Source organism: Lepus europaeus, chromosome 2 (genome assembly GCF_033115175.1).
Source record: "Lepus europaeus isolate LE1 chromosome 2, mLepTim1.pri, whole genome shotgun sequence".
Lineage (NCBI taxonomy): Eukaryota > Metazoa > Chordata > Mammalia > Lagomorpha > Leporidae > Lepus > Lepus europaeus.
This window is the reverse complement of record NC_084828.1, coordinates 130,387,885-130,455,942: the sequence shown is the minus strand read 5'-3', so window position 1 is coordinate 130,455,942 and position 68,058 is coordinate 130,387,885. Positions and strand designations below refer to the sequence as shown.

The window sequence follows — 68,058 nt, the reverse complement described above, 5'->3', positions numbered from 1 at the left end:
GAGCTATCACGCTGGTGGAAGGTGATAGTGCCTTGTGCCATGATGCTTCCTTGGAAGTGTTTGCGGAACAGAATTCATAGCGAAGCGGGTAAAAGCCATCCTGTGACTTGAAAAACTCTCTCAACTGCTGTTGGATGGGTAATAAACAAGGAGGAAGACACTAGCCAACAGGTGTTTGATGTCGAATTTAGTATATCAAAATCTTGCACAGTTGGGGGACTGGTCCGATTTATTGCAGGGAGAAACCTCAACATCCTCTCTCTCCCTGTTGGTTGAATGAATTGTAGCTGTGATGAATGGCATATTAAAGATGAGTGGTGGTGGAGAAGGTTAATTTTACACGTGAATTTAGCCAGGCCATGGCATCTACATGGTACCAACCAGACGCCAACCTCTTTTTTCAGATGGGATTCTGACTTAAATCAGTAGACTGAGTAAAGTAGATCATCCTCCACAATGTAGGTGGCTGCATCCAATCAGCTGAAGGCTTTAAAAGAAAAGCCATGGCCGGCACTGCGGCTCACTAGGCTAATTCTCCACCTGTGGCTCTGGCACACCGGGTTCTAGTCCTGGTCGGGGCGCCAGATTCTGTCCCGGTTGCTCCTCTTCCAGTCCAGCTCTCTGCTGTGGCCCGGGAAGGCAGTGGAGGATGGCCCAAGTCCTTGGGCCCTGCACCCACATGGGAGACCAGGAGAAGCACCTGGCTCCTGGCTTCAGATCAGCGCGGTGCGCCGGCCGCAGCGGCCATTGGAGGGTGAACCAACGGTAAAGGAAGACCTTTCTCTCTCTGTCTCTCTCTCACTGTCCACTCTGCCTGCTTTTGGCTCTGTTTCTCTGGAGAACCAGTACTAGTTGCCAGTTATAGTTTCCTTGCCTTTTCTAATTTGCATGCACGTCAAATTTGAACCTCTTCAGCGAGAGGTCATTTTTCTTGATAAACATTTCTGATCACGAGTTACATAAGTCCTAAGACTGTTAAGAGGTTACGGCAAAGGGGCCGTTTGGATTTGTTTTGATTTGAATGGTCAGGACCGAGGAAACTGGTTATTTGCAATAATGCAAAGACCTTGAAACATAGTAAGACACTAAGTAAATCCAAGGCAGATTTAGGTAGCCACAGTCTTGCCTGGAACTGCTCTCCTAATAGTTTCTTAAACTAATTTTTAGTGGTTGTTTGTTTCATATTCATAGGTCTCACAAATATTGATCAGATATACTATTTTTGTTGTAAACATAAGAATAAATGAATCCTTATTTACATTCTCTAGCCATAAATCATCCTTTTTTCATTTTTTAAAAAGGCATTACTTTTTTTTTTTTTTTAAGATACAGAGAGAGGAGGAAAGAGAGAGAGAGAGAGAATCTTCCATCCATTTATTCACTCCCTAAATGGCTGCAGTGACCAGGGCTGGGTCAGGCTGAAGCAGGGAGCCAGGAGCTTCCTCTGGGTCTCCCAGGTGGATGTAGGGGTCTGAGTGCTTAGGCTGTCTTCCGCTACTTTCCCAGGTGGATTAACAGGGAGCTGGATGGAAAGTGACATAGTGTGGACTTGAACTGGCGCCCATATGGGATGCCGACACCAGAGGCAGAATCTTGACTTTCTATGCCACAGCACTGGCCCTTTATATTTTTCATCAGTATTTAAAATTTATTGGGCATGCCTAGTGTAAAAAAAAGTAAGCAATTACACGATACTTGCTCTCAAATAACATAATGATGAGAAGTGTTCTGGAACTTCCTATTTAGAAAGTCATATTAAAAATAATTTCTGTATCTGCCATTTAAATTATTTAACATCCTCAAAACAGCTAAGAAAATTATGTTTTTCAAAGAATCATTCAAAAATCTGTGTATTTTTTGGCTATGTCCGTGTCCTAATTTACAGAGAACACTGTAAATGTAGAAGCACAAACCCATTGAGTAGACAACTGACCAGGGAACTATTCTCTTGGGTTGGTAAACAGGTTTACTGAGTATTTTGAGCATTCTCTACAATGCCAGGCACTTGCAGACACCCGCGTGGGTAAGATGCCACTCCTACTCTTAACATTTGACACATACTATATGGACGTGTTTATGGGGGTGTGGTGTGGTAATTTGATCTCTGTATGCAATATGTAATGATAAAATCCAGGTAACTGGCATTTCCATGTATTTACCTGAAAGTTGCAAACTTTTGGACGCTTGGCGGTGTTTTGAGGTACATCACAGTTGCCTACGACATAGCAGTTACCTGACTGTGCTGTAGAACACTGTAGAACACTGCTCTTCCTACTCTTGCTAGCAGAAGCAAGAGACACACAGAGAGGGGAGAGTGCTGTGAGAACCGCGCCTCAGGGACTGTGGTGCAAATGGGAATTGTTGATAGGAACAGGGACTGTGCAGGGGATGGGCAGGAAAGAGAAGTGGCTACAAGCATCGCCTCTGGGCTCATCGTGCTGGTTTTCGGTCAAAGCTGCACCCCTGACGAGCTGTATGTCTGTGAACATGTGCCTCAGTTGCCTCCTCTATTAAGTGGGGACAACTTCCTCTCTTGGTCGCTTTGACACTTCCATTTGTTTAGATCTTCTTAATCATTTCATTGTTTATTTAGATTTAATCTGCAGAAGTAGAATGTATGATTCAGATGATAAAATCATTCTAAAGCCTTTTGATACACATTGACGAGTTTCATCATTGTTCAAGGTCATCCCTCGCCAAGCTGCTCTGGTTACTTTTATCCCCAGGTTGGAATTCATGGTCCACTCTTTTCAGGAAGGAAAGTGCTGTTTTCAGTTCCCACATTTCTCTCCCCTTCCCAGGACTCTACAAATGGAAAAGACTGGTCTCCAGGGTATGCGGAGACTTGGGATGTGACTCAGCCGTGGTCTCTTGGACCTGGATACAAACGCTGGGGTGGAAAGGGCAGGTGAGATTGTGGGGTCCTGGGCCAGGTCTGGAGAGCGGGCGTAGCAGAAGGCAGGCAAATGTGAAGTCTGGAATTGTCCTCGTGTGCACTGTTACACGCCTTTGTGCCAACCCCACAGGACATACAGTCACCTGCGGGTCCTTTCCAGAGACTGCCCTTGATGAAGCAAAGAGTTGGGGCTGCATACAGGGTCCCAGGCAGCAATAGAAGGGAAGAGCAAGGACAGAGGGGAAGGCTTGGGGCGTAGGTGGGGCCAGGGTTATTCACCTGACAGGCATTGCACTACGCAAGTGCAGAAAACTGTGCCTGAGTCTGACTGCTTGCTTTATTTGCTGAGTATTCCCAAAAAGGTCGCACCAATGGTCTCACGAGGAAAGCACGTCTTTGTTCCAAAGCTGGGAATTGGTACGTAGAGATTTGCTGGTGTCGACGCTGGCTCTAGTCTCCCCGGAAGCTGTGGCTGATCTTTGTAATCTTTTACTGCATTCTGCCATGGAGTCCCAGTTGCAAACCCTGGGCTCACAAACATTTTGACTCGCTTGCCAGAGTACCCACAGCCTTTCTTCTCGCTGTTTTCTTGTGATGCTTCCTAAACAGAAATCCGGAAGCAGAGTTTTAGAGGCTTTTGGTTTTTTTTTTTTTTTTTTTTCCCTTTTTAATGAAATCTCGTTAGTGTTTAATTAACCTTACCCCTGGAATGTTTTTCCTCGGGATTAAGTTAAATCCTTTATGACTTAATTATCATTCATTTTCTTTAGTTCTGCTGTCTGTGGAGATGGAAATTTCCTGATTACATTCCTTCCTGGAAGAATCCTGCCAGTCCACTGGAAACCAGACGAGGGCCCACGTGTTCTCCTCGACCCCTTGGCGGGTGAGAGGACGAGACGGGGGTCAGGTCCATGGTCACCTCCCAGTCTGGAACCTTGCAGCCATGGTTGGGTCTTTGGAGCTTTGCTGCCCACACCACCTTGCACTTCCCTGCTACAATCATCGCAATTTATATAAACACCCTCATCCTTTAATCAATGTTTTCTCCCCTCTCATATGTGGAGATTCTTCCTGAAATGTTTTAAAAACTGTCTATGAGTGAGGCCTGGGTCCTCACTCAGTCTCTCCATCACTGGCCTGTGCCTGGTCACTTAGTCTCTGCAGTGGGTCACAGTCGTCATCTGAAGGGCCTTGAAGACTGGCATGCTGTAGTGATCAATACATAACTGACCTTTGCTCCTGCGGCCTTTGGAAGTGCCCGAGAGAGAAGGGTTATAGGAACATCTGAAATTCTACTGGGTTGACTCTCGGTGGCATTGACATTAGGCAACTTCAGTATAGGGGCTGGTCATCAGAATGGCCAAGTTTGATCAGAGGTTTGGCACTTTCAGCCTCACTCCCTGACCCTGTGGAAGGGGGATTGGAGATTAAGTTAACTATCAATGGCCAATGACTTAACCAATAATACCTGTATAATAAGACCTCCATGGAAACCCCTTAACAACCTGATTGAGGGAGCACCTAACTTGGCTTCCATGTGCCAGGAGAATGGCATACCCCATACCCCGTCCCCATGGGTAACAGAGACACCTACCCTTGGGACCCTGCCAGACCTTGCTCTGTCTTCCTATCTGGCTGTTTATTTGCATCCTTTAAACTAAACTGGTGAAAATAAGCCAAGTATGTTCCCGAGTTCCGTGAGCCATTCTGACAAATGATCAGGCTATTCTGACAACCCCTGATGAAGAGCCAGTGGGTCAGAAGTGTGGGTGGTGTGATACTTGTGACTGGTGTCTGGAATGAATGTTAGAATGTCTCGTTACACTGAGCCCTTGAACCTGTGGAGTCCAACACTCTCTCTGGGTGCTTAGTGCCCGAAGCTAACTGAACAGTAGGACACCTGCTTGGTGCTAAGGAATTAGAGAACTGTTCGGTGTGGTGGGAAAACTGCCTTGGTATCAGGGAGAACCCAACAACCAGCATTTAAAGCCCATGTCCTGGAGACAGACTGGTGGGAATCTTTGCTCCTCTTTTGTGTTTGTTTTCAGGTGAAACGTCACTCATTTGTTGCCTCCCTGTTTCAGCGGGTGTGACGAGTCAGGGCACAGCTTGGCTGGGTCCTCTGTTTGGGAGCCACGAGACTCTAATCAAGGTGTTGGCCAGTCTGCAGCTCTCATCTAGACATCGGATCCTCTTCTAAGCTCACATGGTTGCTGCTGAAACTCATTCTCTTGTGATGATAGATTTTGATTCTTCGTGACCAGCAGGAAAGAGGGTGCCTGCTGTTTGATGCCTGGGATCCTGGGGAAAGCTTATGTGTTCATAAAGGGCAAGCTTTTGTCTGTTAAAGACTTACTCATGTTGAAAGGCAGAGAGACTGCTATGGCCTGGGAAAGCAGTAGAAGATGGCACAAGTCCTTGGGCCCCTGCACCCACACGGGAGACCTGGAAGAAGCTCCTGGCTCCTGGCTTCAGATCAGCTCAGCACTGGCCATTGTGGCCATTTGGGGAGTGAACCATCGGATGGAAGACCAATCTCTCTCTCTCTCTCTCTCTCTCTCTCTACCTCTCCTCTCTCTGTGTAACTCTAAATTTCAAATGAATAAATAAATCTTAAAAAAAAAAAAGGCAGAGAGAGAGAGAGAATCAGTCTTCCAATCCACTAATTCACTTCCTGAATGTACGCAACAGCTGGACCAGGCTGAAGCCAGGGACCAGGAACCCCATCTGGACCTGGACCTGGCAGAACTCAGCACTTGGGCTGGCACCTTCTGCTTCCTAGGTGTGTTAGCAAGAATCCGGATCAGAAGCAGAGTAGGCAGGACTTGAACTGGTGGCACCTATGACATGTGGTTGTCCCAAGCAGCGGCTCAACCCCCAGTGCCTACCCCTCACAAAGGACAAACTCGGTTGGGGAAGGCCCACTCAGGGTAATCTTCCTCTTGATGAACTCGAAGACAATCTGAAGTGGGGCCTTTTACATCTGCAGACCCCTTAACTTTGGCTGTGTAAGGTATTGTGGCAGTGACATCACTTCACCTTTGCCGTATTCTGGCATTACAAGAAAGTCATAGGCCCTGTCCGAGAAAAGGGATGGCACAGAAGCATGACCTTGTTCGTAGGGGTCACCCTAGGGTGCGTCCACTCCGTCTACCTCCTGGAGATGACCTGGGGCCCATCATTTCACCTCTGTGTGCCTGTGTTTCTACTCTTATAACATAGTTATGACAATATTAGCTACCTAATTGGGTCACTATCAAGATTCCTTTTTTTAAAAAAAATATTTATTTATTTGAAAGACAGAGAGAGAGGTCTTCTATCCATTGGTTCACACTCCAAATGGCCACAATGGCCGGGTTGGATCAGCTAGGAGCCAGGAGCTTCTTCCAGGTTTCCCACCTAGGTTCAGGGGCTCAAGGACTTTGGTAATCTTCTGCTGCTTTCCCAGGCACATTAGCAGGGAGCTGGATAGGAAGTGGTACAGCCAGGGCTTGAACCGGTGCCCATATGGGATGCCAGCACTGCAGGAGGCAGTTTACCTGCTATGCCACAGCACCGGCCCCTATGAAGATTCTTAAATGCACACCAAACAAGCATTTAGAACAGTGGCAGATAGTGAGGGTTCAACGATTTTTCTCTGTTTTCTTTGAAGTGGGGACATTTCCTGCCAGGTAACTTCTTAGAGCGGTCACAAAACTCTGGGGACGAGAAAGTCTCTACCAGCTGAAAAGGCCACATGCAGGGTGGATGCTATCTGAGGACTTAGCCTCCATTTCATTTGTCTTTCGGGCTTAACCAGGACTCTTGACTGCAAGCAGCAGAAACTAAGTTCAGTCTGCTTAAGTGGAAAGAGAATTAGTGACCCATTTATTGTCAAGGGCGAAATGCAGTGTGCATATGAGTGAACGCCATGTGCTCCATCACCTTGTTAGGATCTGGCCTGTCTCCACCGCTGGGCTTGCTTTTGTCCGTGTAGGGTTGGCTTTCAGGAAGGTTCTCCTGTGAGTACGATGACAGCTCCAGGCTGACTTGTAGCAGCTAAGCCACTCCAGCAAGAATACCCCTATTTCCTGTAGCTGCAGCAAAATTCCAGGGCTGATTCTCATGGTATCGTTTGCCCAGTCTCTGTGGCCAGGGCAACGGGAAGTACCGATTGACCAGGCTGGAGGATTACGGGAGACCCCTGCACGACGAGCACTGAGGGTGTGGGAGGAGGCACGGGTCTCTGGCATTAGAATGGGGAACAGGTGTTTGCTTGTGCAGAAGGCTCACTGTCCTCTTAGGACACACGGCAGACTAGACCAGGCCTGCCCTCGCAGTGTGGGAGCTGCTTCTGAAGATACACGTGATTCGGAGACTGCCGCTGCTGCAGGGACCCTGGAGCTGTGGAGCCACCCTCTGGGCCCCACGTCTCTGGCAGGTGGTCAGCTTTGGACCACTGGGAGACCGTCAGCGGCTTTGTCTCCCCCGCTCTTTCTTCTCTGAGTTCCCCCTGCATTTGCACATCTGTGCCTGTGATTCTGCAGGATCTTTTGGCGCTGGTTACCTATCTTGCCTGCCATGGGTTTGGTGGGGAACTGAAAGAGTAGCATGCTATTGATCCTAACATAATAACTTGTCGCATTATCATCAATAGGTGGCTGCTCACTTGCAAAACAAAAATACAGCCCCACCGCATTGTTTCCTGAATGAATGACAAGGGATAAAGGCAGCCATGACTTACAGAAGAAACACACACACACACACAAAAAAAAACTATACAAGGTTTCTGGGGGACTGCTTGTTTCTTTTGTCCAGAGGGCAGATAACAAGTGCCTTCCTGGAACCCCAGCTGAGCGGCTAAACGTCAGAACTGCATTCTACAAGCGATGGGTTTGAGATGCATCCACGAGAGCCCCTCTGGTCTCTTTGTTTCTTACCCTTTGAGTAAGTGCCGCCGCTTCTCCTTTTTATTTATTTATTTGAAAGAGTTACAGAGAGAGGTCATTCACCCGCTCGTTCACTCCCCAGATGGCTGCAATGGCCAGAGCTGTGCCGATCCAAAGCTAAGATCCAAGAGCTTCCTCTGGGTCTCCCATGTGGGTGCAGGGGCCCAAGGACTTGGGCCACCTTCTTCTGCTTTCCCAGGCCATAGCAGAGAGCTGGCTCGGATGAGGAGCAGCCGGGACTCGAACCAGTGCCCATATGGGATGCTGGCGCTTCAGGCCAGGGCTTCAACCCGCTGTGCCACAGTGCTGGCCCCTCTTCTCCTACTTTCTCATCATTCTGCAATGATACATAACTGTCAATAATAATTGTAAATAGCATGTGTGGACAGAAGGGAGTGAGGACTTGGCATTGACTCACGGTGTTGGGTGTCACGTCTGTCCACCTGCTGGCTCCGAGATATTTTCTGTCTTGTTTTTGAGACTGCTCAGGCGGCAGGAAGGTTACGAGGCAGCAAGTGGAAGGCCCTGGGTTTGCCGGAGGTGCGGTGTGGTCTTCTGAAAGTGGCCTGCCCTCTCGGGGCCGGAGGAAGCACAGCGTGGGGCTGGGTAACAGCAGGTAACCTTCACGCTTACCACGTCTAGTTTTGGCCCATGTTCCCAAGGCCTCCTAGCTCCACGTGCAGTCTCCCGACTCAGACCCACAAGGCCTCTCCTCCTTACAGGCAGTTTGTACTTTTGCTTTGCAAGCAGTCCCTGGATGTCAAGTCATTTAATTTTTCCAGGGAACTGAGAAAACCCCTTCAGAGGCATCAGAACTCATTCCAGGAACGTAACTCCAGGAGCCAGAAGTGAAGGAATGCTGACAAAATCGAGAAAGGAGGCAGCATTAGCAGATGCTGCGACTAATGAACAAGGTGCGGACAGGTTTGTCATCATGACTGGCTCCGCAGGGTACAGCAGGCATCCAGCCCTCTGCTCCCCAGCTCCCCTCGCGCCATCTGCTACCGGTGCCGGGCACGCGGTGATTGCTCGCTATGACCCTTGTTGCCGGTCACAGGGACAGCCCTGCCGGATGCAGCTCGCTCTGTTTTCCCCCAGCTCCTGCCACGGTGGCTGTCGGGTTTGTGTCTGTCCTGAGACGGTAGATCAGGATTTCCCTGGCTCTTGTAACTAAATATAATCAAATCACTCACTCTCCCTGTTGGGACATAAGTTATAAATAACAAGTCAGAGCGAGCTTCCATCAGAGACGCTGTGGTTACTAGGAAACGGGCCTTGCAGGGAGGTGCCCGGCTGTCATTCTGCATCCAGATGGCGGGAGAGCTCTGCTGCTCTGCCTTTGGCCTTCCCAGGGGTTCACGCGTATGCTCTGCTTGCACGGTGTAGTAGTGTTTTTTCTGTATTCTTGGGCGTGGAGACTTGGGTTCTAAATTGGCCTGTCATTCACTTGCTGTGTGACTTCGGGGAAATCAGTTCACCTCTCTGGTACACACAGTTCAGTCGTCAATCAGAGAGATAAGAAGGTGGGATTTTATCAAGGATTGGCAAACGAGGGCTCACTGGCCAGGTTTGTTCTGCCCTCTGGTTAGGAGTGGCCTGCAAGTTAAGAATGGTTTTTATACTTTTGAGTAGTTGAAAACAGATCAGAATAAGAATAATCGTTAATCATTATTATACTATTTCATAGGGTAACGTAACACTATATAATTTTGTGCTATGTCCCAATATATTCTGCTATTTCATGAAAACTATGTGAAATTTAAATTTATGTCCAGAAATGACATCTTACGGGAAGACAATCAAACTTATTTGCTTACACGTTGTGTCTGACTGCTTTTGCGCTCAACAGTGCAGTAGAATCATTGTGACGGTCAGTAGGCCCCCATGCTTAAGATATTTACTCTCTGGCCCTTTACAAAGAACGCTTGCTGATCCCTAAGCTAGATCATCCCACAGGTCCCTGTAACTCTGTTTTACAAAGTTTGATTCTCAGCTCCTTCTCAAGCTGGTGCAGGAATTCCAGATGAAGCAGTCCCGGCCTCTTCCTAGACAGAATCGGGTGTGACTGCTGAGTCCTGGAGAGGGTTGGGAGGTGTCTGGCCCAGAGAAGGGACTGGATGCTGATTTCTGGCCCTGTTCTTGCTCTGGGTCAGCCCAGGCCTGGGAGCCAGGTTGAGGAGCCATGAGCTTGCCCTGAAAACCAAGGCTACCATGAATCCGGTCTGAGAATGTCACTACTGGGACAGGTCCCAGCTAATGGTGACCAAAACAAGCCAGAAGCTTATCCCTTCTTCCGGATCTCCCACATGGCTGCAGGGGCCCAACCACTCAGGCCAACTTATACTGCTTTCCCAGGCCATAGCAGAGAGCTGGATCAGAAGAGGAGCAGCTGGGACTCGAACCGGCGCCTATATGGGATGCTGGTGCCACTGTGCTACAGCACCAGCCTCCACATTTGGCCTTTGTAGGGTGCTTGCTCTGATACTGTTTATGAAGCATGGTGTTTCATTGTTTGATCACTATGACTGTTATAAAATTACTTCTTGGGCTTGGAAATGAGTCTGGGCTGGCAGTAGTCGGTATGATGGCTTCTCTCATCATCAGCATCCAGGCTCCTTCCAGTTTGTGGCTCTGCCATCCTCACGCCTAGTTTGCATTTCTTGGTCAGATACGACTCTCGCCTCCTGCCGGGAACCCTGCATTCCTACGGATTGGAAGGGGAAAGGCAGAGCATGACGCAGATTGACACGTGTCACTTCTTACTTCCTGTAGGCCAGAACAATGAGAGAGGTTGGAAATGTCACCTTAGCTGGACAGTCACCCATTCCTCTAAGCTTGTTATTATGACATGGGCAGGGGAGAGTCCAGACGAGCGGTCAAGCAGTAGCCTCTCTGCAGGTGCCTTGTAGCTACGCTAATGCATGGACTCCAGGATCTTCTCCCTTTACCTGAGCCTATTTCTTGCCTTTCCCTCTCCTTCTCCCTGCCTTCTCATCCGAAGCTTGGTTTGGGGTCCAGGTGACCATATTTGCTCAGTCCTAGGACACCCACTCATCTATTGCTCATGCGTTCCTGCCCATTCAGGGGGTGTGAGTGTAAGTCCTACCTCCCTCGCTTAGGCTCTCTGGGACCTTAGGATGGGGACTAACTCACCGTGCTCCTCTGGAAGAAGGCATCATTGCATCATAGGAAAAGTCCCCGCAGAGCACCACCATTGTGAGGATCCAGAGAGAGTGGTGCACAGGTGCTTGGGCTGTATGAGGGGTGAAGTGCTCATGGTGGGCCCTGGACGTGCCCTAATCTGAGCAAGCTGCCATTCTCTCCCACGGACTCCCTGAGAACCCAGTTTCTGCACAGGACCCCGCCCCAGCCACAGCCAATTGGTTCATGCATGGACTCTGGCCCCAAACAGGCTTGATTGTTTATTTTGGGAATATGGCCTTTTGACCCAAGGATCATATGATAGTGACAGATTCTTCCTTTTAAAAAAAGATTGATTTTATTTGAGAGGCAGATCTTCCATCTGCCAGTTCAGTCCCTAGGACACAATGGCCAGGGCCGGGCCAGGACGAATGGAATAGCTCAGGGCTCCATTCAGGTCTCCCATATGGTTGGCAGGGGCCCAAATTCTTGGACCATCTTCTGCCTTTCCAGGAATAATAGCAGGAAGCCGAATCAGAATTGGAGCAGCCAGGACTCAAACCGGTACTCCAATGTGGGATAGTGATGTGGCAAGTAGCACCGTAACCCTGTGTCCATCAGGAACCAGCCCTGACAGAGTCTTTTAGTGGCTGAGTTCTACAGGGACAATCCACAAACCAACATGGCCTTTTGGGAGTGAACCAGGAGATGGAAGATTTGTCTGTCTTGCCCTCTCTGTAACTCTGACTTTCAAATAAATAAACAAATCTTAAAAGAGGATGCAGGCAGACATGGGCCATCCTACACACAAACAAGGCTGGTTAGGGCTCTGGGGAGGAGCAAGAAAGTGCTACAGATTTGGGGAGGAGCTCTTCTTCACCCCACCCCCTCTGTCATAGGCCTCAGTGCATTCGAGAGCCTCCAGGTTGTGGCACATCCCTTGGGAACATTTCCTGTGCTTGGGCCAGGCAAGAGGAGTGTGAGGAAGCTGGGGTGACAAATTTGTTCCTGGTGACCCAGGAGGATCTAGAACCTCCCAGAAAGAAATGCAGGGGACTTGTGGGAGGGGACGGGAATGGAGAGCAAAGCCCTGGTTCTGTTTGGAGGGGCTATTAATAGTCGTTGAGATTTGGAAGTTAAGGCCAGTATAGTATGATTGTTATTTATGTTCACATTTGGGGGAAGCCTGGAGACATTTACATTAGTTTCAGATAAGTAAATGCAGCTCAGGGAAAGCTGGAGGATACCCCCAATATCATAGAAAAGGTGAGAGGAGGGGCTAGCATCGTGGCACTGTTAGTTAAGTAGCTGCCTGGGATGCTGGCATCCCATATAAGCCCTGGTTCGAGGACCAGGTGCTTCTCTTCCAACTCAGTTCGCTGCTAATGTGCCTGGGAAAGCAGCAGAACATGGCCCAAGTGCTTGGGGCCATCGCACCCACATAGGAAGCCCGGATGAAGCTCCTGGTTTCTGCCTGGCCCAGCTCCAGCTGTTGTGGCCATTTGGAGGAGTGAACCAGAAGATGGAAGATCTTTCTCTCTGTGTCTCTCCTTTTCTCTCTGTAACTCTGCCTTTCAAATAAGTTAGGAAATCTTTTATTAAAAAAAAAAAATACAAACTGGCCGGCGCCGTGGCTCAACAGGCTAATCCTCCACCTTGCGGTGCCGGCACACCGGGTTCTAGTCCCGGTTGGGGCTCCGGATTCTATCCCGGTTGCCCCTCTTCCAGGCCAGCTCTCTTCTGTGGCCTGGGAGTGCAGTGGAGGATGGCCCAAGTCCTTGGGCCCTGCACCCGCATGGGAGACCAGGAGAAGCACCTGGCTCCTGGCTTCAGATCAGCGTGATGCGCTGGCCGCAGCGGCCATTGGAGGGTGAACCAACGGCAAAAAGGAAGACCTTTCTCTCTGTCTCTCTCTCTCTCACTATCCACTCTGCCTGTCAAAAAAAAAAAAAAAAGAAAAAAAAAAAACCCTGATGACAGGAAGAGTGGCCACAAACAGCCCCTTTCCCATTGCATGAGGCTGGTTTGACCTGAATTCATCACTAGCAAAGTGATCTTGGTGGCAGCATGGTCTCTGTCCCTTTTGGAAACTGATTTAAGTTCTAAGAGCAGGGGCCATGCCCTATACGTCTCTTTCCTGCAGGGCACGTGGTTGAAGCATAAGCAATACCTTATGAGTCGTTGGGTTCATTCATTAGAACCAGCACCGGCGTCTTCTCTCCAGCTTTAGGGGAAATTGCTGACACGGGACTGGGAGGCTATGGCTGTGTGCTGGGTCTGATTCCCAAAATAGTCACCTCCTGCACAGTGAAGGAGGGGAGACCTTGTCACATTCGGAGCTGGATGGGGATGGAGGAACATGGCCCCTGAGAGATGGAAGGACGGTGACAGAGGCTGGGGACTTCAGCCGGGTTGGAAACAGGCAGGTCCCTGGGGCAGAATAGGAGAGCTGAAACTGGCCCATGGTCATTTAAGAAGTAGTTGCCAAATGCTCACCACGTGCCAGGCGCTGTTCCCGAATCCAGCTGTGGTCAGAGCAGGACGGACGTGAAGGGCTGAGGATAGCCCTGGTAGGTTTCCCCTTATTCCTGGATAGGACTCAAGGCTTGGATTTGTAACATGTATTTCCCATCTTGTTCTAAAACATTTAAAGCAACTTACGATGTGTGATTTGTGATGTGTGAGATTTGTGAAAAGATTATAAATCAGAAATAAGATAGACAACTATGTTATTAAAAACTGAAAATAATCAGAAACCCAAGCCAAGCCAAGCATCCCAGTAAACTGGTAGACACTATAGAAAGTGAGCTACAGGCGTAGCTCCAGGCTTCCTGGTAACTAAACTTTACTGCAGTAAAGCAGTAAGGGACCAACACAACCAGAAACATGTCTTTAGAGGTCTTTAGAAGAAAACAAATTCGGACACGAAGACCAAAGGAGATGTCTCTTGATGTGCTCCAGGGGTCTGGCTGACACCTTGAACCTCAGACTCTGTGAGCTGACGCAGGGTCCCGGGGCACATGTGCCCATGGTAAGTGAGTCCCTGTAGCTTCACGTGCAAACGCATTAAACACAGGGAAAGGTGGGACCATTGAGATAAAGAACTTTAATATGATTCACAGCACAGCTGGATGCAAGGCAGGAGGGAGATAAGAAGCTTTGATGTAGTGTCTGGCAGGGAAATGTGTTTGTAAACTTGATTGGAACAGTCTCAGCTCAGGCCCATTGGTTCACACCACATTCTTTTATATATGTGGGGATTTAGCCATAGGTGTGCTGGGGTGAGGGTGAGGGAAAACCAGGAGAGGATGGCCACTTTCTGCAATGTTGGAATCGAATGAATACAACTGGAAATAAAACTGCTTTGCCTACTGTGTAGAAATCACCTGGAGTGTTTTGTTTTGTTTTTTAATATAGGCAACTTGGATATTTGTGAATGAGATACACAGAGAAAAGTTAAGCTTTTCAATGCCTTTCTCTGATTTTAGAGAACAATAAAATAGTTTAGAAGTGAAGACAATTTGGTTGGCCATTATAAGGTGAGAAATTGGACCAAAAGACCCCTAAAATTGGATTATTTAAATAAATGGGTTTTTATATATAGGGTGCAGAATCACATTTTTAACCAACCATGATGGGCAGTTTTGAGGTCTCTGCCCAACGTGCATTCTTTTGTCTGAGAATTTCTTCCTACACACACACACACACACACATACACACACACATACACACACACGTGCACGTACTCTCATGAACCTGGCTATGTCAAGTCCCTCACTTTGGCTGTGTGGGGCAAGGATGGACATCTGACCAAGGGAAACAGATCCAGAAGCTGAACTGCACCATCCTGATGCTCCCTCTGTCTCCCTCTGGAATTCGAAAATAGCCAGCAGGGAAAGGATTGAGGCATTCATAGCTGGTGGCGAGCTAGGGGATAATGTAGATCGCACGCTGGAGAGGCTTTTTCCCTAATGCTTTGGAAAAACAAAGAAGGCTGGTATGCAAAGAGAGAGATGGGAATTCTTCAGAGGTATTAGGAAGAGCAGAGACCAGGGGTGTGTGGCCTTAGACAGACACACACACACACACACACATTCACACACTGTACTGTGGCATTATGGTCAGCGGAGAAGCCGAAGGGAAGGGAACCTTTGTTCCTACTGGCTTTGCAGGTCGAGGGGCCATGCCTTCACGGAGTCTGAATGCACTTACTGGCTGCGCTAGCCCCCTGTGCCACGGAGAGGCCACCGTGTCCGACCACTGGGTCTGTGACTCTCAGTGTCCCTTCACTTAGGGCAGTTGAAGTGGGCTTTTGTTTCTCCCAGGAGGGCTCCCTGTGCTGGAAGGTGTTCTTTCCTTTGAGGCACAGGAGAGTGAGGTAACTGATAAGGCCAGCATATTCATTATCTATATCTATATCTGTATCTATATCTATATTTATATCTATATCTGTATCTATATCTATATCTATACATCTCTCTATATAGATGTATACACACACATATATCCTTCATATTTACAGCTTACAGAAAGGAAATGGCCGTCATTATTTCTTGGAGGGCACAGATGAAGTTTGTTAAATGGTAAAAGGGAAGGAAGGTTTACAGGCAGAGCTGTCAGGGTGGTGCTGCTGTGCGGAAGGTGCAGCTCCGCTGGCTCCGTTGCCCCTCCCCACCCCCATGCTCTTTTCACTTCACCTGTGTCCCAGGAGCGTCTGCCCAGTCTGGAGTAACTGCAGGGCCAGACAATCAATGTGGTTTTCCAGATTCAGTAGTCGCTGGCTTAGGTGGAAAACAAAATCACTGATGTTCTTGGAGAATGAGTTCATTTTCACCTCCAAACTAGAAAATCCCAAGGCCTGGGCGTGAGCAGGAGGGAACAGGAAGCCCTCCTAGAACAAACCTGGAATCTGCTGGGCCGAGAGCTGTCTAGAGAGCGCTGGAGGAGCCCAGTGAGTGCCCAGTTCGTTTTCACTGCAGTCCAGGAAAAGAGGAAGTGGCCACAGCGGGCAGCTCCCTCAGGCACCAGCCTGTAGAGGGCGCTTCTCTGTGTGCCAGGACATGGTCTGACCCAGAACAATCTCCTGTCCCAGTGCCCTCCATCCTAGCAGGGACCAGGCAAAACCCCGGTTCTGGATAGAGGGGGGCAGCCTCCCCCTGGCCTCTCAGCATCTCTTTTAGATACAGGTTTTATTTTGTTTTGTTTTCCCAGAAACCTTCTATTTAAGGTATACAAACTTCATGCATTTTATAAAACAAATTTAGGAACATGGTGATTCTTTCCACCCTCCCCTCCTTCTCTCCTGCCCAAACTCCCACCCTTCTTCCTTTGCCCTCTACTTTCCCCATTCTTATTTTTTTAGTAAGATCTATTTTCAATTAACTTTATTTTTTAAAAGATTTATTTATTTGAAAGGCAGAGTTAGAGAGGCAGAGAGAGAGGTCTTATATCCGCTGGCTCACTCCCCAAATGGCCTCAACGGCTGCAGCTGAGCCGATCCAAAGCCAGGAGCCTGGAGCTTCTTCCAGATCTCCCATATGGGTGCAGGGGCCCAAAGACTTGGGCCATTGTCCTCTGCTTTCCCAGACTATAACAGAAAGCTAGATTGGAAGTGGAGCAACCAGGACTCGAACCAGTGCCCATATGAGATGCCAGCACTGCAGCTTTACCTGCTACGCCAGCCCCTCAGTTAACCTTATTCACATAAGGTTAACCCTACACTAAGTACAGAGTTCAACAAATAGTATGAAAAAAAAAAAAAACCTTCCTCAACATTCGAGACACGGGCTGTTTAAAGTCATCACATCTCAAAGCATCAATTTCACTTCTATAGATTACATTTTAGGTGCTCTATTAGTTACCAAGATCAAGGAGAACATACAGTATTTGTCCTTTGGGGACTGACTTATTTCACTAAGTATAATGTTTGCCAGTTGCATCCATTTTGTAAATCCCACCTTAGTATGGTTTATTTAAGTAGCACCATTCCCACAGCATTTTGTGAAAATTGGAACCATAGGATGACTGTTGATTTGTGAGAATGATTTATGTAGTTAAGGAATTTCATTTAGTTATTGGCAGACTTGAAAGCCTTCTAGTAACAAGTTGGAGCTTTAGAAAGCAAAGACGATCTTGAAGGACTTTCTCCATTGTCAGCTAAAGATCAAGAAAGACTTTTTGACTCTTTTGCAGTAGAATCTACCCAAAATTCAGTGCCTCACACATAGTAGCGGGTGCAAGAAAAAGATTTTGAATAATGCAAAAGAGTTTATTAATGCACTGTGGGAGAATCTTGAAGGATATGAGCAGCAGCAAAAGTATTTATTTGTTCTTGAAATGTTTTTGCAGGAGACCTGCTCTCTGGTCTTCATTTCTGGGGGCGGTGGGTAATGTGGCCTGAGGGCCAGCAAGGACAGTGGGCACAGACACAGCCGCGTGGGAGTAGTAGCAGGTGCACCTGGCTTCAGATTCTTCCTGCGGAGTCCGAGAGCAGTGTCTCACTGGCATCAAGTAGGAGAGCCCTGCAGGAGGATAGGGCCCTTTGGCTGGCTCAGCTAGGTGAAGTTAGAGTAAGAACCTCCAAAACTCAGGGGCTGAACAGACAAAGTGCCATGTGGGTTTCATAGCTTTTTTTCTTTCTTTCTTTCTTTCTTTTTTTTTTTTTTTTTTTTTTTTTTTGACAGGCAGAGTGGACAGTGAGAGAGAGAGACAGAGAGAGAGAAAGGTCTTCCTTTTGCCGTTGGTTCACCCTCCAATGGCCGCCGCGGCCGGCACGCTGTGACAGGCGCACTGCGCTGATCTGAAGCCAGGAGGCAGGTGCTTCTCCTGGTCTCCCATGGGGTGCAGGGCCCAAGGACTTGAGCCATCCTCCACTGCACTCCCGGGCCACAGCAGAGAGTTGGCCTGGAAGAGGGGCAACCAGGACAGAATCCGGTGCCCCGACTGGGACTAGAACCTGGTATGCTGGCGCCGCAAGGGTTTCATAGCTTTCTAAGCTGTAGCAGCACAGGCTGGGGTTGGGGGGGAATGGAGGGTTGCATGGGATTTTCCCAGGGCCAGGCCTCCAAAGTGGTCTCTGCTACGTCGATCTACATCCTGTTGCTGCAGCCTCGCTCCTGTGGTCCCAACTCCTAAGGAGGCAGGGAAGTGGAGTTTAGCTTTGAGCCAGAGAAGAGAAGACTTGTTGGAGAACACGTCCCAGTGTGTGGGCCAGAGTGTCCGAAGGGGAAAGGGTGATGGCAGAGGAGCAGGACACATGGAACAGCTGCAAGCAGCAAGGTCAGGTCCATACTCCAGGTCCCCTGGGGCCTCTAGCTTGGGCTGGACCATAGATGGTAAGGCACACTGCACTCTTTGCGGTACCCTTGGCTACACGCAATGGGCAAGTTGATGTGTAAATTGATGGGCTGGGACATCTGGGCAGCTGTACCTCTGACTTACAGACAGCACACTTTTTGCAGAGGTGAAGTCCATGAACTGGCACCTGAGCACACTGCATGGACGGGGGAGCTGCTATGTGCACTGAGGCTGCAGGATGCTGGTGGGGCACTGGCTTGATGCCGGAGGGCTCCTCCCAGTCTTCTCCTGCGTGCACCCTCCTACAAACCGGACCCACACAGGAGGGGCAAAGGCTGTTGGGAGCCGAGTCTTACCCTCCTCCATTGCTGGGTTCTGGTGTCTGCTGAGTGAGCGACACTCCCTCCTTGCAACTCATCTGTCTGTTTTCAGAGGGCATCAGAATCTCTTGGACTGCCACAGAACACAGCGTGCCTGGGCCCTTGCCTTTCCCTATGGGTGGTTTCCCAGCACAATACTTCCCCCTCCCCATCCCACGCTCCCTGCAGCCAGTGTCTGGTGCTGACCAAGAGGACCAGCGGGGGAGACCTGCGAAACTGAGGACCTGGGTCTTCAGGCTTTCCAGTTGGACTACAAATCCCAGCCCAAGGCTATGACACCTAAGGGAGGAACAGTCACCACGTCTATAACTCACATCATGATCCTGTCCAGTTTACATCTGTGTTTTGTAAGCAAGAGGGCTTCTTCAAGGGGTCTTTGAGCCGGGAACTAGCTCCAGGCCTATGCAGTCTTTGATCTGTCCCTCTGGCAGAGATGGCTCATCCGGCACCAGCCCTGAGCCGTGAGCCAGTGCAACGCGGAAGGGGGTTGAGGTTGGGGGCATCAGTGGATCAAACACTGAGCACTGAAATAGCACAAGCCCCAGGATATCTAAATAAAAGTGACCGGGGGTGGCCAGGAGGTTGGAAAAACAGGGCAGGTAGCTTGGGACTGGTCTTGAAGCAGTCTGTCTATGGCGGCCTGTTAGAGCAATGGGTTTCTTGTTTCTTTTTTTTAAGATTTATATATTTGAAAGGCAGAGTGTGCAATTGAGGCACAGTGTCTGTCGCCCCAGAGCTAGGAGGAGGCCCCTAGTGCTGGCTGCCACCCCTGGAGGGAAGTCAGGTTGCCCCCTGCAGGTCCAAGTGACTGGACCTGGGAGGACAGAGAGGGAGCCGAGTCTGGGGCACTGCCAGGAGTACCCCCAGGGTCTTTCTCCCTTCCGTGGGACAAGCCACGTGGAGGGACCCTCTGGGTGTCTGCACCAGTCACGCTGCCATCTCCCACCCGGTAATATTGTTGTTCTGCCTCCTGGGTCCTCAGGTTCCCAGTGGCTGCTCTGAGTTTTCCATCTTAACTGAACAGAACATAACCAGAGATGTGTTTTCTCAGGAAGAAAGTCTGGTGTTAGAAGGAGAGAAAGAGGCCAAGTGAGACTGCTGTGGGGGGAAGGGGAGACCTGGCCTTGGGGACAGAGGACCCAGACCCTTGAAGTTCCCTGCCCACTTTTTTTTTTTAAAGATTTATTTTATTTATTTGAAAGACAGAGTTACAGAGAGAGGTAGAGACAGAGAGAGAGGTCTTCCATGCGCTGATTCACTCCCCAGTTGGCCGCAACAGCCAGAGCTGCGTGGTCTGAAGCCAGGAGCCAGGAGCTTCTTCTGGGTCTCCCACATGGGTGCAGGGGCCCAAGGACTTGGGCCATCTTCTACTGCTACCCCAGGCCACAGCAGAGAGCTGGATCGGAAGAGGAACAGCCGGGACTAGAACTGGCGCCCATATGGGATGCCAGCGGCGTTTCAGGCCAGGGCTGTAACCCGCTGCGCCACAGCACCAGCCCCACCCTGCTCACTTTTACTTCCAGATGCTTCCGCACACAGAACCGAGCGGTGGCCTCTCATCTAGATAAACACCCTCTTCAGGACTACACTGACTCGTGGTCTTGTAGAAATTCTCCAGGTGTATTTCCTGAGTTAAGGCGGAGGCAGCTCAGGGTGCGTTCTGACACCCGCCTGTGAGTGCACCAGGACCAGTGGAGCAAGCTGTTTCTCAGGTATACACACAGTGGTCTCTTCCTTGTAACTTGCTGCAAAAGGGAAAAGAGACTCTGCTTGAAGGAGCACTTTTGTCCCCTTTGAGGAAGTGCAGGGCTGGTAGGCACCCTGCAGCCAGCCCCAGGGGGCTGGTGGCTTGCTTTCTGTCCTTCTCTGCTTTGTCCCAAGTGCTTGCTTGCAGGCAGCTGATTGAGGATAGCGGAAGGGGGCAGTTCCATGACATCTGTGGCCTTTGGTGGGCACCAGATCAATTTCCTGGGTAATTCAGGAAAAAATGAATTGACTTAGATCACGTTTTGTGAGAGCTAGACCAAAGACCAAGATGACATGGAAATCCCAGAATTAATATAATTTCCACCAATGGGACCAGGGCATCAGACATCGACATGGGACATGACCGTCTCCAAGGAACCATTCTGCATCAGGTTTATGAGTGAGAATCATTTCCACCATTCCTCGAGGGTCCTAGCAATTATGTCTGTTGAAAGCATGATTGTTAAGGTAGCTGAGGTGTAGGCACAGGAGAGCAGGTCCCTTTAATTTTGTTCCCTTGAGGTTTGCAAATTTTTACCAACAGGCATTGTGAATAAAACTGTGCTTTCAACAAACATTTTTAAAAGGTGCCTTGGTCTGTTTTGTAGTTGCTCATTTAATGCAGCAGTATTTTTAAAATTTATTTATTTGAAAGTCAGATTTACACAGAGAAAGAGAGGCAGAGAGAGAGAGGTCTTCCATCCGCTGGTCCACTCCCCAGTTGGCTGCAACAGTTGGAGCTGCACCAATCCAAAGCCAGGAGCCAGGAGCTTCTTCCAGGTCTCCCATGCAGGTGCAGGGGCCCAAGCACTTGGGCCATCTTCGACTGCTTTCCCAGGCCATGGCAGAGAGCTGGATCAGAAGTGGAGCAGCCGGGTCTTGAACCAGTACCCATATGGGATGCTGGCACTGCAGCCAGTGGCTTTACCTGCTATGCCATGGTACTGGCCCTGAATGGCAGCATCATTTAAAGGAAACAAATGCAGCCTGAATTTCTGGCATCTGTAGCAACATACACGTGGCTTCCTGTGACACAGCGCTTGCTTTTGTGAAGACATATTCCACGTGCGTTTGGAGCCTTCCTTGGTGGAACAGGCGTCGTGCACTTTCACATGCACGTGGGTGACAAATTTCACCATTCTTGTCAACTGCTCTTGACAGCCCTGGTCAAGCGACTCCTCCCACCCCCACCCCAGGTGAAGCGGTCTTCCAGAACTTTCCTCCTGCTTCCTCAACTTTCCAGCCTGCGTCCTCGGTACCTTGTCCGTATTGTCCCCTCGGGGGTTGCTGCTTATATTTATAAAGATGAAAGCATGGACAAAAGTAACCCCATGTAGAAGCGACCCCAGCCGAGTTTATCCCGGGACTCGGGACTCGGCAGAAATGTTTGTCTTTCAGTACATGATATCAGCAGCTACGTTTGCTGTCTCTGTATCTTTGGATTTTGCAAAAGGGAACTGAAACCCAGCGAGTCGTATCAGGAGCCCATTCAGAAAATGAACAAAAAAGCAAATGAAGACGACCCAGAATGAGGTGGTATATTTTTCACTTTGCGTTTTGTAGGCGTAAGTCCCTTCTTTGTAATTTGCGATTTTTTCTGAGAGGTGGTGGATTTTCACTTCAGAGGCAAATAATATCATGACGAGACAGCCACAGGAGCCTGTCAACGGAGGAACAGACAACATGTTAGGACAAATACTTCCCCGGAATGGCAGGGAACAGGGGAGAGGGTCAATGTGCAAACCAAAGAAGGCCTTTCACCATCAGCTTTGTTACATTGCTCTGCAAGTCTATTGTTGCAAATTTGCAATCATGAGTGGATTTGCCGGTCTATGGGTGGGAGTGCCTGAGTGAGGACGATTTGTGTGTATGTGTGTGGGTGTGGGTGTGTGTTGGGGTGGGGGGAGGCTATAGGGAGGAGGATGGGGGCGTGGTTAGACTCGAGCTGGGGGCAGGGAGCTGTAGTAAGGAGGAGGGTGGTTAGAATGGAGCTGATCTTACAGAAAGAGAGCATCCTTTTTGCTTGGCCCGAGCCTGAATGGCAGGGTCGGCTGCAGAGCAGCCCCTGCTAGGAGTGGCTTCAAGAGCTACAGGCTGTGCAGGATAAATGCTGGCCCTTGAGAAAGGCCCCTGGCCTCCGCTCACAAGGCTTCCCGCGTGAGCAGCAGCAGCGTGGACAAGGTGCCAAGGCACAGCAGAACTGTTTCTTCTCTTACAAAAAAAAGTTTTATTTTATTTATTTGAAACACAGAGTTCCAGAGAGAGAGAGAGAAAGAAACAAAGGTCTTCCATTTGCTGGTTCATTCCCCAAATGGCTGCAATGGCCTAGGGCTGGGCCGGGCCACAGATAGAGGCCTGGAAATTGATTCATCCTGGTCTCCTACGTGGGTGGCTGGGGCCCAAGTACTCGGGCCATCCTCCACTGCTTTCTGGGCTCATTAGCATGGAGCTGGAGCCAAAGTGTATCAGGACTCAACCAGTGCTCATATGGAATGTTGGCATTGCAGGCGATAACTTAACCCATGTACCTCAACACCAGTCCCTATTCTATTTATAACAGAATTCAGATTTTTAATTGGATGTGTGGCTGCTTTGAATAAAAATGTTGTTTGGCTGAGGGTGATTGGTTTGTAAGGGCAGGAAAGGTTCCTGGAAGTGTACAGGTATTAGGACCCTACTCTTTCATCCTGCATCTGAAATGTGGATGCAATGGCTGGAGCCCCTACAAACATTTTGGGCCAGGTGGCCTCATCGGTAGAAGCCATGTATTATGGAAAAACTAGAAAGAGGGGCTTTGGATCCCACACACTTGGAACCACCAGAACAACCCTGGACTTAACCTCTAGATCTTTGTGTATGTCAGACAAAGAAACATTTTTTGTTTAATCTCTTGATATTATTTCCTCCCTCTCTTATCACTTGCTTGTAGCTTAATCTAATCTTAATAGATGCAGCTGTGGTCCAGGTGAGAGCTTTGCAGGACAAGGGCTCTCCATACTAGGTGGGACCTGGAAACTGATGTGTCATCTTTGATGAGTAGATGGCAGGGGGGCAGAAGCAGGTGGCAAGAGGGACTCCATCAGGAGCTCAGCTGGAAGGAGTTGTAGGAAACCTTAAGTCAGCAAAGGGAATAGGATATGGGGAGAAAGCATTCCAGGCATGGGGCCTTTTGTGCAAATGATGGCCTGGGGCCTGGCAGTGTGGTGCAGGGGGTTAAGCCACCGCATGTGACTGCATCCCATATGGGCACCAGTTTGGGTCGCAGCTGCTCCGCTTCCCACCCAGCTCCCTGCTAGTGTGCCTAGGAAGGCAGTGGAGGATGGCTCAAGTGCTTGGACACCTGCCACCTATGTGGGAGACCCAGATGGAGTTCTAGGCTCCTGGTTTCAGCCTGGTCCAGCCCTGGCTATTGTGGCCATTTGAGATGTCTCCTCTCTCTCACTCTCATTCTCGCTCTAACTCTGCCTTTCAGATAAATAAATAAATCTTTGGGAAAAACCCAGATGATGGCCTCTATTCCATTTACAAAGGTCTGCTTTACGTTTAGGGTGGAGACAGGGACAGGATCACGAGGGATGGGGTTGAACAGGAAAGGTGACATTGCATTTCTTCCACCTGAGAGTCCCATATAGGACTGGCCCTATCAGCTTGGCTATTATCATAAAACACCCTCAAATAGCCCATCAAGTGATATAATTTTCCCGAAACTTCACTTCCCACCAGCCTCAGAGAAGGAGCTGAGAATATTCCTTTATAGAATTCGCCAGCCTAACTATTTTTGTAATTCTGCGGTTAAATCCAGAGCTCTCCCCTGGCAAACCCACATTATTCCTTTATTGTTAGATCCTAACCACACAAAAAAGTGGCAGCGCTGTTTGCTCTTTTTCTTTTATTTGAAAATTGCGGCGAGAATGCCATTGCTTTTACCGTTAAGAGCCGCCTTTGTCTGAGCAGACGGTGGATTTCAGACAGAAGTGAAACACCCTTTCCTTAGTGCCTGAAAGGAAAATTCTAGCTCGGTTTCCTTTTCAAGTTGTTAAATATTTTACAGGTGCTACTTTGTTAAGGAGAGCGCGGTGCAGGGAGCCTGCGCTTCCAGCTCCTGGAGCAGGAGACTTGGGTGTCCTAGGGCTCAGGGCATTTTGCTGTCTTGAGTATCTCAAGTGCATGGGCTCCCAGCACAGAGCTGGGGGCCGAGGAGTAGAGAGGCAGTGCTGAGATGCTGTCCTGGCCCCTGGGGTTGACCCTGAGGTCACTTTTGTCATTTCAGAATCAGAGGAGAGAAACCCCGTCCCAGTCCCTGAGAGCTTTCTTAGGACTGCCAAGCAGTGTGAGGGGCAATGGCTGCATGTGGATTGGCGATAACTCTGCTGCCTTCTGTCCTTGGTTCCACAGAGACGTGGGATGAAGGATCCTTGCGTAGGACTTGCAGACCCGGATCTGTGCACAGTTTTCTCTTTGTGGCCTGGCTCCTGGGGTTGCGAGTGATGGTGAGAACAGCACTTGGTATATGTCCAGTGTAAGCCAGAGATGCCAGCAGTGGGGGCTCGTGCTGTGGGTCCCACAGACAGAGGGCCCTGCTCTGGGGGCTGGCATTGTGCCGCAGCAGAATCTGCCACCACTTACCATGCCGGCATCCCGTGTCAAAGCACCTGTTGGAGTCCCAGTTACTTTGTTTCAATTCTGCTCCCTGCTAATGAGCCTGAGAAAGTAGCAGGTGATGGTACAAGTGCTTGGACCCCTGCTACCCAAGTGGGAGACCTGGATGGAGCTCCTGGCTCCTGGCTTCAGCCCTGGCCATTGCAGGTATTTGGGGAGTGAACCAGCGGATGAATGAAAGTTCTCTCTCTCTCCCTCTCCCCAGACCCCACCCCAATCACTGGGCACTTCCGGTAAATAAATCTTTTTTAAAAAGTAAAACAGAGGCTCCTGCCCTGTCCCTCTCTGGAGAGGTACTAGCCACAGAGTGAGGAATTCTTGCAGTCAGTTGAATGTGCCCATCTGAAGCTTCTGTTCTACAGCCAAGATCAACTCCAGGAATCCTGGAATTCCCTCCCCAGCTGGCCCTGGGGCCAGCTCCAGGGCGGTGGTGAGCACCTTCCCTGGGTGAGTCCTCCCAGGGCAGGCTCTGTGGCTGGTGTTGCACATCCCTGAGAACCGAGGGAGGCTGAGGAGCAGCCATTGGGATGTGCAGCAGAAAACCCATACACATGCGCTTGAGACCCTTACTGTGTGCGGTGGAGCCAGGCAGGGCACAGGAAGTAGGCAGAGCCAGGCCAGCTCCGCTCCTGTCGCCGTTTTGCAGAGCACAGTCCCCAGGGGGCAAGCACTGTCAATTTGAATGTAGCCTTTCAGGACCTTATGTTGGGATAGTCGGTCTTTATTTGACAGTTTTGTTAGCATAAAACTTTAAATAGTAGGATCAGATCTGCACGCCTCCTTCTTCTTTCCTCCAGTTATCCAAGTACTCCAAGAGCCACATGGCTGGAGCCGCTGGAACCCATCCCCCACACACCTGTGTATCTGAACAATGCTGCTACTGGTCTCCGGAAAGGCTGGAATAAGCTAGGACTCTGGAGAGCGTGGCAAGCCCCGCTGAAGCCAGACTTTGGAATCCAAAGCCTAGGTTTTGCTGTCCAGGGTTGGGCTCCGTGACCTGCAGGCATTTCCCTTTTATCTGATTTCCCCACCATCTGGCTGGTGCTGTCATTTTTTTTTTTTCTCCTAATGACTTTGATTACTGAGTTAATTTCTGAGTGAATAGGATAGCTGAGTTATAGAGCTGTCACACCATGAATGATCAGTCAATTAACCAGGTTTGTAATATGCTAGGCACCGGCACCCATGACTCTCCTCTGGCAGCTGTCTGGGCTGCTGAGCAGGGCGTCTGTCTCCTCCTCTGGTGCTCACCACAGGGGAGCCGAGGTCGCAGCCAGTGGGTGGGCAAGTTGCTTCTTCATCCCTGTGTGACCCTGCCAGGATCCTGGAAGGAGATCTGTGTTGGGTTGAGGTCCTCAAAGGGGAAAAAAATCTTGGAAATGTTTTCCTACTGTCACTAAGCTCAAATTTTTGGAAGTAATTAGAATTTTAGTTCCATTTAAAGTAATGACCAGTATTTTCAGAAAGCTAACACATCATCTTTCAATTCTCATATGGGTGGCAAATATTAGAGGTCTTCCATTTCGAATACAGAGTGAGAAATGGATCATTTCCTTCTGTAAGTAGTCTTGAGAGATGATAAATGGGGATGGGAGAGCCGTAACTTTGCAGGTGTAGGTGCTAATTTTCTGTGAAAGTAGGCAGTCTTGCTAGCAGGTCAGTCATTGAAAGCAAGGTCACCAGCACTGACTCCTTCCTTCACGACAAGGGGTTCGGACTCCCCCGTGCCCCAGAGAGCTCTGGCTATCATCTAGGAAGGGGCCAGAGGGACAAGGAGAGCCAGTTAGTATCTAAGGATTGGCCTTGCGATCACTATGGCAAGCACCTGGTTCCGGGATTTCCAGCAGACCAGAGATAGATGAGTGACTCCAGTTAGATGGAACTCTTTCCCTCCGTCTCCTGGAACGGGGAGCTGAAGAGCCCGCATCGAACCTAAGCGTCACAAATGTCAAGTGATTGGGAAGGGTAATTAGTGTAAAGCAGAAAAGGTCCAAAACCACAATGCTGACTTAATTAGAATTGATTTTCAGAAAGGAAGGACAGTCATGAGGCAGGGAAGGGGCTGGGAAGGTTAGGGGAGCATGGCCAGGAAAGGCATCCTAGACGAGATAGCATCTCAGTGTGCCCCGGAAGGAGGGAGGCAAGGAGAAGGCAGGCATCTGGGCAGAGAGTAGTTCAGGCTGAAGGCCAAGTGCAAAGGGACCAAGTGGTTTGAACAGGGGGTGGATGGGAGGAAGGGAAAGTGCAGTAAGAGGTGAGCCGCCTGTGAGCATCTGCAGTGGACACATCAGGGTGCTTTGGAGGTGAGAGCAAAGACAGATGCTTCAGCTCCAAATGGAAGGGAAGACAGAGGTTCTGAACAGGTTAAGAATCTCTTCGCAATTGTGATAGATACATCCCGAGCACGTCCTCACAGTGTCCGCGCGCAAAGTGAGTTAGGCAGGGTCCTCTTACAACATCCTGAGCTCAACCCTCACCCAGCACTCTGGCCCTGCCTATGAAAGTGAAGTGCTTGCCCCATGACGTCACGGGCTGTCTCGTGTTACTTTCTTTCCCTCAGTGGTCTCTTACCTAAGGGCTACGTGGAGAGACTGGTAGAAAGCCTGGATACGGAACATTCCTGGTTTCATCATTGGCTTTCCCTCCCACCGGTCCTCTATGCCTCCCCAGGCTCTATAGCGTCAATGGCTGCATATCCCTGAGTCTCTCAGGCTCCCGAACAGTAGCTCCCCCTTGAGGACCAAAGAGGAAACAAGACACAGATTCCCTCCCCCCAGCACTCAGTGCAGAATCACATGCCCTAGACATATTACAGAAGCCGGAGTCTTATTAATATTGAAAGTGATATATACGGGAGGCATTCTTCTATTTTTGTGCTGTTCTTTATTTTCTTGCCTTCATGTTTCATCCATGACCGTGCTTATTTATGTTCCCTGGCATCCTGGTAATTATCATAATTGATTGGGCCCATCCCAGGAGCAGCCCCCTTTTAAAGAAAGATAGCAATTGTCTTTGTTTTCCTTGCTTGGGACCACTCACAGCAAGATGCCACAGATGAGAGAAGACAGGGAAATGCAATTTTCAACCAGTCCATAGTTTGCTGGGTTTTATCACCTCTAAAAGGCCTGAGCCTACACATTTCAGTCGTCCTCCGAGAGTATTCGCTGAACCCTAGGATGTTCTACCACTGGTCCAGCTGCTGTGCTCTCTTCCACGTGTGGATCTGGGTCAGGCCCTGTGCCACCAGCTGGGAAACATCTAGAATGGCCCCTGTGAAAGGCACACGTTCAAATAGCCATGTTCCAGGTTGAAACTAGGGTCCAGTTACTTCTGTGCTCAGTGGTTCCCTCTCTCTCCTCCTCTCTCTCCTTCCCACCTTGTTATAAATCCGAGGGAAGTTTTCTTCACTGGCTTTTCACCCTTTTGCCTTCCCCCAGCCCCACCTCTCACTCACTCTCACAGGTGACTACCTTCATACAAAGCTCCCTGCTGCCGGATGCTCTCGAACCATTCCCCAGGCATAGCCTGCTTTGCTCCTTCCTCCCTGGACACCCCTGCCCAGTGTCCTCTGCAGGTACCATCACCCCCGCCTCCCACAGCCTGACTGACGGTGTTCTGCAGGCATGGGTGCTGGGCCAAGTTTTCACTATGCGCATTCTCTTCCTGGATGATCTCATCCATTTTCATTGCTCTACATAACATCCATATCCTGGCAATGCCTAAAATTATGCTTTTCGTCTAGACCTCTTCCCTGAGCGCCAGACTCATACATCCAACCCTCTGCCTGCCTTCTCCCCTTGGATGGCTCCATCTTGAAGCATCCAGACTCGACCTGCCCTAAACAGAACACTGGATCTCTAGCGCCCAGCTTCTTCCCCCATCCTGCTCTCTCCCTAAACTGCCAGCCTGTTTGTTTGCTTGTCTCGTCCATCTTGATGAATGCCACCAGTATCTAGTAATTGTGCAAACTACCTGAAAAAAAAAAAAAAAAAAAAGACCCGTGAATCTAATTTCACCATGTGTTAGAATCTATCTCTATCTCCAGGGCAATGCAGCTATGAGTCATCTGAAAAATCTTCCAAAAGTTTCTCAAGACACTTAGAATCAATGGCTTTTGAGGTCTGACGTGACCTGGTATCAGATTGCTAACCTCTTTATGACCTAGGTATTTGCTGTTGCTGTGGCATTTCCCCCACACTGCCTACCCCAAGGTTTCCTTTGGTTCCTAGAGCAAGCTGACCCCTTTCCCTAGAGTCCTCATGTGGATTCTCCTCCACTTGGTGATTTCTCTGAGGGACCCCAGATCCTTTTCACCTTCAAAACTCAACTACCCAAGTGGGCTCTTGGTGTAGAAGTTAATTTGCCCCTTCGGACACCCACATCCCAAACCACATCTGAGTTCAAGTTCTGGCTCTGCTTCTGATCCAGCTTCTTGCTAATGTACATCCTGGGAGGCAGCAGATGATGGTTTAAGTGGTTGAATCCCTGCCACCCACATGGAAGACCTGGACTGAGTTGGTTGCAGGCTCTTGACTTCGGCCTGGCCCAGTCCTGGCTGCTCGGGGCGTTTTGGGGGAGTAACCCAGCAGATGTAAGATTTCTCTCTGCCTCTTGGCCTTTCAAATAAAAAACAACCAGCCAACTCGGCTACTTGAAGCAGCCTTCCCTGACCACTGCATCAGAGCCTGGAATCTGCTATTGTCCTCTGTCGTGGCCACCTGCCTGTCAGTCTTGGAATGATTGTCATCTGTGAATGATCACTCATCGGTGTACACGTTTGTCCAACTCTCACACTGGGTTCAAGCACCAGGAAGGTAAGACTGTGTGTGATCACTGTAGTATCACCAGTGCCTATTAGAAGGGCCAGCACACAGTAGGTACTCAGCTGTGTTTGCAAACAGACGAAATGTATTAGCTGTGGCCCTCATCACTGTCTACAAGGTAGCATCACCCATGAGAGCTAAACAAAAGACCAGAGCCGACTGCAGCTGAATCAGTGTGGCGTGGGACTCGAATCGGGATTTCAGGAAGTTCTTCAAGTGGTTTGAACATACAGTCCCGGAAAAGAATACCTGCCCAAAATGAATTATAGGGAACCATGGAGGTATTTAAGTGCTACCTTGGGGAAAGGACTTCATAGAGTCGGGCTTATAAATGACAAGATGAGAAGGGCAAATGACCGGACTTGCATGGTTCCTTGCAGCGAAGATCAGAAATGTTGTGTGGCCGAAGCTGGGGTACAGGAGCCAAACTGGAGGTTGTGAGCAGGGGAAGGGGCGCCTGGCCCAGGAGGCAGCAGCTCATTAGGACGTAAGTGTGAGGCAAGCCGTGGTGGCTGAAGCCCTTGCTGGCCTGATCCAATGGGTTATCCTTTCTGTTCCTCCCTCCGTGGGCTGGCACGCAGCACATCAGCAGACGGAAAGAGCTGCCTGTGGCACTGCTGCTCCGGGCGGCAGTTTCCAGGCAGATGATGTGGAAGACCTGTTTTCCCTTCCCTTTCCCACTTCTGCAAGCCTCCGGGTGCCAGGATGTGGGTCCCCATCCAGCAGGGAATGAGACGGCTAAGTGGCCCTGGGATGATTTTAACCCAGGGAAGGGGAACGCTCAGGATCCAGAGGTGAGCGGGAGGGAGCAAGGGAGGAAGGAGGCATGAGGAGGAGGCACGAGGAGGAGGAGGAGGCACAAGGGGGAGGGGAAGAGGAAAAGGAGGAGGAGGAGCTTTCACCTGCTAACAGTGAGTGACATCACCTGGGCGTGCATGCCTGTAAAAGGCACCCATAGCAGAGAGCTACCTCCTGCGATCTCTTGCTGTGACACCCCCCAGTGCAGTCTCTGGCCTTTGAATGTGCCATGCATTGGCTGGCATTTAACATGTGCATGGTTAAGGACCCTTCCCTGACCCAATCATGTGTAGAGCTGGGGTCTGCGCGGTTATCACAACTTTAGAGAAACAGGCCTGGAGCTCAAGGGGGCTTCTGGGTGCCATATATGGACTTAGGAGGGCCAAGTTAGTCTGTTAGTCAAGAGACACCTGTTTATCCTTGGTGGTCACAGACTGTGAGTAGCTCTGACTCTCAAACATGTTTTGATTGTTAGATACAGTGTTTAAAAATTATTGAAAATTTTGTAATTTAAAAATTAGGATCGGAGACTTGGGGAAAAAAAAAAAAGCCCTGGATGATCTGCAAACAATAGGCCTTCATTCTCTGCAAGATAGCTCTTGCTTACCTTCTCCCCGTCTCTCCCTGCCTTCCCTGATTCACAAACCTTTCCCAAACACCCACCCTCACAGTGAGTTTGCTGATAAATGAGATGAGGGAGTAGGTGCAGTGTCCGATCCTTCCTGCATGCCTGTGTTTGCTCAGGTTCTCCTGGCGTTAGACTTGGCCAAAGGCCGAGATGAGATCTGGGACTTGCATTAAATTCTGCACTCCCAGAATCATCTTGCTTTTCAAATACCGTTAGTGTGGTCGTCCATCAGAGCTGTCAACTAATCTCTCTTTCAAATGGGCTACTGTTCTGAATGTCATTCAGGAGCTGGGGTGCTGGATGCTTGGGCCAGGGAAGAAGCTGGCGTGTCCTGGCTTCAAGCCAGCTTTTCTTCACTCTGCTTTGAAACGCTGGATCAAGGCTCCCCAAACTAGGTCTGCCTTGTCAGCTGCTTTGTCATCAGCTCTGCCGAAAGTGGGCCCTGTGGGGAGAGGTGAGGGGAGTGCGTTCTTCTCCCAAATATCACACCCCTGGAAGCAGCAATGGGGTGTGTTCAGCTCCTCACCACATCCCACAGAGGCAGGACTCGGGGTCCTGTGGCCTCCCTTCCAGCTTTCAGGTTCTGGTAACCCCCAGTCTCTGGTTTGATCCCCAAGCCTCAGGGATGGGAGCTCCTACCCAAGGTCTCCTTTTTTTTTTTCCCCCAGTCCTCAAACACTTATTTCCTCAATTACCTAGAACTCAAACTTGAGTTTGCATCAGAATTAGCTGAAGGGCTTCTTAACACACAGGGGGCTGGGCTGAATGCCCTGAGCTTCTGACCCCATAGATCGGGGTGTGGCCTGAGAAGTGGCTTTCCTATCAAGATCCCAGGTGATGCCCATGCTGCTCTCTGGGGACTCAGGGCCGCTGGTACATGGTCTGTTTTCTCTGACAACGCAGTGTGCATTTTGCTATCTAGCTAGGAACCAGGTGATTCAAGGAGTGCTCTGAAAATGACACCCCGCCGGCCCCATCCACCGGTTTGGTTTGGGAGGTTTGGTTGGGGGAAGCAACCCCCTCACTTTCTAGCTTGGACCTTCCCAGGAGATTGAATCGCTGTCTTGGCCTGCCTGCCCACACCCTGCACCCGAGCCCTTGCTCTTGTGTCTCATTGCGTTCCTCTCTAGCTCATGTCCCACTACGTCTCTAAGCCCGCTCTGCTAATTCCAAGTCACTGGAATTCTGTCCTTTACTCTCTAGGTGACAGTGTTGACGTCTCCTTCCTGGGTTTGTTTTCTCAAGTCCACAGATACACACAACAGCACTTCAAAATATTTTTTTCTAAAATGGAATGAAGAGATTAAGTTTATTTTGGTGCAAAGATTGTTTTCCATGCATTCCTTTCTTATAAAATGCATTGCCCATGAAGCTTTTGGTTTACTCCTCATATGGACCTGCTCACTGTGTGCAAAGCCTCAAGCTGGATGTTTCTGCTGGAGATACAGAGATGAGAAACTTGGCCCCTACCCTCATAGGCTAATCATTATCTGTAGTAGGTGCAACTGTATTCTATTCTTATGAAATTGCAGAGAGCATATTAGCAGGATCCACACTAGAGAGACATCTGCCTTGCCTGGGTGAATGACGGGGTTAGCGAGATGTGAATTGGCTTAAGAGTCTAGGACGTGTGCTCAAATAACAATGAACAGAGCCTCCAAAGCCACCTAGTAACTGCAGCACTTTTTCTATAGAGAGGTCAGGTGCACAGTCGGGACCAGAGAAGGGAGCCTGGGGGCAGAAGGCAAAGGGCAACTTTAGGGGAGAAGAAACAGTCAGCCAGGAATTTTCTTTGTATTGTTTGCTGGAGTAAGTTGTAATCTTTCTCCAGGACATCATCAATAAAATTACTTGCCTCTGAGGAATATGACAACCTGTTTGATCCATTTTGCAAGTCTGGAATAAAGTGAAAACAAAGACTACCTATAGAAGAGCATCTACATGTGAATTCTGTGTATTTTTCCTTTTCTTATCTTGATCCCTCTCCACCTTTTAAATCTGTTGTAAGCACCCTGGGGCATGGACTGGGTTTTATGTTCTTTCCCATGAGTCCTGGTTATTGAGTGGCAGGTGTTTATCAGTGAAGTAACTTCTGGGTTTGGAGTTTATCCTTGTCCTGACCCTCCTATCGTTAGGCTGCACCATGTACCTACCAGCCTGAATATAGCAACTCATGCAGGTGGAACACTGTTTTCTTACTGTTTTGTAGGGATGGCATTTATTTATTAATTTTGATTATGAATTTTAAAAACACATATCAAATGTTTAATATTGATAACTGTGAAGAAAATTCAAATCACCCATAGCTTCCCTGATCAGAGACAACTGCAACTAATGGAGCACAGTATCTGGCTCCAGTCTCCATATTCATACACTCAGATATACTGCATATATGCATTATGCAAAATGCATTTCACATACAAATCTATATTTTAGCATGTAATCAAATTGCATTCATAACGTTTAAAATCTTATATACTGCTTTCTTACTTAATTTTTTATTTATCCTTTTGATTATATCTTAAAAATATAATTTTTTGTTTTGCCTTTATTTTTCATTTTAAAAAAGTTTTAACAGGGTTATAAAAATTTTACATACTTATGGGGTACTATGTGATGTTTTGTTACACATATATATTGTGTGATATCCAATCAAGGTAAACATATTTGTCCTTTCAAACATTTAACATGTTTTTATAGTGAAAGTATCCAAAATTCTACCTTCTAGGTTTTTTAAGTAGAGAAATATAAAGTGCATTACCATTATCTATAGTCACCCTACTATGCAAGAGAACCCGGAACATCTTACTCCTATCCAGCTCTCAGGAGTACTCACCAGTCAACCTTCTCCCATTCTCCCGTCCCAGCTCCCTCCCCAGCATCTGGCAACCACCACTGTGCTTTTAATTTCTCTGTTACCTACAAAGATATGATTAGTGCCAGCACCACAGTCATTCATATAGACTACAGTAATGTAATTATTGAAGTCCCTTTTTTTTGGAGAATTAGGATATCTCCCACTTTTTGCTGTCAGATAACAGTGCTTCAGTGAACATTCAAGTATGTACGTATTTGTCTTCAAAGACAGGACTTTGTACTTACCTGAAATGAAAGTCAAAAGATACAACCCTAGTGGACCATGCAGAGTTTCGAAGGGTTTGCCGAAAGCGTTGTACATGAAGAAGGCTGTCCCCACCATGGTCAGAACGATAAGGATTGTGGAGAAGAGAATGACATTGACGTGGATGCTCACCGGGATTGCTTTGAGCAAATCTGGGAAAACTGCAGAGAAAACAAGAATTAGAAGGCATTTTATTAGCAGCACTCTGCAAGTATAATTAAAAAATTAAATCCCTCTTTTTTAATTTAAAAATCGCTAAAATCCTTCTGATTAGTACATTCTCACTTACTAATTTACAAGGGATTTACAAAAAGGTTTAAAGATAGGATCATTTTCTAGAATCACCATTAAAAACTAGAAGAAGGGGGATTTGAGGACTTTTTTTCCTGCCCTTGGTCACATGTAATTACTTAAATAAACAATGCTGATTTTATAACCCAAAACTATACATTTTGATTATCAAACTTTTAATGACAGTTCTCAGTAATGTTTAAAAAAATATATTTTAACTTTAATGGCATTTTAAGTTTGGGGATATCTGGGGGAATTCAAACATCAGGTTTTTGCTTTTGCTTTGTTCCCGACCCCTACCCCTTCAAAATGGTTTCAAGCCCACACCAAGATTAAAGAATGGGATATCTTCAGTTAACTTCAATATTTCTATGTGGCACAAAGCTGTGGGAAAATAATTTCTGGTGCTGCAAGACATATTTCCCATTTAGAAAACATGCCAACCTGTTTCTAGATTTTGTGCTCAGGGCAGGTTCTTGTTAGACTTTCTAAATGGAGGGTTTCTCTTCTCTCGTGAAGCATTGGCATCAGCAGTGCCAGCAAGACCAGTCTGGGGCGGTTGAGTCCAGAGATTTAGCAAGCATTCTATTTATTCAGTCCCTACTAGGCACCAAGCACGGTTCTAGGTGCCATAACTAGCACTTAAAACAAGGTGAAGTCCCCCTTGTCTCATGGGACTTATAACCTCACAGGAGTAGAGACTGGAGGCAAGGAAGCAAGCAAATGCATGAGAGAGCTTTTCCTCAGAGATGACCACTATATGGGGCATGCACTTGGCCTAACTGTTAGGATGCCCCTGCTGGGGTGCCTGGGTTTGAGTCCCAGCTCCTCTCCATATTCCAGCTTCCTAGTCATGCATACCTTGGGAGGCAGCAGGTGATGGCCCAAGAGATTGGGTTCTTGTTACCCATGTGGCAGACCTGGATTGAATTCCTGGCTCCAGGTTTTGACCACCAGCCACTGTGGGCATTTGGGGAATGAACCAGCAGATGGGAACATAATATTCATTCATTCATTCTCTCACTCTCTCTCATCAATTAACAACCAAAAGGATGGCCACTATCAGTAACGTCCCCCCTCCCACACCTCATTTCCCCTTTAAGAGGCACAGTCTCTTCCTCAGTCCCCTTAAACGTGGGCTGGCCAGGGCTCCAGGGCGTCAGTTCCAGGCCTTGCCTACCAGAGGACCAGGAGCGTCTGCCGCTTTTCTCTTGGGAGCTTGAGTTGCCAAGGAGGAAGTGCAGGCCCCTGGAGGAGCCCTGCGGCGGCGGACATAGGAGAGGAAGCTGCCTTGGGTGTCCACCCAGGAAAGCCTCCAGATGACTGCAGCCCAGCCGCTGGCTAACTGCCAGGGCAGGGGAGAGAGACCCATGCGAGGACTGCACGGCTGAATTCGTGCATTTTTGTTTTAAGCCCCTGAACTTTGTGGAGGGTTGTTATGCAGTGGGAATGATAAGACACGGTCAGCTCTCCAAGTCTGCAGCTGCTGGTGCAACCAGCCGTGGATAGAAAATATTCAGAAGAGAAATTGCATCTGTATTGAACACACAGAGACTTTTCTCTTCTTGTCAGTATTCTCTAAACAATACAGTATAACAACTACTGATGTGTAATTTACTCTTTAGTAGGCATTGTAAGTAATCTAGAGATGACAAAGGGTATGGGAAGATGTGCATAGGTTAGAAGCAAATGCCAAACCTTTTTATGCCAAGGACTGGAGCATTCGTGGATTTTGGTATCCACGCAGGGATGAATTTAGAATAAGTTTACAGTAAAGACCAGACTCCCTACCAGGATTCCATGGCTTCAGTGATCTGATCCCCACAGAACAATCCCACTTCTGCCTCCCCAGTTCATCAGGCTGCCCCTCACTGGCTCAGTGTCCACAGATACCTAGGGAAGGCTGTGCTTGCACGTGGTCACAGCTGCTATGGTCCAGTAAGACAGGGAGCTGAGGCTTGGAATGATCTGGTGCGTGGATGGTCAAGACACTTGAGCTGAAACCTGAACGCTGAGAAGGAAGATGCGCGTAAGAGCCAGGGGAGGAGCCCTCCTGGGAGAAGGAGCACAGGGCAGCAGAGCTGAGCTAGCACACAAAGCCTGCTGGCTGCTGAGATCCTGATAGGGAGTCCAGTGTTTATTCTAAATTCACCGGGAAGTTGCTAGAGGGCCCTAAGTAGGAGAGTGACACCATCTTCTTGCTGATGTCCCAACGCCACTCTGGCTGCTGAGTGGTGACTCCAAGGGAGTGGCAGAGGATAGCAGGGGGCAGGAAGACCTGGGGGAAGCTATTTGCAGAACTAGAGATGGGAGTCTTGCCCAGGGTGGTGGGAGGCTGTCAGGTTTGAGAGAAGATGGGATTTGTCAAAAGAGAGGACTCAAGGATTACTGCCAGACTTTTTTTTTTTTTTTAAGATTTGTTTTATTTATTTGAAAGACAGAGTTACAGAGAGAGGTAGAGAGAGAGAGGTCTCCCATCTGCTGGTTCACTCCCAGATGACCACAGTGGCCAGAGCTGCACCGATCCAAAGCCAGGAGCTTCTTCCGGGTCTCCCACACGGGTGCAGGGGCCCAAGGACTTGGACCATCTTCTACTGCTTTCCCAGGCCATAGCAGAGAGCTGGATCAGAAGAGCAGCAGCTGGGACTAGAACCACTGGCGCCCATATGGGATGCCAGCACTTCAGGCCAGGGCGCTAACCCTCTGAGCCACAGCGCCAGCCCCCACTGCCAGACTTTTGCTTGAGCCATCGAATCAACGGTCATGCTGTTAGCTGAGATACTAAGGTACTTCAAAAAGTTTGTGGAAAATAGAGTTAAAAGATAAGTTTATTTTGGTGCAAAAAATGGAAATCATGCATAGTTTTTCATAATATGCATTTTCCACCGACATTTCAAAGACCCTTTGTAAACAAGCAGAAGGAGCACGTTTCGGTATCCAGGCAGGAAGTGAAGCAAGAATTCTGTTTTAGCCATTCTAAGTTTGAGCTGCCTTTAAGATCTTCAAGTACAGTAGCAAGTAGGATTTATCTGCTGGAGGGCCCAGGGAGAAAACTGAGTGTCAAACAGGGCTGAGACCAGCTGAGGCAAGCAAGGTGCCCAGGGCGTAGAATGTATAAATACAGGTAGCATTGGGGGCCAGCCCTTCATCTGTGCGTGGCCCAGAGTATATGTCTCAAAGGTTCCGTGCTCACTGCCTTCATGGCCTCGTCCTAGTCTGGGCCCTGGTATTAAAACTCACTGGAATGGATGTCACCTAGGGAGGAGCTGTGGAGTTGAGAAGGGTCCCAGAAGGAGCCCTGGGCCTCCTCCTCCTTGTTATTCTTTTAATTGTTAAAAATATTTATTTGAGAGGGAGGGAGAGATGGAGGAGGGAGAAAGAGGTAGGGAGGAGGAGGAGAAGGAGGAGAGAGAGAGAGAGAGAGGGAGGGAGTGAGGGGGGAGAGAGAAAAGCAAGGAGATTTTCCGTCTGCTGGTTCTCTCCCCCAGAATGCCTGCAATGGCTTGGGTGTTGAAGCCAGGAACCCAGAACTCAATGCAGTTCTCCCATGTGGCCAGCAGTGACCCAGTTACTTGAGCCATCAGGGATGCTGTCCAGGTCCATGTTAGCAAGAAGCAGGAATCAGGAGCTGGCTCCAGAAGTACAGCCCAGGTACTCCAAGGTGGGATACAGGCTTCTTAGCCCACGTCTTTTTTTTTTTTTTTCTAAGATTTATTTTTATTTATTTGAAAGGCAGAGTTACAGGGAGATGTAGAGCCAGAGAGAGAGAGAGGTCTTCCATTCCACTGGTTCACTCCCCAAATGACCACAATGGTCAGAGCTGAGCTGATCCGAAGCCAGCAGCACAGGAGCTTCTTCCAGGTCTCCCACATGGGTACAGGGGCCCAAGGAGCTGGGCCATTTTCTACTGCTTTCCCAGGCCACAGCAGAGAGCTGGATCGGAAGCGCAGCAGCCGGGTCTTGAACCAGTACCCATATGGGTTGCTGGCGCTTCAGGCCAGGGCTTTAACCCGCTGCACCACAATGCCAGCCCCTTAACCCATGTCTTAACTGCTAAGTCAAACACCCTCATTCTGTGCCTATTTTGTAATATTTTGGAATTTTACTTTCACCTTTTCACAAGCATTGCCTACTCAGTGAATACATAAATAACTTTTTAATAACTAAAAGAATAATGCAAGACACAAATCCCCATGACTGTTATAAATGGAAAGAGACTTAAGAAACATCATCCATATGCAACGTGTACATATTGTTTGTAGATATGGTCTGTGATTTGAAGAAACTACTTGGAAAAAGGTTTGAGATAACTAGGGAACATTGAACGTGGACTGGGGATTACATGAAATTTGGAATTGCAATTGATTTTATTGGTTTCATTAATGGATGGGTAATTGGATGGATAAAGATAAAATATGATTTCTCGGCTCTGTTTGGAGGAATCAGGGAGCAGCAATGCGCAGGTTAAAAGTTCACAGGGGCTGAGCTCCTGTTGTCAGTGACTGCAGGGTCCACTCCTCCCCACTTTCCAGGCACATGGCAGCCTCAAACTACCAGGGGCAGAGCTGGTCTTAGACTGCACTCCCCGCACTCTGGTGTTTCCAAGGGCTGACACAGCGCAGCCACTAACCTGCTGTTCTTGCACTGGGTCAGCTGTTATAAAAAAAAAAAATACTTGCTCCCATCCAGCTCCCCACCTGTAAAAATGTGTCAGTCTAATCATCTCTGCCAGGGTAGCTCGATTACACCTGTGTGAAAATTGAGAGCTGTTACCAAATTGAAACAAATGCAAAAAGAAGATGCACTGGTTTTCTTTCTGGAAAGAAAAGCTAGAAGCCAAAACCATCGTGTAGAGCATTTTTATTTGTTATGAAGTCTCTTTAAGTTCCCAATGCTACATGTTATGCTTCTATTTTATTTATTTATTTTTTCTCTCCTTCTCTCTTCTTAAATCAAAAGTCCTTGCGTTGAGGGCAGGCGTTTAGCCTAGCAGTTAAGGTGCTTGCATCCCATGTCAAACTTGGCTTTGATTCTTGGCTTTGCCCTTGATTTTAGCTTCCTGTTAATGCAGATCCTGGAAGGCAGTGGTGATGGCTCAAGCAATGGGCTTCTAGCCTCCCTCATGGGAGACTTGGGTGGAGTTTCCGGTTGCCAGCTTTGACCTTGGAATCATTTGAGGAGTGAACCAGTAGATGGAAGATTCTCATTCCCTCTCTCTCCCTCCCTCCTTCCCTCACCCACGCCGCCCTCTCCCTCCGCTCTCTTTCTCCTCTCAAAAAACAAAAACAAACAAAAACAGATATTGGGAGTGTTCCTTCAGTGATACTGGATATTGTCTAGCTAGGGGAAAGATTTGTTTGGTTTTTCTGTTCTTTTAGGTTTAGGATTAGGAAACAGAAAAAGCATTTGAACATTCTGATCTGTGGAGGAGTTGTCATTAATCCAGTAAGTCACTTCTGGCCTCCAGGAAATTACTTGATTAGCTGTTGACAAGTGAAAGAGACTGATTTACTAAAGCGGGCAGCGGATGCCACAGTGGAAGCACGGCATTGGTCTATGTGTTCACAGTATGCTCCCCGTCTCTGGTTCTCTGAGCACGGATCCCCTCCACATGTCACCTAGGGTGTCAGCGGTTCTAGTTCTCATCCTGAAATCACCCCAGACCCCAGCTTCCCTTCTTTCCTCTCCATTACCAACAAACTTTGTTAAAGAGCAATGTAGAATAATAAGAATAAAGTAGCCAGTAATTACATAGCATTTGCTTTACATGTATTTTAATGCAATCAATGTATAGAACAATGCCATCATTCTAACTGCTCCTGCCCTGTAGTCAACCCATCCCCCACCTCCAGCCCCTGTGTGTGTAACCTTGTAAGGGCCAAGCATTTTCCAAAGCACCAGTGCCATTTGCCCTTCTGCCAACAATATACGGACATCCCTGTTTTCTACATTCTTGCCAGCATGTGGCAGTTTTTTAGAAAATGATAGCCTTTGGACAGGTGTGTAGTTGATCTGATTCCGGTAATTTTATTTTTATTTTTTTAATTTTATTTAAGTTATATAAATTTCATGTATTTCATATACACGTAACAGGGTAATACTTTCAATTTTCATTTCCTGAATGGCTAATGATGCTGAGCATCTTTTTGTGGGCTTATTTACCTCCCATGTATCATTTTTGGTGATGCATCTGTTCTCTGTGTTTATTATTATTATTATCGAGTTTTGAGAAACCTTTATGCATGCTGGCTATAAGCCCTTTATCAGATAAGAAATTCACAACCTTTCTCCAAGTCTATCGCTTGTCTTTTCATTCTCTTATCAGTGCCTTTTGAAAAGCAGTTCTTATTTTTATGAAGTCTAACTTATTGATTTTTTTCTTTTATGTATCATGCTGTACATGTCAAATCTAAGAAGTCTTTGCTTAATGCAAGGTCACAAATATTTTCTTCTATGATTTTCTTCTTCCAGATTTTAGTTATAGGTTTACGTTTAAGTCTGATCTTTTTTTTTTTTTTTGGATATGGTACAAATTTGGGTAAAGGTTAATTTTTTTTAATTTGCTTATGGATAGTTCATTGTTCCAGAACTTATGAAGCTAAACATACACTTAACATATGACCTGACAATCCTATTCCTAGGTATTTGCCTTAGAGAATTGAAAAACATGTGTCCATACAAAAATCAGGACTCAAATGTTTACACTGGCATTATTCATATTCACCACAAATTGGAAACAATTTAATGTGCTTCACAGGGTGAATGGATAAACAGGCTATGGTCTTTCCGTATAATAAAAGCATAGTCAGCAATGAAGAGAAACAGATGACCGTCACACACAATAACCTGGAGAGATCGGAAATGCATCATGCTAACTGAAAAAAAGACACAAGAGACTGCCTATTGTGTGATGCCATTCATGCAACCTTCTGCAAGAGACAGAATAATGAGGGCAGAACATAGCTCTGTGGATGCTCCGAGTGGGGTAGGGGAGGCGGGGGAGCTTTAGGGGTGACGGAAGTGTTTTATATCTCCACTGAGGTGGTCATTACAGGCCTAAATGCATTAGTTAAAACTAATAGACCTGTACAACAAAAAAGAGTGAATTTTACTGACTATACATTGCATGCACAATACACCTGACTTCACACAGAAAGGGGCAGGAGGAACAAGGCGTGGGACAACGGTTTTTTCTAGAGATGTGACAATGTGGTACAGAAGAAGGAAGAAGAAAGGGCTTCCTGAAAGAAAGGAGAGCTGCGGCAAGAGGCCGGCCCCCCAAGTCCTCGCCCACCATGGGCCAAGAGCAAGTAACAAGCTCCTGTTTTCCACTGCAAAGTGAGGATGTTCAGTGAGACAGTCTGGGGAAGGGGTGGGCATCTGAAACAAGACAGGAGGCTCACATCCCAATTCCCTTTCTAACTGTGCACCCCCACACTTTGCTTTCTTTATAAGAAAAAAATGTGGGTCCTTTGAAAAGTTTGTGGGAAAATGGAGTTAGAAGATAAAATTTATCTTGGTGCATTTTTTTTTTTGAAACTTGTGTGTAGAAGGCATCCTCACAAAGTTCACAAAAGCTGTGTATTATACATGAATTTCAAAATTTTTTGCACAAAAAAACCAACCTTTAATCCATTTTCTATAAACTGGTTGAAGGTGTCTTGTAGACCTGAGACTAATTTTCCATCAAGTGCGGGGATCACTGTCGTCAGGGTATGAAGTCCTGGTGCATAGCAGGTGCTTGGCAGAGGGTCCCCAAGTTGTCTCTGCCTGGGGCCAGTCCCACCACCGGTCCTGATCCATCCCTTCTCACCTCCTCGCAGGTGCTGTGAGGAAGTGTTGCCTCTTCTCTCGGCCACATCATCACTTCCCCTCCTCTATTGGATCAGTCTCATAAATATACAAACATGCAGCCCTTGGCTCATATTTAAAAAAAAACAAACTCATTTTCCTCCAGCTATTGCCCCCTTACTCATTTCCCTTACAGCAAAACCCCTCAAGGAGTTGCCTCTAATGTCAGCTTCTTCCTCTCCTGAAACCACTGCACTGATGGCGCATTTCCCAAGGCACCGAGGAGTGCCAAGCTGCCAAACCTCACTCTCCGCTCACCCCCTGGGGACGCTTCCTTTCCCCGGCCTCCGGACACCCCACTCTCCTTGTGGCAAACCTACCGCACTGGCTGCTCGCTCAGCCTGCATTGCTGGTCCACCCTCATCTCCTGAGTCGCCCAGAAGATGTTCCTGGGCCCCTTGACCACTCCCTCTTCACCTCCTTTCTCGGTGCTCTGTTTATTCAGTGTGGCTTTTCGTAGAAGCACTCTCAAATGGAAATAACCACAGCCCACAAATCCCCCTGAATTCCACACCCTGCATGTCCTCCAATTACCTCTTTACTGTCCTGCCTGGAACATGGACCAGGCATCGCAGTGAGTCCCAGACCGAAGCCGTGTTCTTTTCCTCATGCCTGTTCCTTTAGCCTTCTGCACTGCAGCTGCTGGCTGTTCTAGAATCTTCGGCACCCATCATCCCTGACTCTTCCCTCTCTCTCACATCTCACGTTCAATGCATCAGGATCAACCAGTGGCACGGTTTTCAGAATCTGAGCGCTCTGCACCTTCTCCACTGCTCCACCCTAACCCAAGCCGCCCTCACCTCTCGCTTGAATGATGGTGAGGACTTCCTAACCGGCTTCCCTAATTCCACCTGCACTTCCCATCACTTACTCTCAACCCAGCAGCCAGAGAGAGCTTTAGGAAATGAACTGGTGGGGCCAGCCCTGTGGCGCTGCAGGTTAAGCAGCTGCTTATGACACGGCATCATGTATCAGAGTGCAGCTTTGAGGTCCAGCTGCTCTACTTCCAATCCAGCTCACTGGTAATGTGCCTGGGAAAGCAGCCCAAGTACATGGGTCCCTGTCACCACATTATAGACCCAGATGGAGTTCTTAGCTCCTGGCTTCAACCTGGCACAGCCCAGGCTATTATGCCTTTCACATAAAAATCAATCTTTTAAAAAAGGAAATAAATTGGTTTATATCACCCTCCTGTTCAGGTCCCTCCAGTGCAATCCCCTCTCTACCTAGAGTGCAAGTTGACAAGGCCACAAGTGATTGGGCCCCTTGCCACACCTCCGTCTTGACCTACTACCTGTCTTTTTGCTCACTGCACACCCACCACTGGCCGGTGCCCCTTACTCCCCAACTCCCATCCTTGTTTTTATTGTCCTCCACAGCAATTATCACCATCTGTGACACTGTACACTCCCACTTATTTGTTCATTGTTTGCTTTCTCCACAACACTAGGGCAGGAATATCTGTTTTATTGGCTGCAAGGTTCCTAGTTCCAGGGAACACCTGGCACAATGGAGATCAGGATTTTTCACCATTTTATTATTTTACTTTTCATTATTACCTCCCCCTCCCCCGCAAAGTTGGGAGTCTTTTTTTTGACATTTTTCTTGATCACCCTGCCCATGAAATTGTAACCCACAAATGATGTTGTGTATTTCTTTCTCTGTCCTATGTATACAGGCATTTATCTTTCAAACTGTAAGGGAGTTTTTTTGCCCCTACCCCAAGATCTACTTTTAGTAGCTCTTAGTATGTTTAGTAGCTCTTCAGTAGCTTTAGTAGCTCCCTTGGTAAGACTATTGCTCCCATTGAGAATCCATGGTTCTCTCGGACACATGCATGTTACATGAATGTGGTCTGCTTTGAGCTGGACATGGAGACAGAATGTGCTATGTTTAGCAGGTCTGGGGTTTCCTGGTAGAAGCTGGTGGGTCAGGTTGAAGGCAGTTAATGCCAATGGGTGAGGAGGAAAGGAGGAAGAGGAGCAGGAGGGGGCGATCCAGGGCCAGAGAAGTAGAGGAGGGCTGGCGGCATCAAGTGAGAAGAGATTTTTGGTTAAGAATCAAGATTTTTCCTTGTGGAGCCATTTCTGGGGGGTGGGGGGCAGTAGCACCAGAAACTGAACTGAAAGGGGTTTGGGAGGAATCCAGGGAAGTGGAGGTAAAATAGAGTAGTCAGAGGGGTAATAGGACCCTGTGTGTTTTTGTTTTGTTCTTTGCTTTTAGAAGTTGAAAGAGCTGAACTGGCAATGGAATGGAATTTTAAATCCCTTTATTAAATGGAAAATTTTAATCCACATACTTGGGGGATTGTCAATTATTACATGGAAACTGACTGCTGTTTAGTAATAGGTTTAAAGTTTGGGATTTGGAGAAAGAATGTTTCTCAAACCTGAACATGACAGAGCTTTGTTGTTGTTGTCGTTGTTGTTAGCAGAACAGGATGAATGGAGGAAGATGGACTTGCTCCTTACCCTGTTTTTTTTTTTTTTTCTTCCAGTTTCTCCAAAGACCCAATTGCCTTTGGAGGCACTTTCTTATTTTTTGGTGGACAGCATCATAACATGACAACCTAAATTATGAAAATAAAAATTTGACTCCTAGTCCTATCAACATAAAAAGTAACTTTTCTGTTCTTTTTTCTCCTTTCAAATTTTTTGTCCATCTTATTCTTTATTTCCTACATTACTAATAGGATCATTATGCAGTTTTGATATCATATTCTATTCTTTTTCTTTAAATGCTTATTTACCTACTTGAAGGGCAAAGTACATAGAGAGAAGAGGGAAAGAGAGAGAGAGAGAGAGACATCATCCATCCTGAGAGTTCACTCCCCAAATGACTGCAATGACCAGAGCAGGAACAGACAGAAGCCAGGAGCCTGGAGCTTCTTCATGGTCTCTCACATGAGTGCGGGGGCCCAAGCACTTGGGGCATCTTCTGCTGCTTTCCCAGGCACATTAACAGGGAGCTGGGTAGGAAGTGGAGAAGCTGGGACTCAAATGGGTACTCATATGGAATGCTGGTGTCTCAGGTGGCAGCTTAAGTATCAATACCAGCCCTCACATTCTATTCTGTCCACTCAGAATACAAGCTTTTTTCTATGTTGTATGTGTTACCTTCGTAACTATCATTTAGGCAACTATATGAATTATTTTTTTCAAATGTACTTTTCATTTTTTTTATTTGAAAGGCAGAGGAAGAATCTTCTTCTATCATCTGGTTTACTCTCCAAAGCCTGTAACAGACAGGGCTGGGCCAGTCTGAAGCCAGGAACCTGGCGCTCAGTCCAGGTCTCCTGTGTGGTTGTCAGGGACCCAAGTCCTTAGCCATCATCTGCTGTCTTCTAGGGCGCGTGTTAGCAGGCAGCAGAGTAGCTGGAACCTGAACCAGGCACTGCAATATGGGATGCGCTGTCTCAAGCAGTGATGTAAGCCACAGAGCCAAATGCCTTCCCTGGGTTGTTTTATCAAACTAACAACCTACTGCCCATGTGGTCGCTTACTATAGTTAAGTGTTATAGTCTGTGCCTTCACAAACGACTTGAAACACAAACTTTTTTCTTTTTTATTACGAGGATGGTAATGAATGGGAATAACTTTTTGGATGAATTCCCAAGAAAGAGATGACTTGGTGTGGTACAGAGTCCTTGGCAAATTAATGCTAGGTTATGGCAAAGAAACAACATAAGCTAGAGATCAGGAGGGCTGTTTTGTAACACATGGATTAAAGTGTTTTTCAACTTGATTCAAAGCTTCATTCCCTTCTGACAAGTCTGGAGAGCAGAGATCTCTGACAGAATAATCCAGGCAGAAACCGAGAGCTAGAAGAAATTGGGCCCGGGGTTCACTGGCCTCATAGCCAAGCAGAGGGCCCCTGAGTCTCAGAAGAGAGAGGGTGCGTCTCGGCACCCTCCCGACTCCAGTCTGCTGCTAGGAAGCAGGCAGCCAGAAGTTCGAGACTGGGGGAGAAAACACAGGTGCAAGACTCTGGCCGTCAGAAATTGGGCCTCCTGACGTCATTGGTGGGGTGGGTCCTTTGGGCTGTGTCCACAGGTGTCTGCCTTCCCCGGGCTCAGGGATGTCTGGTGAACCAAGTGTTCAGTTTCCCAGAGAAGGCAGAAGCTCTCAGGAAACCCCTCCAGTTTTCAGCCCTGTGGCCCCTCACCTACATCTTGTCCTCGGCCACTGTGTCTCACCTTCTCTTAGTGAGAGAAATGGGACTTTTTCTTCCTGTCCCAGGCCTGTGCTTTCAGAGCCATCCTGCCCCGTCTTCCCTGGGGTCTTTGCAACCCATTGCCCACCGCCCCGTGCATCTTCAGCCGGCTCTCCTACTGCTCTACCACCTCAGCTCAGAAGCACTCCCAAGATCTTCCTGTTGCTCATGTAAACACGCACACACACAGCCCAGCCTTGAGACTTCCCCAGCTTGTTCCTGACCTTCGTCTTTCCCCGTCCACCCCCAGCCCTTGTGGCTGGGCCCTCCCTGCCTCTCTCTCTCTCCCTTAGCTTCTGGAGGGCTTTCCCTCCTCCCCATCTCCATCAAAGCTGCTTTGGGAAGATCCGCTGTGACCTCCTGGCTGTAGCATTCAGGATTTCAGAGATATTTCTCTGGCATCCTATTGGGCGGATGTCTCCATGGTGTTTAGGAGGTGAATGTTAGCTGCTTTAGGATGGCCGCTTCACTGTGAGCGGCTCTCTTGCCTCCTCGCTCACCATTCCCTGAATCGCTTTGCAATCCCTCTCTCCGCCCATCCATATGGGTGACTTCCAGGACACACCCGGGTCCACCGCCTCGAGTGAGTGCCCTCCCTGGGAAACTGCACCTTCAGCTGTAGTTCAATGGCTGTTGCTGCCCACGTCTCTCTCTACCCCACGCCTCTCTCACATTGCCCAGATTTGTGTAGCTGATGGGCAGCTCTGGTTGTGGTGTGACAAGTGCAACCTCAAATTAAACTTGACCCCAAACTGTTTCATCTTCCCTCTAAACTTTTGTGTTCTACATTTCTTATCTCAGGGAACTATAACAACAGCCAACAAGGCCCGTCGCATTCTGGTCACTGCCTCCCCTGGAGTCGTACCTTCCTCCTCCTTGCTCTCTCCCTCACTGTGAGCTCTTTGTCTTTGCTCTGCTCTTCCTTTACTTGGAATGATTGTCAATGTAGGCTAGTGACCTGCAGGTTGTCCTTAAGAACTTTCCTCTGGTTTCCCTGTGCCATGCCCTCAGAGAGAGACTTTTCTTTTTGAGAACTTTCCGAACAAACACAATAATTGTGAGAGTGATTAGTGCTATTCAACCATGGATATTCCTGACTGGGCTCATGGGAGGATTGCAATCCTGACCCCTCTGAGGTTAGATGTGGCTGTGTGATATGCCTTGGCCAGAAAAATATGGGTGGAAGTGGTAGTCCCAGTTCCAGGTCAGAGCATGTAATTGGCAGCGAAAGAGCCCTCACAGTCCTTCCTCTGTCACAACCGCCAACATTCTACATCGACCTGTAGCTGATCTCTGAAATCATGACTGTGAGCAAGACACACATCCATCTCCATTTAAACCCAGAAAGTTTGGTTTTACTTGTTATTAAGACATAGCCTTGCCTGTCCTGACTGATATAGAGCCATCAGTTATTTGAAAACACTTCTGCTAGATTCCAAGTTGTTGAACAAGCACTCTCTATTCCTCTTACATCTTCCAAACATAGAAGAAGGCTTAGGCACATAGTAGGTACCCAGTAATCCTATTGGTGGGAGGGTGTTTGACGGCACCTCTGCTCTTTAACTTAGAAATAATTTGTGTCTTCCGTGTGAAGTCAAGCTGTTTTAGGTAGCTCATTGGAGAGTCACAGGGATGAGAAGCATTTGTTTGTACTAACTGCAAAGTACGCCCCTTTATTGCTCACCATTAATCCTTATTTTATTTGATTTCTCTAAATGTATGACTTTCATTTCCGTTGTCTTAAAATGTATTTTATCTCTGCTGGGTTCTTATGTTACATTTTATCCTGAAACTTTATTCTCCTCTTTTCTAATGCTGACTTCAGTCCAACAGTCAAATATGTTATCCCACAGATCTGAAAACATGAATTAGTAAATTTAATCTAAATCCATATTTAATAGGATTTATCTAGGAGAAACAGGTGGTTGGAATAGAACAAACCGTCAAAGGAAAAGGGCTGGAGACACTTAGGGGAGGGTAGAGAAAAAGCTAGGCATTAACTGAGAGGCAACATGGCAAGTTGGCCCGAGCACAGGAAAGTTTGGGACTAGTCTGTTTTTGCCATTTGCCTCGCATGTGGACCCCTATGTGTCTTGGCTCCCTTATTTGTGAATGTCGATGGTAACAAAGTTGATCTCATAGCAGCTGAGGGTAGAATGGTGGTTACCAGAAGCTGGAAAGAGTACAGGGGAAAAAGAAACAAGAAGAGATTGGTCAACAGATACAAAGTTACGCTTAGATAGGAGAATAAGTTCTGGTGTTCTGTTGCATAGTCCAGTGACTATAGATAATAATAATGTGTATTATATATTTAAAATTAGTTGAGAGGATTCTGAATGTTTCATCACAAAGATATAATTTCTCTATCTCAAATGAATAAAAATGATTAAGAAAGAAATGATAAATGATTGAGGTGATGGATATGCTGGTTACCTTGATTTGATTATTACATAATTTCGACATGTATTGAAATATCACCTTGTAAAGAGAAATCTCTCACCTGCTAGTTCACTCCCCAAAATCCCACAATAGCTAGTGCTCAGACAAGCTGAAGCCATGAGCTAGGGGTTCGATATGGGTCTCCCACATGGATGGCAAGGACTCAACCACTTGAACCATTACCTACTACCTCCCAGGATGTGCATTAGCAAGACGTTGGAATAAGAAGCAGAGCTGGGACTCAAACCCAGACACTCTGGTATGGGATGTGGGCGTCCCAAGTGGCATCTTAACAGCTATACCAAATGCTCACCCTCACACATCACATTGTTCCCCCAACTTTGTACAATTACCATGCATCAATTAAAGAGAAAATAAGGACAGGTGTTGTGATGTGGTGGGTTAAGCTGCCACTTAGGATGCCTGCATCCAGTATTAGAGCACATGGGCTTGATTCGCACCTCTGTTTCCGATACAACTTCTTACTATGTGCATCTTTGGAGGCAGCAGGTGATGGCTTAAGTATTTGAGTTCTGGTCTTCGGACTTCAGTGTGGCCTAGCCCTATCTATTATGGGCATTTGAGGACTGAACCAGCAGATGGAAGAGCTCTATTTATGCCAGTCTTTCAAATAAATAAATATTTAAAATAAAAAGTCACAGAGTCTGTAACATAAATGAGATTACTTATATGGAAGCTCTTTGTAAAGTTTAGGTAATTGCCCCAGTTTGTTTTAACATCGTGAGAACAGCAGGAGGGTGTATCTCTGAGAACAGTGGGGGAGAAGTAAGAGCTCACTGTAGGGAGAATGCCTGCATTTTCACGTCTCAAAAACAGTCATCGGGACATTGGTCTACAGACAGTCAGAGTGTGTCTCTGTGCATTGGGATCAAAGAGCCCCCTGGAGGAGTCCTTGAATTACATGGAATTCAGGTAAACTTTTTGTGTTGTAGCTTAGACTTTTTTTTTCTAAACAGGAGGTTGACTATTGCTATAAATAATCCAGGAACTTCGGATTTATAGTTACTTATTTGATACCTGTCACACATTTTACTCACTGTCTGACATATTGTTCCCATTCTCACTTCAGCTTCCTGTGTGCAATTTCTTGGACCGTCTCTGTAATGGCTTGTCTAAAATGATGTTAGGACTGAAAACACACCTCCGAAAGGGACCCCTGAGAGTCCCGGCAAGAAGCAGAGCCCTTCCATGGGAGATGGACAGATGGAGGTCAAAATGTTTGCTTGTTTTCTTGCTTCCTGTATTTAGCATGTTTGTTTTTAAAAATATTAATTTTCATTTTCTTTGAAAGGCAGAGAGACAGAGAAAGATAGAGATAGATTGAGAGAGAGAGAGAGTCTTCCATTTTTGGTTCATTCCCCAAATGCCCACAAGAACTAGGGCCAGACCTAGCCAAAGCCAGGAGCCAGGAACTCAGGTCTCCCATATGAGTGGCAGGTACCCAAGCACTTGAACCATCAGCCATGGTCACTGCCTCCCAGGGTGCATATCAGCAGGAAGTTGAACTCAGAAGCTGAGCAGGAAGTTGAACCAAGGCATTCTGATGTGGATGCAGGTGTCCCCGGTGGTATCTTAACCACTGCACCAAATGCCTGCCCCTGTCGACTTTGTTTCTGATAGAGAAACTAGATAACTTGTCTTAGATCTTGTACCAGGTTCCCCAAATTCACCAGCTTAGTCCACACAGTCACAGGCAGGGCTGAGAGCTAAGGGCTGTGGGTTCATCCTGCAAAGCCCACTGTCGGGATGGTGGGGCAGCAACATCTTCAATAAGAAGCACTGGAGATGGTTTTGGTGAACATGTCCCTTTATTAACAATCAGGCAAAAGCTTTTAAAGGACAATGAGGAGTAGCTAATTCAGGGTAGCAACACTAATTCTATAGGATAGAGCAGGTATTGGCGCCTTTATGCTTCTCCAATCAGCTTGAGGGTCACATAGCCTAGGTAGCCTTCCAGGTGGTCCTTATGGTTCTGGGTCACCTGGGAGCTGTTTACCTGGTTGACAATTACAAGGCCCTTCAACAGGAAGCTGGGGTGGGGGAAATGTGCCTGGGGCTCCTGCCACTTGCCAGCAGTCAGGTCATGTGTGGCTCCCTGTGCTGAACCCCTGACACCCTGGGTGGCAGGGTGTGCCATGCCCTCTTAACTTCCTGCATGGGCTGGGCAGGCAGTCTCCCAGCCAGGCACAGGATCACCCATAGAAGGCTCCATGTCAAAGGCAGAGCTGACTCCCGTGCCCACACCAGTGAGGAAGCAGGCTCCAGAACTGGGTGGGCAGGTACTGGGTGGGCAGAACTGGGCTGGAGAGCCGAACTCGTTCCATTTCCTACGGCCGATGCACCTGTCGGGTCACTCGTCCCCTCTGAGGCCACGTGGGTGTGGACAAAGCAGTCTCTTTCACAGAAGCAGGCAGCTGAGGAGTGGAAGCCCAGGGTCCCAGCTTGAGTTTGACTGGACTACCTCCCAACGGCATAGAAACAATGCCTAACATAGCCTTGCATCCCAGCCTTCTTCCTGTAGCCTCGCCCATCCCTAACTCTTGGCCTCCCCTGATTCCAGCTGTCTTGGCCACCATCCACCTCTGTAATTCTCAGCCTTGGCTGCCCACGAACATTGCCTGGGAAGGTTTACAACCAATCCGAGCCTCAGGCCCCTGTCCCCAAGATCTGGGTTCGATTGATCTGGGGTAGAACGTGGCATCAGTAGTTTTAAAGACTCCCCGGTGATCCTAAAATACTGCCAGGGTTATGGACCGGTGATCCAGTGGCTCTGGGCTCTTCAATACTTTTTGCCTTCATCTGGCCAGATGTCCAATGCAGACAGCACCATCTGCGAAGCCCTCAGAAGTAAGGCAGCCTCTGATAATGATGTCAGCAACAGTGCAGCAACTTCTTCCTAGATTAAAGCCAGACAGGTGGCTGCAGAGGCCCTGCTTTCCTTCTCAACCTGCCTTTCTCCACATAAAAGGGTGTGTGAGAAAAAAAAGAGGAGGTATCGGCCCCTTGGCGCTCAGCTATTCATTTTCTTGAAAGGGAGTGAAAGGGATGCTTGCTTTCTTCTTCCAGAAACGCTCTTGGTCGGACTTTGCCCGCAGCCCATGCGCAGCCAGTCATTATGAGAATCCAGTAAAAGACATTCTCTGACATAAGCACAATGCATTCATCCCCTTTCGCATCACCCCAGATCTCACACCCAGGAATCCAGCCAGGCTTCCGCTGGCTACGTGATCAGGCAGAATGAAATCCATGACACCAGCCCTTAGAAGGAGGCGCTTTAATGATAGCGTAGAACAGTGGAAGACAAAAGAGTTTCCCAGTTCCTTGCCTGTGTTGCCCTCAGCTGAATTGCGTCCACCTCACTCAGCCTAACCAGGAGCAGCCCCACCTATGAATCTGGATCACACCCCACCCCCACCCCCGGGGTCTTTGGGATTTCAGCTGCTTGGGCACGCAAGCGTCTCTGATAACAGAATCCATTTATCTGCTCCTAATCCATAGGGGTAGGATTCTGTTGGGGACAATAACTCTCAAGAATGGCCTTCACTGGGAGGGAGCAGAATATGAACCCTGCATAAATTACTCTGCCAGGAACAAAACTGGCTATTAGTCACTTCTATCATACCTGTAATAAAAGTGTGCCTGCTGCACCACAGCCCAGCTGGGTGTTTAATTGTACAACTAGAAGAAAGGCAAGTTTGTCATTATTTCACATAGAAGAGTTTTAGTTTTAAGAAAATATGCCTGTAACTACTAATATGTTTCAGAGATAAAAGTGAATTTTTGTTTTTAGTTCAATTTTTAAAAATGAGATTTTAACCGATTCTCTAACTATACTCCATGACTCTTAATAAGATAGACGTTTTTAAAGTGAATTGAGTACTATGTGCCTGCTTTTCTTTTGGTCCTTGACTCTGCTTTGAAATTGTTCATGTCACGGTGGGAAATTCTGCCATTTTGTCATGGGTGTGGTGAAATCATTGCTATAGTGGAAGTAACTAACTTTGAAGATGGCACCACAAAGATGTTGGTTGGCTGTGTTCTTTTGAGCTAACCATAAGTGCAACCAGGTATCTCTGTCTGAAGCCTGAACTGTCATCTTCAACAAATGTAATCACATAACCCAGGCTGGCCACAAGCATGAGTCCTGCTCAGTCTAGATTGGTAAATGGGCAGCCTCCTCTTCATATCCCAGGTATGCTCAGGCTAACGAGTGTACCAGCTATCAGCAGGGGGGGAGGGGTGGTGATTTTTATTATTTATGAGAGAGACAGAGAAAGACAGAAAAAGCAAGCTCCCTCCCCCAACTCCACATCAATTTGGGTTACTCCCCAAATGCCCTCACTGACCTGGGCTGGGCCAGGTCAAAGGCCAGAGCTTGGAATTCAATCTACATCTTTCATGTGGGTGGCTGGAACCTGGCTACTTAAGTCAGCATCTGCTACCTCCCAGGGTGAGCATTATGAGGAAGTTAGAATTTGGAGTGGATTGGAACTTGAACCCAGGCACTTTAATATGGGGTAAAGGCATCCCGGCTCCCAGGTTAACCAGTGGGCCAAATGCCTGCCTCAGTTGTAGGGTTATTTAAAGGAAGGAAAATGTGTGTGTGTGTGTGTTTCATTGGCATTAGCACTGAGCTGGATCAGAAGTGAAGCAGGCAACCCTTGACCCTGCGCTCACATGGCATGCCGGCATTGCAAATGGCAGCTTAACCTGCTGCACCACAATGCCAGCCCCTGTGGATTGTTTTTAACATTGGACAATAGTTATTAGGGGATGGGAGGGACTACACAGGGAAGACTGGAGGTTTCTTAGAGGTAGTTTCCCCATGTTTCTCACCAATTAGAGAATAATTTCTGTACCAAACCCCCCTTGTGGATAAAATACCATCATCATATCAAACATGCTGAGCATACCCAACTTCCTGCAGTTACCGGTTTAAGAAATCGGATTCAGCAAAAGCAAATCTTTTCGTGGAGGATGGAAGAGAGGTTTCTAGGGAAAACAAAGCAAGAAAAAAAGCGAGAGGAGCAGATCAGCTTCTCCCTGTTGTCCGTCTTCTCCTTTCTCTGCTTCCTCGACACCAGCCTCCCCATTGTTTGAGCGTGCCTGCCTGCTCCGTGCTGCAGCTCCTGCTACCCCATCCCCTCAGAATTCCCAATCATCCCGCTCTTCATTTGCGCCGTCTGCAACCTGCAATTTCCCACACAGAACGTAAAAGGCTGTGACAGAGAAGAAAAGAAGCGTCCCCTTTGATAATGAAATTTGTCTGGGTTCTAACGAACGGTAGATATTTCCGAATGCTTTGAGGACCAGAGAAAAGGCACACTTCTAATGACGGCAGCCGCAACCTGTCGGCGGAGGCGTCAAGTGACTGAGAGGAGAAGGGTCGTGTGAGTTTAAAGCTGCAAGGACTTTGTCTGGAAGAGCCAGCTCCTCATTATACAGATCATAGAGCATTTGAACTGGGAGAGATGTTAGAAACCGCCTCGTTTCACCTGTCACTTAGGGATGCAAGAACTGAAACTCAGTGATACATTGGGATTTGCTCAAGGTCCCTAGTGAATGACAGATCTGGGTACCTCCGATCTAGGTAGCTTAATCCCAATGGTGGCAGTTTATGAATCGTTTAAGAACTACCTCTTGGTGCTGGGCACTGTCCTAGGCCCTGGTTTGAGGGAAGACCCGAATGAACAATACATGCCAAAAGTACATGGAAAACGTGTGTTATGAAAAAATGGCACAGATTTCAAATTTTCTTACAATAAGCAGTCTTTTAATTCTATTTTCCACATACTTTTGAAAGTATCCTCATATACTCCCTGCCTCCTCGGGGATTAGGATCTCCTTGACAAAAAATACACACACCCCAAAACTGACAGTATTGTTGTTTTGAAATAATTGGGTGAACGGCACGGTCTAGGGAGATCAGAGAATTGTTTAGCTGAGGGAAGTTGAGGCGTTGCCTCCCCACCAGTGCTGCTCACACAGTGTTGTTGTCTACTTCATTGGGAAGCACCTTTGTTCCAATGGGAGGTAAACAGAACCTCTATTTGCTGGACTATTTTAACAGGTGATGGGACTAGGCAGTAGGCCCCTACACTGCAAGGTACAAGGGCCCATGCTTGCTGGCTGAGATGGTGCAAGTGGCTTCCTTCCCCTCTTCCCTCAGCAGGTGGTCTTCCCAGGTAAGTTCCATAGTCCCCCCCCCCATAAACCCTCCCCCCCACCTGCTTCTGCACAGGCCATGCACCAACAGAGGTACAGGAGAGATTGACAGTGAGAGGCCAGAAGCAGGTGCATCGTAGCCCTTTGAAGTTCTTCCATGGGCAGAGCAATAGACTAGGGGCAGGGTATGCACGATGGTGACCAGTGGCCTTCTTGGGGCAGGTCAGACACAAAAGTTACACTTGCAGGAGATCACGGGCAGGGAGAGCACGAACTCTCAGTGATGGCCACAGAGACTCTGGGTCCCAACTCTTCTGTCCCAAAATACATGTGAGAAGCCTCCTCCCTGCTCACAGAAGTGGTTTCAACATCTCTGCAATCTGGGTCATACGCTTTGTTTGGTAAAGAAACTGCTGTTCTAAAATGTGAACGAAGCTAAATCTCTGTTAAGCTTTTTACAAATTTTCAATCCTACGATCCAAATTAAAATTCTTTTCAAAGTATGGCTAGAGTTGCAAGCTGTGATGCGTGATTGGTTAAATTTTATTTTTCACATTTCAAAAAAATTTATTCCATATGGTTTTTTTTTTTTTACCAGCTCATTGAACTGTCTTGGCAATGAATATGTGAGTATATCTAGGAATGACTGATACCATATGATTTTTGGGTATCATATTTTGATGATGCTTTGCAGTGTTTCAAACCACCAAAACAGAAACCCACCCACACACTCTGAGCTTGAAACTGGCAGTTTTTGTCTTGATGGCTACACTTAGAGTTTAAACATCATCATTAAAATTTTACAGGTGACATATCAGGAAAAATGAAGCCCACCAGTTGTGTTGTTTTGAAAGGAAAACATTCCTTCATTGTAATGAATGAAATTGTGTGCTAGGTATGAATGCTGGTGACCTCTAGAAAATGAGGCGCTGACCCATAAATGGATGCGAACCAGGCAGAATAAATGAGGCGGAAGTTTTCCCAGCATAGCTGTGCATGCTGGCAGGGCAGACTCTTGTTATAATTAAAAGAGAGGGAGTGGTCAATAGGGGACATTTAGTAGGCACAAACATGACTACATTGCCAAATTATTTTTCTGGTCCATTCTTCATTCTCCAGTTATATCATTTATCTGGCTTTTTAAAGTGACACACACACACACATTGCACATAAAAATACCAGAGACTTGCACTGCAGAACCAAGCAAAAACTCATTTAGGATATGGACACTGTTGGTGGTTAACTTATTCAGAGTGAGTCTCCATCTAAATCTGTGCGATTCAGTACTGTAGCCAGTGAGATGAGCACTTGAAATGTGGCTGTGCTTTGAGTGTAAGATAGATGTGGGATTTCAAAGTCTTAGCACCAAGAATCAAAAGAATGCAAAATATCTCGAAATTTTTATAATGATTATATCTTAAAACAATAGTATGGGGTACTTCCAAAAGCTTGTGGAAAATGGAATTAAAAGATATTTATTTTGGTGCCAAAAAACTTTGAAATCCATGCACAGTTCTTTCACAATACACGTTTCCATGAACTTTTTGAAAACCTCTCATGTTTTTGGATATCTTCAGTTAAAGAAAATGTATCTTAAATTATTATCATTATTATTAAGTGAGATAATGATTTCATTTTCTAATATGGCTACTAGAACTTTTTAAAAAATATTTATTTATTTATTTGAAAGGCAGAGTTACAGAGAGAGAGAGAGGTAGAGAGAGAAAGAGATCTCCCAACCGGTGGTTCACTCCCCAAATGGTTATCACCAGCCAGGGCTGGGCCAGTCTGAAGCCAAGAGCCACAGGTCCTGCAGGAGCCCAAGTACTTGGACCACTGCTTTCCCAGGTGCATTAGCAGGGAGCCGGATTGGAAGTGGAACAGCCAGGATTTGAACTGGCACCCATATGGAATGAGAGTGCTGAAGGCAGCAGCTTAACTCTCTGCGTTGCGGCACTGGCCCCTATTAGAATATTTAAAGTTACATATGTGGTTTGCATTAATTTATGGCTTGTATTATATTTCTGTTGCCTAATGCTGATCTAAATGAAAAGTTTGGGTAAGCAAGATAGCATTTATCGGTTCAGCAGAATCAACATAAAAATTCATACTAACTGATGATAATATGATTACAAAAGTGATTGATGCTTTGCTAAGTGACTTTTCCCATTCTTGCTACACTGGAAGTTTCTGCAGATCCCGATGTTTGCTGCATCACTATCTAAAGGCTCAGTGAGAAAGAAGGGAGTTCTGAGGAATGAGCTGGGCTCCAATCAGAAGTTGAGCTATAGAAGAAGAGTGAAAAATCCCTAACCTGAGCGCTCTGGGAGTCCCTGGATTTTGCTGGAAGGAAGCCACCACTGAGATGATGGTAAGCCTCTTATTCCTTTATATTAACAAGGAAGAATGTCAGAGGACTCTCTTTCAAGGATACGTTGTGGGAGCATCATTGACAGGGGCTGGCATTTGAATGGGAAGGTGTGAACCATGAAACTATACTGCAATGGGGGTATAGGCTTGGAGGGAAATTTTAACGTTAAGCAGGGTGCTTATTTAATGAGTGTTATACTCATTGGGGAGTCCTGTGGCTCTATCTATTCTACAATTTTCCCAACTGTCTCCCGTGGTCCATTGGAAGAGATATTTCTATGCTTAGGGAGAAAAAAGATACATTACAAGTACACTCTGCTGGGCTACACCCAAATGAATGAGGTCCTAACATGTGTAGTCCATGGTATACAGAATGGGTTGTCACAGAACAAACTTGGTATTGTCAGCAGGCTTGGGGGCGGGGGTGCTCAGGGCATCCTGGGAAGTACTGCGATTCTGTGAGATAGGAGACAGCACTGCTTCAACCTTCCACTTCTGTGAGTCCTCAGAAACAGGGACAGGCAGCTGAGAGGGCCAGCACTGGACACCACCACAAACAACATCCACAGAGCCACGGGAGCCCGGGGTATGAGGATTCTACGAGAGGGAACGCGCTAGTGCTTGGTGTGCAGTAAGTGTTCAGAAAGCATCTTATCCTGAAACGCGGCCCGCAGCACAAGCAGAGTCTAAGCTCATTTCACTGGGGAAAACACAAAGGCTCCAGAACATCCCCTGCACGCTCCCTGCCGTCGCCTAAATTCTTTGGTGAGAAGCTTTACGCAACGCGTTAGCTGCTGGTGGCTCATGGTGAAATCATTTCACTCACCTTTTTTCCTTTTACATTTTCTCATGCTGTTGCAGACCACATGGTGTTCTGCTTTGTCCCTCCCTCCCCCAGGAAATATAGGCAACTCTAAGAGCCCCGTGCCTTTAATGAACTAAAGCCACTCAGTGGAAAGGGCTGGTGTGTGCATCAGCAAGGGTAGTCGATAAGAAGGTGTCCAGAAGCTGCAGCCTGATTCTTGAGCCCCGCGAAGATGCTTATCACTTTAGTAACCCATGTGAGTGGAAGGTGGGTGCCCAAAAGACTGCTTCGAAGATAGAAGGAATATTGCAGAAATAGAAATAGGCCAGCACTGAAATTTAATTAGACACTTCATATGTTAATAATAAAGTCAATTAATTGAGCTTTCTACCTATACTAGAGGAAAAAAAAAATCCCAGGCAAATAATAATTCATTTTAAATGCCTCGGTTGGTAACCTCCTTTCCTGAAGAGTGATTTATGCAGTAATTTACTGGCTGTGTCTTCATAAGATTGTTCCGAACCAGCCCTTTTGAAATAATAATAACTTCTGAATGTGTGTTGTGAGAGATATAACAAATGACTTCTTATTAATTTTCATTTAATGAGGTGCCTATTCAGATGGTAATTTTTTAAAAATTCTCTTCTTAGGATAAACAGGTTAAAAACACTCTGGATAACACTCAGAGTTCGCAAAAATCACGACAGGGAAATCTGTCTCATACTCTCTGCATGATCTGAAGGTCAATCAGGTGCAAACATTCTGTACTAAACAGGCATCTATTTCTTTCCCAGGTAGCACAGCAGACCATTTGAAATTTCTATAGCCAAGTGATTCCAAATTGGTTGAAAATGAAAACAGAATATTTATCAGCAACAAAGGTCCTAGCAGGGATGGCAAGGGGAAGGAGATAGGAACAAAACCTCAAGGTCAAGGTGGAAAAGCAGGAGGGGTTAGTCCTTTGTGAAGAACAAAAGGCATGAATATAGCTTTCTTGCTTCCCCAAGTTCCCTCCTTTAAAAAGAGCCCATATTTTCTTACATAAATATGAATAGTTAGGAATCTCAGTTGCTTATATTTTCAAAAACCTTAATTACATAATAGCTAATTATATGCTACCATAATTTTAAAAAGCAAGAATAAAATAATTTTAAAAAGAAACTAGGAAGGAGAAATTGCTGAGTCCCAGGTATTTCAAATCAGCCACACGGGTTTTGAAAGTTCTTCAACAGATAGGGCAAGACTCCTAAAAAATTCATTCCTGCAACACTTGGGAGAGCATTCCTAGAGTATTCAATAATTCAAAAAATTGCAACTGTTACTCACATGAGAACCGGAAGGGCCTGGCTCCTAACCCGCACTGCCTCACGCCCTCTCCGTGGAAAAGCCCGTAGTGCACCTCGCCCATGAACTTGTCCAGCTCCTGCCCTGAAGCATTGACCAGCAGAGCCCCTGTCTTGCAGAGGATGGTGGCTTTGATCCACAGTGGCGTCCCCAGGGCTGTCACAACTCCAAGGGCGCACACGAAGCTTAACACTCCGGCCGTACAAAAAATGATTTTCTTCTGTTGGCTTGGCATGATGAGCGCCGGCTTTTGCGAGGGCACGGCTCGAAAGCAAGACCTTTGTGAGCCAGGAGCAGGGACAGCCCCTTCGACGGCATTTATTATACCGGCTGAACGCACAGATCCCAGCTGAAAACGCGCCTGCACGGTCGGCGGCAGCTCCCTGCAGGTCCAATGTCAGTGGACGATGGCTTCTTCGTCCCGCGTATTTGACTTTGTTCCTTTGCCGCTGCTTCTTTGCTCTAATTTGAACGTTTTGGATTGATAATCTGTAAACTGACACTTCCAACGTGCCTTCGAGTATCTCCTCTTGTGTCCCTAGGTAACAAAGGTCTAAGGTAACAGATGGAGCCCTCGGTGTAACTTGAGCGGTACCTCCCGTCCCCAGCCTGGGGTCTGATTGGGTGAGCCGGAACTTGCAGTAACAGGCTGCACTCCTAGGGCACATTTTCTGCAACTCGAGAAATTCCCTTATGGATGTGTTTTTCTTTTGCTGGGGGGGAGAGAGGTTTGGCAGAGGTATGAAGAAAGTATGCCTGTGTGTTCGTAATTAATTGATTCTGAGAAATTTTAATTGTAGCAGCATAAATCCAGTGAATTGGGCTATTTGTGGATATGAAGTGCCTTAGGCCAAGCCCAGGGGCTTGTCTTCCTAACTTTATTTCTTTATGTGATCTATGCTTTAGAGCTGATCTATCAGTAGAGAATTTGATTCCAGTTCGTCATTGCACACAGAATATGTGGGGCTGCAGATGTAACTATCTATCGTCTTGAATGCTTTTCTGTAGAGCTTTTGGCTGCTTCAGGATCATAGCAGAGGAATGTGGTTCTGGCTTCAAAGAGTATCACAGTCTGTAAAGCTCAGGAGATCGTCAAGGACAGAGGCGCTGTGGTCAGAGGGATGGCTCTCTGAGTTCTCCCCGGGGAGCAAGGAGCCCACAGAGGTCACCCGTTAGGGAGATGAGACAAAGTCCTGAACAAGATGGAGTGGTAGGGTGGCTTTGCTGGAATTATCAAGACCTGAAAACAGAAGTTCAGGATTCAGTGACAGCTGCTTTTTGGAGTTGTTTTGTTTATTTGAGAAGCAGACACACACACACACACACAGAGAGAGAGAGAGAGAGAGAGAGAGAGAGAGAGAGAGAGAGAAACTCCCATCTGCTGGTTCACTGCCCGAATGCCTACAACAGCCAGGGCTGGACCAGGGCCAAGGCCAGGAGCCCAGTTTTCTTCATGGGTGGCAGAAACCCAATTACTTGAACCATCACTGCTGCCCCCCACTGTCTGCTCTAGCGGAAGCCAGAATCAGGTCTGGATCAGGGATTTGAACCCAGGCAGTGTGATGTGGGATGCAGGTGTCTTAACCACTACGCTGAATGCCCACTCTCCTCATGACAGCTTCTTAACTCTGGATTGCCAGTGAGAGTCCTACTTTTGCAAACAGATATGGGACTGCTGTGTGAATGTGTGTGTGTGTGTGTGTGAAATTGATTGTTTACTGAATGTCTATGATACGCTGTCTTATTGTGCTTAGCTCCCACCTACAAAGTTAACTTTTAATAAGCACTTAATATGTTTGGTCCTTTGCTAAGTGATTATCTACATTGTCTTATTTAGCACTCACCATTAATATATAAAGTGATGATGAACAAAGATGATATCCTCATTTTATTTATAAGAAAACTGAGGTACAGAAAGATGAGACAACTTGCTGAAGAGAGCAGTGGTGCTGCACTTCAGATCCAGGTCTTAGGAGGTTTACGTACCATTCTAACCAAAACTCCCGAACCTGAAGAGATGGCAAGCCCTTTATTTTGGGTTTTGCTGGGCTTGGGGTAGCCTGTTATTAATTCTACATCTTGGACATTTGAGGAACACAAACATCTTCAAAGAACTTCCCCAACTGGCCCAAAACACATGTTTATGCTGACTTCTAGTCCCTTGAGCCACCTTTATAGAATTAGTAGAAATTAAGAAACGAGGATTGATTTCACACCGTTATCAGCGTAACTGAGTCTCTACTAAATGCACACTTTAAAGGGGACTTGGGGATATGGTCTTTGAGTGTAGGTGAACGTAGCACAGCTACCCTTTCTTAGCAGGTGCCAGAGTGTAAGGATACACTCCTAAGAATAGAACCGACTCAAGAATCCCAACAGCCCTGCAGGAGAGGGTGGGAGTCACTTGAATGATGGCCAAGGAAGAACTGGGCGTACAGAAGCTTCCAAAGAAACTCTTGAATTTGCTCTTACATTGTAAATAACATTCTATTTTGTGTAACTTGGCACGAAGAATAAACAAGTCATCCCCGATTATTTGACGTCCAAGGATTTTTCCTTTGGATTTAGGGTAATTGCCATCATTACCCACTAGCAAAAGTGCCCCCAATGGGCAGGTATCTGGGGGCTGTATGTGCCACACCCAGCCTACAAACCTTTAATTTTAGATGTCTAAGGAGAGGTGATCTTATTAAATCAACACTCATTAAGTGAAAGAGACAAAAATTTCCAAAGCCTGCAAACAAAATTTACCTGTAACCTAATCAGTGCTATTAATAACTCTACAGAGAGGATAGAGCAAGATGGGGTGGGGTGCCTGGGACAGTGGCTGAATGAACTAAAACCCAGCCCAGCATATCTAAAGCTGTGTAAGGAACAAGATCTGATTATGGATGAACAGTTTGGTCACATCACATCTTTTTTAAAAAAAGATTTATTTATTTTATTTGAAAGTCAGTGTTACACATACAGAGAGAGAGAGGTCCTCCATCCATTGGTTCACTCTCCACATGGTCGCAATGGCTGGAGCTGAACTGATCTGAAGCCAGGAGCCAGGAACTCTTCCAGTCTCCCATGCAGGTGCAGCAGCCCAAGGACTTGGGCCATCTTCTACTGCTTTCCCAGGCTATAGCAGAGAGCTGGACCAGAAGTGGAGGAGCCAGGACTAGAACCGGTGCCCAGATAGTATGACCAGCACTGCAGGTAGTGGCTTTACCCGTTATGCCACAGTGCTGGCCCCCACATCACGTCTTAAATTTGTATCAGTCTACAGAAAAGTGTTCGCTGATCTATGGGAACATGTGAAAAATAAATCCAATATAATGATATACATCCTGAATGTATGTCTTTTCTGATTTTTGTTGTTAAAATTTCCTCTTTCTTAAAGGAAATAATAGTAGTTGTAGTTTTAATGTTCTTACTTGGCAAATTAAAAATTGGCATACCTATGTCTGCTCCCAGTTTAAAACAAAACCCCACTGGTCTATTGGAAACCAGATCCTTGAGTGGGTAAAGGCCTCCCTCTTTGCTCTAACCCAGTGATTCTCAACTTTGGCTGTTTATTGGAGTCACTTGAGTAGCTTTTAAAACGACGCTGTCTGAGTTCTCACCCCTGAGATTCTGAACTATTTGAGTTTAGAGTACAGCCTTCATGTCAGAACACTCCAGCCGATTGCAATGTGCAGCCAGGGCTGAAGGCCTGCTCTTAGCCGCTTCTCACACAGCTGCCTTCTGACTACTAATTGAGCTCGGCTTCGCAGCGATCTTAGTGCTGGGACGCATGCAGTGGTGAGCACCCTGGGTACTAGAGAGGAATATTCTCATAGTAAATTAATACATGGGTACTAGCCGTTAAAACTCCAACTTGAGTTATTGTCAGCCCAGGAACATAGGCTTGGTCTAAGTGTCTTGAGCGGGTCAGCTTTCAGCATATCCAAGGCTAAAGACCGAGCTTGGGATCTAGATTTGCCCCCAATTCACCGTGTGAATATCCAGGGCGATGATCTTGGTCACGTGAAAGCAGTCCCCTGGGGACCCCCGCCCACCCTCACCTCTTCTCTGCACAGTTTCCTTCAAACTTCAATATCAGCCACCCACAGGCTGCATAGTAGTGTGTGATCCACCCTCTGAGCAGGATATAATGGAGCCTGGCACTCATTATGCCTGACAGCCTTCTTTTTAAATTTCATCTTAAATGTCTTGAGTGACAGTGATGATACCATCTTCCTTGCAGTCTCTCTGAGACTCCAGGCATTAATGTCAGCAAGTTTTCACCAAGTATCCTATTGACATTTTTGCTTCTCTCAATCTTAATAGGAATACATTTGGTAACACAGGAAAGTGGAAGTAGGCCTCTCCCCCTGCCCGTGACCCCTCTCAGGTGTGGGATAATGATGTCATTCTTCAGGGTGATGAGGAAGACAGTAGAGGAAGGAGCACAATGGAGTCTGTTTTTGCTTCCACCATCACCTTCAGGCTTCTTCCGTACTAATTTGGCTGCACTGGCTTTTCCTTAAGAGTCACTTGAAAACAAAAGCCAAAACTGAAAAAGGCCTGGATATCACAGTGTGGGAATTCTCACCCTGATTCGCTTCCCACCTGTAAGCAGTGGCACAGCACGGTGTGGGAAAGATGGGACCCTGGGTCTCCCTTCAGGTCTGTCACTAAGTCATGAACTCCTTCATCCAGCTGCCTGGCATTCAGCTTCTGCACCTAGGGGAAGAATGGTCTGAGTTAGCTCAGTTACCTCAACTCCACACGAGGCAGGAAAGGTGCTTCCCCACCTGAGCTCTGGACAACGTGAGCTGCTATACTAGAAAGGGTGGGTGAGAAGGGAGCTCTGTTGCTGACCCCTCACTCCTTACTCTCTGCCCCTACCCTAAAATCAGCTCTGAGATGCACAGTTTGGGTCCTTTAGCTCCCTTCTAATTAAAAAATAAATTAATATTTTTGATAAGTTATGGAATTAAAATATGTCCGTTTGCTAGTTTCTCTCTCTCTCTCTCTCTCTCTCTCTCTTGTCCTTTGAACCTGTTAGCTATTATGGAATACAGCATTGCCTAGAGACACAGTGTGGTTGATTACTCTAATTATCAATTTTTAGATTATTTAATGCGAGGTTCTGCGTTTTGTCTGATTTCTCACCAGCAGTACTGATTTTGCATTTCCTCCAAATGGATCATTATGCTCCAAGGCCTTTCTAAGACAGACTCCACGATGGTCTATCAGGCCTCCTATTCTAAGACAAGAGGCCTTTGTGAATCTCTCCCACTTTGCTCATCTTTAAAGCAAAATCTGGCAAATTTGATTGACGTTCCTTGACGAATGCAAGTTGCTGGTGATCCTCAAGTAGAATTGTAATTCTCTAATGACTGTGAGGGGGAAAAAAACACTCCAAGGAGAGAATTGATTGATTTATTAGAGGGAAAATTACCACATGTGCTAGACCTTGATTGCAGCTAATATTTGTGGAGCTAATTGCTTGAACTAGAGGATTAAAAGGATTGAGGGAAGGGAAGAAAAAGAAAACAAAGATCTCTTAGAATACAGATGAACCCACAGAGGATTCAGACTGGAAGGAGAATTCAGTACCCGGATTTTCAGCGTTGATGATAGCTGTTGGGGACGTTCAGAGAGAGTAGAAGAGATGGGTTTCTGACAGAGCAGACACAGCAAGGGAGCAGGCAGTGGAGGAAAAGTGTCTGCTCATGGGATCTGTCAGATAGGAAGCAAGGCACCTTTGGGTTTGTTTGGGTTTCTTGTTGCATCTCACACGAAGGCTGTGTTGATTCTCCAGAACATAGCGCAGCCAAGTGCTTGAGCTATTAGAGGAGGGAGGTACATGTTGCCTAAACAGACAGGTGAAAATGGAAGGCATGGTTTGAGACACTTCTTTCAATAGTAATAGATAGAGGCTGGTGTTTAACCTAGCTGTTAAGCCAGGGCTGGGACACCCTCCTTCCATACTGGAGTACCTAGGTTCAAGTCACGGCTCTGATCCTAATTCCAGCCTCCCTAGTGCATACCCTGGGAGGCAGCAGATGAGTTGGGCTCCTGTCATCCAGGTGGGAAATAAGGATTGCATCCCTGGTTTCCAGCTTTGCTCCAGCCAGCCCTGGTCGTTATGGGCATTTGGGGAGTGAACCAGCTGATGGGGGCATCTCTGTTTGTTTCTGTCATTCTGCCTCTCAAATACAGTGGACTCTGAGAACCAGCAAATAATGGCTCAAGTACTTGGGTCCCTGCCACCTATATGGGAGACCTAGACTGAATTCTAGGCTGCTGACTTCAGCCTAGTTCTGTCCTGGCTGTTGGAGGGATTTGGGGAGTGAACCAGCAGATAGAAGATGTCTACATCTCTGTCTCTTCCACATAAACTGAAAATTAAAATATTTTTTAAAATCTCAACAATAGATGGACTAGATTTCTAGGAAATTAGTAAAAGTTTCATCATTGATATAACCTAGGGTAGATGTACCGACATGGTAAACTTTGGAGTAGTTTGAGTCTGTCTTTTCTATCTATTATCATTGTATAATTATTTTCCTTTCTGTCAGTGTGGGATACTTAAAATACTGGGCATTTCCTTAATGACTTGTGCCAAAATAATATTAGCAATGTTAATATGATTTAGTACCTCTGAGGTATTATATGTTTGATTTCTATTCTGAGTGTTTTATATTTATCAACTCTTTCTTTTCAGACACCTTGGAGCAATGACTGGATTTCTGACCCTTTCTCTGTGAGGATTATTTCAGAAAATATGATAGTTTGATCTCTGGACAGAGAGATCACAATATTTCCTAAAATATTCCTGTTGTAAAGAACTAGATAGTAGTATGATGAGGTACATTTAGATCTCATTGGATCTCCAGAAATAAGGAATGTTGATTTATGGAACAATACCAGCCAGAGAGATCTTGAGACTAACTCACCCATACAGTTTTTATCAGTGACATAAAACATAGTCTGTATCTCATCCAAAATATTAGCTTCATATTAAATGTTTATTAGAGCATTAACACTGAGCAGAGACAGCTAAAAACTAAACAAATACCTAAATAAATTAGTTAATTAATAAAAAAAACCAAGTGGAGATTTGAGATTGTCTCAGTAGTTTATAAGGATAGGACCAAAGCAGCAAGATATGCTTGCATTTAAAGAAAAAAAAGTGATGGCCCAGGGGGGTCAAGGTTGGCAGATTCTAGTTTAATCTGTATTAGACAGTAACCATCAGTGTAACTGCGTTCAGTGGGTAACGTGAGCCCTTCTAGTGAGCTGTCTAAATTGAGTCCTCTTTGGGACCTCCAAGCCTGTCAGTTAATGACCGGAATGGGATACAACATAGCTTGCTAGGGAGCTACAAGTGTTGTGTGCTTTGATGCAGGAGTGGTTTCCTGGGTATGTACATAGAGAGGAAGTCACTGAACGGAACACTTAAAGCTTGCATACATTACTGCATGTGTGTTATAAAGCAATTTTTAGACTACCAAATTAAAAACAAGAACAAAGCTCAAAAAAAAAAAAAAAAGAAAAACAATTAAGTAAACCACAAGCTTGGCAGGAGCCAAAAGTGTGAAATGACTATTGCAAGTGCTACTACAGTGTAATAAACACCTTTAGGGTGTTGACTCAGCCCTGTGAGAAATTCCTGCAAACCTACAGATATAAACTCTGTGGCTGCCACGTTTGGACTATGTAACCCACTCTCTCTAGCCTGTTTTGATGGGGAACAGCCACCTGGACCAGTCGGATGATATCGCCAGAAATTCAGCAGTATGAGAGACACAGGTCAAAGCGCTGGAAGCCAGTCTACAGAAAGAGAGAAGGAAGTAGGCTTTCCCCACCAAAAAGGTCTTGAATTGCCCCACACTGCCTGGATGGATGGTTCAGTCTTTCCATCAGCTGTCACCATTCTCCCTCCTGAAAGTCAAATGTAGTTCTGTCTTCAAAGTATTCTTAGTCTTTTGCCCATTTGCTTTCTAAAGGAAGCTCCCAGGAAGCACTGATTTTCAGCTCTCCCTGCCGTCCAGTTCTTGTTCCGGTGTGCTTGCGGAAACTGGCTGTCACGGCCACCTGAGTGGAAGATACGTGGTACACGACCCATGGGTGTTGGAGTCTGTCGCCCCCAGCCACAGGGCCTCTGT

At 47.0% G+C, this 68,058-nt stretch overlaps 1 protein-coding gene across 1 annotated transcript; it reads right to left on the bottom strand.

Moving 5' to 3' along the window:
- Positions 1 to 21,781: 21,781 nt before the first annotated feature.
- On the bottom strand, positions 21,782 to 60,149 carry CLRN1 (clarin 1). The gene is made up of 3 exons (XM_062178512.1): positions 59,897 to 60,149; positions 34,398 to 34,577; positions 21,782 to 22,047 (listed from the first exon to the last, which is right to left on the bottom strand). Exons 1-3 carry the CDS (start codon positions 60,147 to 60,149, stop codon positions 21,782 to 21,784), a joined length of 699 nt encoding a protein of 232 aa, XP_062034496.1.
- Positions 60,150 to 68,058: the final 7,909 nt, after the last annotated feature.

Excerpts from the sequence above, each read along its gene's own strand:
- CLRN1 (XM_062178512.1), bottom strand. The coding sequence starts at position 60,149 with ATGCCAAGCCAACAGAAGAAAATCATTTTTTGTACGGCCGGAGTGTTA. Across the intron at positions 34,578-59,896 it reads CAGGCCCTTCCGGTTCTCAT|TTTTCCCAGATTTGCTCAAA; the intron begins GTGAGTAACAGT and ends TTTTCTCTGCAG. Across the intron at positions 22,048-34,397 it reads TCTTTTGACTTTCATTTCAG|GCTCCTGTGGCTGTCTCGTC; the intron begins GTAAGTACAAAG and ends CTCCGTTGACAG.